This window comes from Thalia democratica, chromosome 8, assembly GCF_965202585.1.
Source record: "Thalia democratica chromosome 8, ktThaDemo2.hap1.1, whole genome shotgun sequence".
Taxonomy (NCBI): Eukaryota; Metazoa; Chordata; class Thaliacea; order Salpida; family Salpidae; genus Thalia; species Thalia democratica.
The window spans coordinates 17,245,881-17,317,969 of NC_139172.1; the positions used below are offsets into that span (position 1 = coordinate 17,245,881).

Consider the following 72,089-nt stretch of genomic DNA (forward strand, 5'->3'; position numbering starts at 1 on the left):
TATATAAAGAGAGAGATAGTCTATTTTCTAATTTTGCTGACACTACTATGATCTTGAATTTTTTATACAGTCGGTATATTTATAACAAATAATTTTTAAATTTTAGTTTGTTATATTTTCTTAAAGTTGTAAGTTTCATTAGATCTCTGTAATTAAAGTTAGCAATTATTTTTAACAACTTCTCATTAATTTTGTTTAAAATTTATTAGTAAACTAAAAAAAGTTTTAGTATTTTTTATGTTTGCATTTCAACCTTTAAAACTATTTTATAAACATTAGCCAACGCAATTAAAGTTCACTACACGGCATTCGAGTAAACATTATCTAAATTAATACGTAACTTTAAAATACGGGCTGGACAATGCCATAAGAACAGAGATGGCAAACTAAGTCCCGCGAAGTACATTTAAGATTGAAAACAACTTGTGAAAAACTGCGAAAATTCACTATTGCTAAGAGAATGTTTAATAATATGCAACTATATCATTTTGATTAAATGTTTATACAATTATTGTTTTTAAATTACAACTATGCTTTTAAGCACTTTTAAGATTAATCTTAAAAGTTACGGTTTCTTGCGAAAGACTTTAGTTAGTAAATCTGCCATATTATTTTTAAAAAAATGCCGACCTCTGCATTACGCGTTAACAACTTTTTTTTAACTTATGTACGCTCTAGTTCTAGTATGTATTACATAACTTAGCTAGAAAACTTTAAAAATTGATCTTATACCAAACTAAATAATGCATTTAGAAATTAAAATAAAATGCAAGAAGAAGTTTTACGACAGTTTGTAAACACTACTTAGTTTTCTATACGCTAGACGGTCAAATCATCTAGTTAAAATAGCAAAATAAGTAAAATCATAAAGAAAAACGACAAATATATAAGTGATACTTTATTTTGAAAATTATAACGTAAACAAATTTCTGATGTAAAAACGATTTGGCCGAAGAAAGTTATAAGTGACCAGAGAAAAGAATTCCACGTAATTTAAACAAGCTTTAAATATTCAGCTATTAAAACAGAGCAAAAATATTTTTTCAATTAGAGACGAGAAAGCCTTTTTTGGATTGGAGTTTAACTTAACAATGTAAAAAGGGAATTACAAAAATGCACCACAACAATGATGCTCAGTTCAGCATTAGAAAACACAAAAATAAACAGGGACTTAACAAAAACTTTTAATATGTATATACATTAAAATTTGTAAAAAAAAAGCTCACAAAAACGTTAAAAAAAAAGCTTTTAATCATAAAAATTTAACCTCTAAAACAATTCAACTTCAATTTATTCTATATAAGAAATTTCAAATTTTTCAATTTAAAACATTAATAATAAGTACAAAATCAAAAATAATACAAGTAATGTTAAAAGGCATGAATACATCAAAAAGTCATCTAATTTAAATTAAAAAAGGCTGATGCTTTACAAAATCAATTTTAGTAATATGTACAAACAAATTGAACATACTTCAAATAACAGATGTTAGAGTCAACTTAATTTTTTTCAAAGCAACATATTGAAACAGTAATAGTTGTAAATTCATGCTAAAAGATCTGATTTTTTAGTTATGTAGAAACCATGTATATGTAAACTATTGAATACTTGATAATCATTTTTAAATAAAATACATAGTTTGATTTTAACATTGTTTATCGTTGATTAAAACTTGATTAGAATAATATAATTTTATTTGTAAAAGTGTTTATTTTACAGTTTAAAGCCAACATTTGTACTAAAATGATTCAAATTCAGCAACTAAACTTTTAAAAATGATTACACTTTAACAAACAGTTAATTTTTTTATTCTTTATTTTCATTTAAATAAAAGTATAAAACAAACATTCATACACGATAAAATTTAAACACAATGTAAAAAAAAATATTTAAGTTCTAAAAGTTATTAGAGTATTTATTTAATATTACATTATTAAATGTGAAAAAACGTCTAAAATTTTTAACTTGAAAGTAAAACGTAAATTTACGTTAAGACAATTTTAATGCAAAAAAAACAAAACATTTCATATTTCTTGGTATAAAAGGCAGCTGTGAATATACCAGCGCTTTTTGCTATCAATTGAAGAAAAAAATTAAAAGTGCACTGGACTTCCAAAAACACAACTACCACAAAATCCTGACTTTTAATATTCCCACTAATTAAACTGACTTACAAAAAAAAGTTTGTATTTCGTGAGTGGAACTTAAAATGTGCACAATTAACTGAACAAATCAACAAATACGAAAATGATACTTGATGCAATGAAAACGAATGTTGGTGAGCAGACGAATATGTCAAGGTTGTCACCCGATAGATGTACTTGAACTTTTTGATGAGAAAATTTCCAGCTTGAAACACTTGAAATTTATACTTTTTTTATAACGTATTTTATTACAACTTCAAATTCGCACCGAGAAAGTCATCCTTGAAAATTGCTATTGCGCAATTCGTTCAGTTCTACCAATATCTGAAAGAAACAATCCTTCAACTTTGCACTAATTAAGAGCGAAGTTGTCGGGGTCAGTGATGACGTTGCTGCCATCTTCCAGCAACTGCATCCCCTCCAAAGTCACGCTGTCCTTCAGCTCAGCCCCAAGATCTTGATAGGGGATTTCCCCCGAATCCAGCTGCTGGTGGTCGTCAACTCCTGTGAAAATTGAAATGAACAGTTCAGTGATTAATAGTGCGGTTTAGTTTTAACAGATAAACTTATATCACGTTTCAGCTTTTTTTCACAACTAAAAACTATCACTTTCATATCAACGCATAATAACACTTTTGACGACAACTAGGAGGGGTTTGTACAAAAATTTATCATAAAAATATTTAGTTCCATTCATCTAAACCTTTTTTAGTTTGTCTTATAAAGTCAAACTTGTTTTGCAATATTCGAACTACTTACAAAAATTTAATATAAAAAATCCATTTAATAGTCTACTTTTTAGAAAATGTTAAACTACAATTATTTTAATTAAATGTAAATCAATGACAAAAACATAAGATTACAATTTCATGAGAAATGTATTTTTAAATATTTTTTGGTAAAGTTTTAAAATATTTAAAAACGATTATCTTTATGTAAAAAGGCGCGACATATCAGAAGCAAAAGTTTACTCAAATTAAAATAACAATTTCCGGATTGCTTGATAAAATTTGCTCATAAACAAAAAAAAGGGAAAAATTTACAAAAAAATAAAATAATCTTAACTATAAAAAAAACTATAACATACATTATTAAAAAAAAAAAAATAAGCTTGATGAAAAAAAAACTTAAAGTTATGCATATTCACTTATACGTCAAAAACTAATACCATTTTACAAATTTGCTATATTTATCCTAAATAGTAAATGGAAATTCATAATTATATTTAAGTCTAAAAAACTGAATTTTTTTATCGGAAAAAACTTGCAACAAACTTATGAAGTTTAATACACTAATCACCCATACTTTACAATACAGAAAAATTAATTCCTCTATGAAAAGATATACCATAAAAATAATATTTTAATCTATACAATGAAGATGAACATTTCTATAAAAACTAAAAACAAACCAGTAAATGTGATGTCCGGAATTTTGTTGTTTAAATAAATCAGACTTTCATCTTTTACGCTGTTACTTGAAAGTTGTCCTAATTAAAAATATGTTGTGAAAAAATATATTCGCAAAACTAATAAGTCAACAATAAACTTATATAAAGTTTTAGTAATTAGTTATCAAAGATTGGTTTTATCAAATTTAAACATTTATTTAAATGATTTATTTCAGCTTATAATTTAAATTTTGTTCTTGCTTACTACACAATAAAATTAACTTGAAAATGATAGTCAAAATTTATAAAAAAAATTCTTATTTTTTCAAAAAATATTCTTTACTTTAACAGAACGAATTTTAACTACGACTTAGAGGAAGTTTAAATTGTTTTCAACTAACCATAAAATATATTTGTACTATTTGGTATGCATATAACTTAACTATTTTAAAAATAGTCTATAAAAGTTAAATAGTTACTGAATTTTGTATAGCATACTTGACATTTTTGTTTAAAAACTTATTGTTAATATGTATGTTTGTATGTCAAAGTATACTTATACAAACTGTTAGACAATGTTTAAGATCAAAAAAATCTGAGAATTACTTAACTCGAAATTTAAGTAAATTGTCAAATGAAAGTTAAGAAAACATTGTTTTAATATTCTTATTTATCAAAGCTACCGGGTGCACGACAATTAAAATTCGGACAATTCAAACTCTTAAAAAAATGTTTAAGGAGCCACAACTCAAAAGTAATGTATATTTTCTAAATTAAAATAGGTATTTAGGTCTCATTAATTTCTACAAATATTTTTTTCTTTTTGCAAAATTTCAAATAATTTTTGTAATACAGCTAAAATAAGTTTTAAAGTATATTTTTTTAAATAGTTTTTAAATTAAGAAAAATATTCAAAACTTCGCAAATAGCAAAAAAAGGCTCGTCGATAATATATTAATAAAAACCTATATACCTATTTTTTATTTTTTTCAAATATATTTCACTTTTTGAGATATGGTCTCTTAAACATTTTTTTCAATATTATATATTGAATTGTCATGTAACCAAAGCAACCATTTGAAGTTCAGTTAATTTAAAAAAAACTGAATACTTATTTTCTTAAAATAATAACATTAGTGTAATTGTTGCTAAAACATTCAAAGTACTAAAGGTGTACTAGTCTCTTTTATATTACTAAAATTTTAATTAGGTTGACTAAACATTCGTTGGAAAATCATTTAGTCTGCTTTCAAGATTAATTTACTCATAATAATACTAGATGATCACTTTACAAAATCGATAATAATTTTTCTTATATGTTAATCAATTTAATATTAAATCAACAATGTGGAAGTGATTCAAAAATACTTGACAAAGCAGAAAAGAAAACCAATTAACAAGTAAATTTAAAAGGTTAAGCTAATCTGACTATAAAACATAAATCAAATAGCTCCAATGCTAAAAAAGTAAGGATGTGGAAATGAGTACTCAGTTTTGAAGTCATTGTTATTAAACTCTATAAAAAACACTTAAAAAGTTACTAAAATTTTATTTATCATCAAACATGTAAACTGCGTAGGACCCAAAAAAATCGATCTTAGAATTTTTAGCTGGAATTTTTTTAACATGTGACCAATTATTACATAAATACATTTAATTGAGACGAATTAAAAAGAGTTTTTATGGAGGTAATTCTCAATTTTATGTAAATGTTATGTAAATTTTATTACTTTTTGTTAGTTTTCTTGATCTTCGTTTTTTTAATCAAGAAGCAACTAATAAACTATATAAAAAAAGAACAAATAAATGCTTAGCAATTTGAATTTACATAACAGAGTTAAAACAAAATTAAATTAAAAAACTATTTTATCAGCTAAACGGAAGTTCTAATTGATTATTTCAACATTTAAATATTCAGTTAAGATAACTTAACCTTCTTCACATGCGAAATATTCTAAATTAAAAAGCTCACATCTTAAGTAAGTTTTTAAATTAACGTTAAATGTTGTTCTGAAATATCTATTGATGTAAATATTGCAAATTAGAAAGTAAACTTTAATTTTAATATAACTTTTAAACAGTTTACATTAAAAACTATATTTTTTGAAATATTTTTAAAATATTATTGGTACAACTATATAAAAGGTTGTAAAAATTAAAGATTTTCTTATTTTTTATAAATTAGAACAGATTTGTTATAACAAAATGTTCATAAAACCTACATTAGTTACACCTATATAAATACAATATTACTAGTATTTCTTATAAGATATATTTAAAACATTTAAAAGTATTGTTTATTATCTATCTTCAGGCTAATTTTCTAAGAAAATACATCATAAAATATTTTTGTATATCAAATTAACAATATCTATAAATAAGATAATTAAAGTGTTAAAGTGCATGTTTTAAAATAAAAGCTAAATAAGAGTTAAAAAAACATAAAACTCAAAAAATTATAATATCATTAGTTAAAAGGTAAACCAGATATTTAGTTAAAACAAAGTAGCTACTAGTTTTTGAGAATTTTTTCCAGATTTTCTGAATGTTTTTTAGGTTTTTGAAAGTACACGTTTTTTGGTTTGTTTATAGTAAAGTAAAGTTTAAGGTAAAAAAAATGTGTTAAATAGTATAACAATATTAAAAAGATACTGTAAGGCCACTTTAAATGTGTCTTTTAATAAATAAAAACTTTTGATGATGACAAAATTTTTTTATCTATATGATAGATTTTTAGTGTCAAATCAAAATTTTACTACTTAACATATAAAAATTGTTCAAATTACAGGCTTTTTCCAGGATTTCAGGTTTAGTGGACACCCAGTTAAAATATTAATGACGACATAGTTGTAAAATAATGACTTTTGATTTGAATTTAAAGCTAGGAGAGACTTTTACACTAAGTATACAAGAAAAAAAATGTTTGCTTCTTATAACTAAAATTTGTGGATAACTTAAATACAAAGCTCTTAAAGATATATATTTGGTTAAAACAGATCTAAAAGAGAAATCAATTTAAGATGAAGACTTCAAATACAAATATAATTTTAGCTAAGGTAAAAGTAAAACTTTATGTTACTTACAATCGTAGTAAATAATAATCAAATACTTTATTTTAATACTGTAGATTATTTTTATTTAAGTAAGTTTATTTTTTATGTTGGGTTCTTAATTTTAATTAATAAATTTAGTAAATAAGACTAACCTGTAAAACTATTATATCCAGAGGAAAAGTTGTTGTAACTGTGACAATCTGGATTCTTATTGTAACCATGATAATCAGATACAACATGGAATTGCTCCAACTAAAAAAGTTTATTGAAACACAAATGTAAACTACATACATTTCTTAGTAAAACTTATACATAAAATTTAAATAAGATACTTCATCAAGCAACTGGGTAAATTTTATCCAGAGTTCTGAGCCACTTATAGCTTAGAACGTGCATAATTTAGTACACATACATGATATTAGTTATTAAAACTTTTTTTTATTAAGATAAAAATTGTATTTTTATTTTACAAACGTGATACAAGTCTAGTTAAAATTAAAACTAACTTTAAAGCTTGAGTAAAATTAAAAAGTTTATAATAAAAACAAATTAAGTTTGAGCTACGTAAAACTATAAAGCTAAAAATAACTAAGCTAACATTAGTAAATCTCATAAAAAAAAAATTCCTATGCTAATTTAAATTTTACAACACTATGGAAGGTTAATTTAAAGTAAAAACTTCATACTTGATGCTGCAACGGCTGAATGCTAGTTGGATCTGTATAAAAATGATTGTGTTGATTGTTGTTGTTGTTCATTTGACCAACTGATGTTTGTGTATTGACCTGTTTGTTATAAATGTATTTTATTTCTAACTAATCATTATAGGTATATTATAACTGTTGAAAACTGCGCTTTTAAATATTTTAATAATATCATCGATCTAACAAACCATTAATTTATAAGCTTGCAAAAAAACATAAAATAAGGTAATAAATAAGTTTGTTTTTAACTATATAAAACTATTTATGTAGTTTGTTTTTCATAAGTCCATACTTAAGCTCTTAAAGTTAATAGGTTTCATTGAGTAGCAACTATTCATACACGAAAACTAATTGAAAAAAAAAAATTGAATATTTTTACTTTTAAAGAAATTACAGTTTTATAAAAAAAACAAAGTTTAAATTAACTTAAATTTATGGGTAAAGTTTGAAAAAAACATTAGACTTCATTTAAGTAATGCTAACCAAAAACTCAAAACTTCAACTGTTTATTAAGCTTTTATATTAAATCAACTAATGGTTCTCGTTTTCTTAAAAGAAAACTAAAGTAGTATAAATAAAAAATAAGAAAAATACTACAATTAAAAATGGATTATAAAAACACTGAGCTTTCTGAATTTATATCAGCTAAAGAAAAAATTAAATTATTTGTCAGAAATTAAATAAGAAGTTTTAAGTTATGTTAAAACAATATGTTTGTTTGCATCCTAATTAACTTGCTAGTATGCATAATGGTAGATAAAACCGAAATTTTGATATATTATCCTGTTACAAAAAGGATATTGTGAGAACCTAAAAAAACAAATAGTCTAAACAAATTTAGTATGTTACTTAGAGTTTCTCACTTTAAAGTAAAACATATGTCATCTTGACAACAACTAATTTTTAGCTTAAAAATATGATCGCGTAGCAGATAACTGAAGTATTTTGTATTTTTCTATTTGTAAAAAACAAACTCAAACTAATTTGTTTTTGGAGTAAAACCTACATATATGTCAAAAACTTTATAAGACATTTTAAAAACTATTTCGAAATAAAAATAAGGCAAACAACACTTATTTTAAAAAGATTAAACTTATTGAAATTGTATAAAATTATATTGAAATCAGTTTCTTTTCAATACTTCGCACATATATTTCAACTTAACTGGTAAAAAATATTTTTCTAAATTAAGCAAAAATCAAATAATACTAAACTTAATTATTTACCCAATATTATTATGTTAATATTAATTTAAGTAAATTTAAACATTGATTTGAATCCACGTTAAGTATGATTATATGTTTATATCAGGTGATTAACTATCACATGTAAAATATTTTAAATACTTAATACTAATGAGCTTAATTTAGCGTTCTAAAAATTTTCAGTCATAAATAGCAAAGTTAATTTTGTTTACACAAATAAGTTGCAATTAATTTTATTAAACCTTTGTTAGTTTACTTTTACTTATGTTAACTTTATTCTATTTTATTTATGATAGAAAGAGCGCTATACGTTATAGCTACTATAAGTAACTGTCTTGCACAAATAAGTGAAAAAGTTAAGACAACTAGAACAATTTCATTAACTAAGTTATGCATTATACTATTATAAGTGTCTTTTGTATGAAAGCACGCTAAATCAGTTATTTGTAAAAATAAGTTTTAAAGAAACTTCTTCATTTAAATAATAGTATCGATTACTCAAACATATGAATAACTTTTGCTGAAAATTTGTTTCAACTTAAAAACTAATTAGATACGATAAAAGTAAACATTTAGCATTAAATTTTTAGTCGTAAAAATGCACCGTTTGTTTAAGTTAATCTAAAAAAGGTAGGAGTTCTAAAATAACATTAATAATCTAATAAAATAAATATGTCCTAACTTAACTCATTGTTGAAAATATCAGTACTTTAAATTATGTTTCTATAAATTGTTTAAAATACATTTGCTATATACATACAACTTTAAGAAAACCAGTTGAACCTGCATATGTTGTTGCTGGGGAGGCGATGTGACGTTTATGGGGGACTGGGGTGAAGTTGGTGAGCTGAGGGTGTGGACACTAGGTGGTGAGTTTATCTGCTGGGTCGGTTGCTGTGGCAACCTTATTTGCTCGTTCATCCCTGGTGTTGACCCTGATTAAATAGGTTTAAAATTAAAAATAATTTAAATCGTAATTATTAGATTTAAAAGATAGTGTATTAATCTAATTGTACTGTATTTAGTGCAGAGGTGCAAAGGGAATTGTTTTTAGCAAAATTTAGCATAACCTTTTTTATTCAAAATTTAAGTTTTCTTTTTTTACGAATAAAAAAATATTAACTAACTTTTGAGAGAAAGCAAGTTTTCTTAAAAATTTAAGGTATAAACTTATGAATTTTTTTCGAAAAGTAGGTAAAAATCAACTATACTTTTTTAAATTAAATACGAAATACCTATTTTCAATTAAAAACCTAATAAAAAGAATGGTTTAAGTAAAGATTCCTTTGGCCCTTTTGAAACTTGTAAATGTTAAAATTTAGTAAATGGTCAAACTAAGCTGTGTTTATATTATCTTTTTTAATTCACCATAAATTCTTAACCTAGTTTTTTTTTTAATCAATTGAAACCGGTAGAAAAGCAATGAAAGAAAAAGCGTATTTAAATAATAAAACCCTAAGTAAAATGTTGTTAAGACGTTCTTAACACTTACAAATGATGTAAAATTGGCAAAAAAAAAAACATAAAAGTCTTTTTTTTTACCTTCATTAGTGAAATTAGTTAAAGGATTACGTTAATATTTTCCCAAATTATCTTTTTTCGTAAACAATAACTTTGAAAAGCCAAAAAAAATAGCAATGCTTGTGAATAGTTAAAGTAAGTACATTTATATAAAACAATGTCTATTTGACCAATTAATAGTCAAGAAATTGTTACTCATCTAGTTGAATGTTTTAGGCTAAATATGTGTAAAAAAAAGGCTGATGTATGGTTTTGATAGAAAACAATAATAACGAGATTTTAAGATTGAAAGTGTACAAGCTAGAAAGGTTTTTGCTAAAATAGTTTTTTAATTAAATTAGTTAGTTAAGAAAAATATTTCTTGATCTGAATAAAAACTAGTAAAACAAGCAACGATGAAAAAATTTGAACAAAAACACTATGTTATGTTTTATCAACTTAAAAAAAATAACTCAGTTTTTATTAAGCAAGAATACATACGCAAATCACATAAATATGCAAACACAATGGTCTGATATAGGTGAAAACACAATGACTAGAATTATCACTATTTTCACTAAGTATAAATAATTAATAAGTACATTGTAAAAAGGTTTTGGCTAAAAATAAAAACTCTTAAAACTCAAAATTTTGTACATTATGAGCATATTTATTATTCTTTAAATTATATTTTATAGATTTTAATGTAAGCTCATTGTGAATAAATTAATGTAAATGGGAAAAAGTTCTGCTTAGTAGACGTTATATGGTTGAAATAAAAATTAACGAATCTTTGGGTAAAAGTGAGAAATATCTACTACATGAATTTTTAACTATTTTTTTATTTAAACTTCATTCAACTATCAAGGTAAATTTTAGCTCAAAGCACTATAATTTGAGCATTAAAGTTCCTTATATTTACATACTACTCAATGAACTAAAAATGTATGAACCTATAGTAAACTTATTTAAGTTATAAAAAAAGCTGAGTTACAAAAAAAAACCAAGTTTATGCAATTAAGCATTTATTAAGTTTGTAATTTAAAAATAATAGTATATTTGTTTTTAAAAAAAATCTATTTCTAAAAACAAAAACTCCATCACGAGAATCTTAAAAGCTTTTATACGTTCCAAATTAATGATCGTATTAGATTTGATAGACAATTATAAAAACAAATTTACAGAAACCATCAGCAAAACTCATTAAAAATTGATATAACTGAAAAATAATGAGTCACCACTTTAAGAAAAAATGTTGTATAAAACAAGATTTTAGCATAACGAAGGCCTAATTAGAGCGCTGATTAATATTTTTGTACCACCTTTTTGACTTGAATATGCACTAAAATCAAAATATATTCAAGCTAAAATAAACAAAAATAAGATACTTTTAACAATTTAAAAAGTATAAAACTGTTTTTTTATTCTGGTTAATTTGTTAGTTAAAAAAATAAGTATATAGTTTTTTTACATTGAAAATTATATGTATTTTATCATTAAATTTAAAATGAAATTTAGATTCAAGACAAAAAACAAAAAAAAATACCTAAAAATGTGTATATAAATTATTTTTATTAAAGCAGTTTTCAAAAATCTGGAAAACATAACTGTATAAAGTTTAAAATGTATAAATATTGTATAAACGTATTTCATAACTGATAATCTTTAACCTTTCATTTTATTCAGTTTTTTGTTTAGTATTTCCAAAAACTGCTTTGATAAGAATGTATTTTATGACTAAAATATTATTTTTTTTAATAACTAGTACACACTCGAAAAATAGGTATTAATTTTAAACTCGGAAACAGCATAATAACAACTAAAACTTTTAAATAAATAACGGATTTAATGTTTATTTACAAAACTAACAATTTAAAAAAAATTTTAAACCCATTAAAAAAACTCTTGGAATAGCTTTATAGTTTAAATATGTTTTATTTTGTTATCAACAATTTTTAAGAAGAAAATTTGCTGAGTATTACTTTTTTTTATATTGTTGCTAAATAATGTTAATTAAATAACTTTTTTAGAGCTATTTATCATTTAAATAAAAAATATCTGACTTAATTATTTATATAAGACAGCCCTTTTGTTCAAATAAAAGTATTGTAAAATTTATGTAAAAATGTTTCACTATTCATTGTAAATATGAATGTCTAAGTTTAGTTACTATTAATTTAAAATAGATACCGTATTTACGACCTTTTTATTGAAAACTGGTAATAAACACACTAAATCAAGCCCTTACACTAGGTTCGGCAACTTTAAAGAAATAACTGGCCAAATTACTAGAATGTTTGTGGGTCGAATTCGTTTTAAAATAGTCTAACCAAGCTACAGTAATTTAAAAAAATATACTTACTATATTAATAAAACTTATTAAAAGGAAAATTTTAATTAAATAAGCACTACATTGTACTAATAACAGAATTAGGAACACACTTGTACATACGATTTAATAAAAAAAAGTATAATTTTAGTTTTTTCTTCCAAGTATTTTCAGGCTACAAAACACGATAGCCAGAGATTTCTAGATTGCGGGCCGTAGTTTGCTGATCCTACCCTACACAGGAGTAAAAGTACTTTATCTTGTTTCTAAGCACAGTAGTAAAAAAATATTGGTAAAAAAATAGAATTTATTGGACTAAACAGAGTTTCATTACAGAAGTAGCTAACTATTTTAAAGTTATTGTCAACTTTCTACGTTTTTGCTGTAAGTTATTTTAAATATGTGGCCTTAGCACAATTGCTTGTTTGACTATATATTTAAGAAAAAAAGAAAGTGGGTACAAAAAACTAAGTACAAATTAGTGTCTTTGTTCAAAATGTATTGCAAATTCAGCTTTTTTATTAAAAGAAAAGTATTTCCGTACTTGAAATATTATCTTACAGAGTTAGAGCACTGCTTAAACAATCTAATAAAAACTGGTTTTATTTATGTACTTACAAGTGATACAGATCAAAATAAGCGATTGAATGCAAGCTTTTTTTGAGCATAACTAAATTTTTAAAAATTTAAGGCCATAGGGGGGGTCCACTTTGTTTTTTACAACTTGATCTTATTTTGTAGAATTTAATCTGAGCTATCAGACACTTTTAACCGCTTAAAAAAACTCAAAGTAACTTTTGAGATATAAGCGATCAAAGAAAGGGCGTTCAACAGGTTCCTTATGGAAGGCAAAAACTAAAAATGCGAAAAAAGACTATTTCACTAAAAATCTATCTCCTCTTTTATTTTTTGAGTAATCTTTCTCAAATTTTTACAGAATGTGTATCATTAAACTTTAAAGAGATCTATTGTAGGAATTTTTTTAATTTTAAGTAAAAAAAAAATTATTGTCAAAAAACTACCCTTTTTTTTATTTTTTTGTGGATAAAATTTTTATTTTTCAAAACTTCAAAAATTCCAACATTCAGATTCTTCAAAATATTAAAAGGAACATTTCCTGAAAATTTGAAGTCTCTAGGTCAAAAAATGAAGGAGGAGATAGGTTTTTAGTGAATTTTTAAATTTCCGAGAAAATTGACCCCGAAAAATTTGCGGTCCATACGTTTGTATCGGAAACTTTTTACAAAAAATAAAATATCTCAAAAGTTAAATTATATTTATGAATTCTATAAAAACAGGCTTGTAGTTTGTATTTAAAGCTTTCATATAAAATCCAAAGTTATTTTTTGTAAAAAAAAAAGTGGGACCCCCCCTATGGCCTTACTATATACATTTTTTTCAATGTTTATCTACAATATAAAAAATAACTCTGTAAAGGAAAAAATAACAAGATAAGATTGGTGGTCAAAAGTGCACTGACTATGTACAAGTATCTTTTATTATTATACATTTTTGCTTATTATTTCCATACGTTTTATTAGAAACTTAACTAACAAAATCTACAACAAATTTATAACACAAAGAAAATCTTAAAACTTATAAACAGTTAACAATACGTTGAAAATATAATATATATTATTGTAAATAAACATATGAAGCAATATAATTATATTTACCAACAAACTTTAGATAGTATATAACTACTTAAACTTTAACAGGTTAAATTAGAATTATTTTTGTTGTATAAAACACAAACATGTTTCTATTTAAAACAAACTAGTACCTTAAAGTCCAACTTATTAATGCTTAATAGATTTTAATGGTAAATTCAAGATTTTAATGTAAGGAATTTTATAAATATTCACTTTAATACTCTTATAAAATTTCGTAAATAACAATAAATATATCATAAGTAGTTCTATATCTTTTTTTGAACTAAAATTTCCTACTAAAACAATGATTGTTAGTTTTTAAAAAAATTTAAGTTGGAAATTTATTAATCTTAAATTGAATAACACTTTGTGACTTAAGAAAAACATTTTAACAAGAGAATATTTCTTTGTTAAACAGTTTGTAAAAACCATACGTAACAATGTCAAGAACTTACGATCCGAGACAAGTTTTTGATTATTAAAGAGATAATTTGTTACTATTATGAAAAAACTCACCGATCTGGGTGAAATGCTGCGAAGGAGGCCTCATGCTTGTGTGGTTCTGTTTAAATTAGAAGCGGAATTAATTTTGGTTACTATTCTTTTTAGTAGGACGATAAAATTGTTATCATTTTTAAGTATTACAAAATTACCTCAACAATATTTTTTTAACAGCAATAGTAAGTAAAAAGTTTCAAAATTTTCAAAGTATCTTGGTAAGTTTATTTAAAGCACACATAAATTTAGAACTTGTTAATTAAAATTATTTTTTTTACTTAAACATTAATATAAAGTTTATAGCCAAGTACTACTAAACGTAAATTTTCTATTTTGTTTGTTCCTAAAATATTACAAAATATGTACTAAAAAGAGCCGTATAGCTAGCTACTTCTTAGTGAACAATGTATCGCTTTTGAAATTACACTTGGTTTTTAAAAGCACTTGAGACATTTGTGAGCACAAAAGTTTCGCCTCTTAGTTGAACTTGGGCGAAGGGTAACACTGAAATCGATAACAAATAAGATGTTCAGAGATATGTTTGAGCCATGATTAACTTGACAATGAAACGCTTTCGCGCTCAATTGAAAATAAAATTCGAGAGAACTTGCCCTCTCTCGTTTGCTTTCCACCGCAAATTTCCAGTGACTTTCGTGTTGAGAGCGGATAGGTTTTCGTTGGCAAATATTAACTTTTCAACTGCTACTTTGTGCCGTTTCAACTTAAAGATGTCGACTTTGTTTGCCTAACTTTGTAATTACTGTGTCCGCCGAAAATTGTTTTTAAAAGCAAACATATGTTTGTAAACACTTAGATTTTATAATTTAGTGTAAGATGTATCATAGTAATTTTGTTCTTGAAAATATAATTTTGAAACACGTAATCTCTATTTTTTTTTATCTAAAAACAAATAGCCTATTTAGCTGATTGAGCCCATAATTTCGATCATTGCTTAGTATACAATTTTTAAGACTTTACTTTATGCTAAAATTAAATTTTTGTTTTATTAAATTACGAAACGTTGAAACGGTAAGTGTAAATGTAATAAACCGAAAAAATATTAAGCTGAATATAAATTCGATTTAGTTTTAATAAACTATCAAGTCAAATACAAAAGTTATGCTTTGCAGCTTTAAAATCTTTGTTTTAGTAAATAAAAGGAGCTCGATCGAACCTTTAGGCTAAACTTTTTAGTTGCTTGCGAAATAAGTAAGAAGTCAACAAAAGGTTTATTGTTTATTTTTTGTCTAAATTTATAATGCTTAGTGCATCTGCTAATTTTAAATAGTCTTATTGTTAAATATATTGGTTATTTTTTATAAAATAAGTTTTTTTATAAAACAAAACTTTTGATAAATTCAGCAAAATAAAATATTTTAAAGGTCAACATAGTAATTAATTTAAAATATGATTATATGCCTGAACTATTTTAAAAACTTTACAAACAAAAATTAATAACACTTAAGCATTATTGAATTATTTTTATTTTTTGTTACTTATTTTACCAAGATATTTTTAGGCGGACAAACTAAGCATTCTTATTTGAATAAAAAACTAAATTCTATAACAGTTTTTAAAATGTTAAAATATATTTAACTATAAGCCATAATCAAAACTACTAAGAACTAATGAATAAACACTTTTTGAATCTGGATACTTTACTCTAAAATAAAAATACCAAATTTGATCTGTGATAGTATATTTTAAGGCTTGCCTACAGTCGAACGAGTAATAAGCTTTATTGATTAAACATACATAATCTAAGTGTATCGATTAATTTTTTTCTTAAAACAAACATTACTTTAACTGGCTTAAATTTCAACAAAAAAAAATTACTTAAAACAAATTATTAAAAGTATAATATTAAAAAAATTAACACTTAGTAAATAAAGTGCCCACAAACTGTATACTTTAAAGTTTATTAGTTGGCTTGATGAAAAACTTAAAATTTCACTGTCTGAAATTTATACTTAAACAAAATAGTGATACTCGAAGTTTTAAAAAGAGCTAAAACCAAGTCAAATTATTAGTAAACGTTGTATAAGTTGTAGAACAAAAAAAAAATATTTAGTTTCTACATAATATATTTTAAAACATTAATCTAATACAATCAACTTACCTTTAAAATATTAAACATAAAAATGTATAGCAATGCTAGCCTTTAATATTACTTTAATTTAATAATGTAACTGTAAGTATTAATAAATATAGTTTTAAAATTAAACAAATTGTATATAGACCGTGTAGTGATAAACTGAATATATCGGTCAAAGTTTTAAATGCATCTAAACGTTCATCCATTGCAGAACATTTGGTAAATAACTCAACATGAGCAAACAGTTAAACTCTAAATATATTTAAAATTATTAAAGTTTGTAGTAACATTTTCGATTTGATAAAACTAAAAGCTATTTGTATACTATCAAGCAAACCTGTTTTATGTAAGCAGAAAAAATTGATTATACTGTTTCTTTATTTTCGTTATTGTTTATAAAGCGTGTTATTGTCATTATATTAATGTGTAGTTTTTCTGTAAGTCAATTATAATGTAAATAAACTTAAATAATTTCAACTGTTACTAATTGCTATTGTCTTTTTTACTGTTTCTATTACTTTATGACTACTTGGTTACTATATAAGTTTGTACTCTACTGATGAGAACTGCTCGAAACATATTTAGTGTTATTGATTTTGTGTATCTTGTATATCTTATTGTATAATTACTGGTCAGCTATTTCCCAATATGTGATAAACTAAGTAAACTTGTAATGAAAATAAAATTATTAATACTAATAAGGCAAAATTACGGCAATTCACTAAGTAGTAAAATTTTTAAACCTTACATACTTTCAATTCTTGTGTTTGCTTGTCTAAATACCTTGAACAGAGATCCCAATAAAATTTGAAAAAACATTGCAGTGTAAACTTTTTGTAACAAACTTATTCTGAAATAACTATTTTTTGAACATATTTTTGAAATTTAAATTTGAATTGAAATTAAAATTTATAAAACAAATTTTATTTTTATACTAAATGCTTTTATTTAACAATGTAGTGTGCACAGACTTTTCCTTTAAAGGTTTTTAAGAATTAAAAGACCACTGACTTTAGCTGCTGTTTATCTTCACAATTTTCAATAAAAATGAATTAGTATTTGATATGCACAGTTTTAATTATTTCATTATATATTTTAAGTTTATTTTTATACCATAAAATTTGCTTTAAAAAATTTTTGAAAACACCTTATTTATCTATGCATGGTTGCCACTGATGAAGCTGAGAAAAATTTCCTGACTTTTCCTGACTTTTTCCTAACTTTTTACACAAATTTTCCTGACTTTTCTAAATCAAACTCTTAAGGCCATAGAGGGGGGGTTTAACATTTTTTTTTACAAAAATTAACTTTGGCTTTTATATGAAAGCTTTAAGTACAAACTACAAGCCAGTTTTCATGGAATTCAAAAATATCAATTAACTTTTGATATATTTAATTTTTTATAAAAAGTTTCTGATATAAATGTATAGACCGCAAATTCTTTAGGGTCAATTTTCTTAGAAATTTTTAAAATCACTAAAAACCTATCTCCTCCTTTATTTTTCAAGCAATCTTCTTCAAATTTTCAGGAAACGTTCCTTATTATAAAAGGAAAAAACGTTACTTTAGAGTTTTAATAATTATAAAAAATCAAAATTTTATCACAAAAATTAAAAAGATAGTGATTTTTTTTTTCAAAAAAAATATATTTTTAACAAAAACTTTCTTTTAATTCCAAAGTAACGTTTTTTTTGTTATTTTATAAAGATTAGACTGTAAAAGTTTGAAAAAGATTGCTTGAAAAATGTAGGAGGAGATAGATTTTAAATGAATAAGTCTTTTTTAGATGTTTTAGTTTTCCCTTCCTATAGGGAACCTATTATGGGGCCCGACTTTGACTGGTCATATCTTAAAAAAGATTTCGAATTTTTAAAAACGATAAAAAGCATCTTGAAGCTTAGAAAAAACTCTATAAAATAAGATCAACTTGTAAAAAACATTTTGGAACTTTTTCTGACTTTAAAGGACTTTTAATTAATTTTTACCATTTAAAGGCTTTGGAAATCAAGGAATTTTGTAAAATTAAACTGAAAAAATCTGACTTTTTTTTAAATTTTATCAAATTTCCTGACTTTTCCTGACCTTTTTTCAAAACCCCCCATTTTTTCCTGACTTTTGTCTTTTTTTTAATTTTTCCTGACTTTTCCTGATTTCCTGACTTTTCCTGACCGAGTGGCAACCCTTTATGTGTAATTACAGAATGAAAAGCATTATTGGTTTTGTTTAAACTTTGAATTATTATTTGAATTTGAATGTTTATTACTGTTCAAAGCTCTTTTAACAAAACTTAGCATTATATTAAATTCTAAAAAAGCTTATCTTGTGTACTGTCACCTTAAATTTGTTTAAATTTGGAGTTCTTACTGTTTTACTTTTAAATTCATAACCTTAATATCCAGTATACTTTGTTATACATAATTAAACTTTGTGATAAACATAACTAAAAATTGATCCAGCACTAGGAAAAAATATATACATAACTTTTTCAATTTTATACAGCGAAATCTATTGGAAATTAAATTATTTTCGATTTTAAAGAACGTAATACTTAATTTAAAAAAAATCTTTTAGATCTCATGTGAAACTAAAATTTCATTTTTTTATTTTTTATTCTAAAACTGGTTAAGATTAAGTTTTATTTTAATTTACTTTAATTTAGTAATGCTAGGTGTTGGTATTACTAAATACAGCTTAAAAAATTAGATTGTTTGACTGTATATTCTTACTATTTATTAATAATTTTTTTCAAAAAACAAAACCATACTTGCTTATTGTTGAAAAATGTGTGTTTTTCTGTATTTCTTATGTTTTTAAAGTACATAAAACAATCCAAACAACAGGAATTATATCAACTAAAGGAAAAACGACTTTCAAGGATTCAATCTAAGTACGAATGGCCAAACAAACGACCAACCCTGTTGTTGTTGGCAGGCGGGGACGCCATCTTCATCTTGGGCGAGGTGACTGACGACGGGTACTTGATCCTCCGAGCTTCCTCCTCCAATATGAGCGGGGAAGGCCCGTTGTGCGTGTGCCTTCGGTGCTTCCCCGGCGATGAAGGTCGCGGAAATTCTGTGTTATTAATATTTAACTATAATTTTGAAGGTGCTAACTTAAAAACCAGAACTTATACTGTTTAATTTTCTCACCATGATTGTTTAAAGCAGTAAAAAAATTATTTTGCTTTGACACAATTAAGAAAGTTTGTAGTAAGTTTGTTGTTTATTCCTTATAAATTTTGTTAATAAAGTAGTTAAACAAAATTTTGAATTGGAAATAATACTAGTACACAATAAACTACTTTATCTAGATATATAATTTGAATGATCAAGGAAAACGGAAGACTTTTAATGATGGGTAATATATAACAGTTCGATTTTTTAAGTAATTTCGTATATACAAACATAACTTATTACTGAGAAAAAATAACTAATCATTATAAAAAAGTTGAAAATTAAATGGATTAATTATTATTTATGTTGAATTGCTTAATTTAAATAGAGTTATGTTTTTTTTTTTTCGTTGTGACTTAACTTTAATATTTCAATAAACTATAATACTTTTATTTCAAGTTAACAATTTAAAATTTATAATATAATTAATAGTTCCTTGAAACTCAGCAGCTAAAAATAATTTAGTTTAAACTTTTATTTCAACCTTCACAGATATTAAAATAAACTACAGCGTACATAGACTAAACTTTCTTTAAAAACAATGTATATACATTTTATCAAGTATTAAATTTTGTTTTACATTTCCAAAAAACAGGAGTATATTTAAAGCTGTAAAGTTTTATGAATTTATTCCAAAATAAAATTTGCTGAAAAACAGAATAGAACGCAGTTTTTATCGATTTTTAATTAACTTGTTGCTATCTGTAATAAATAATCTACCTAAAAAACGCCCCTTGAGTGTTTAATTTTTCAAATTGTCAGGTTATTTTTATCTATATGTTTCTTAATACTTAAGTCAATTTATTTTATTTAAGTAAGCCATTAATCAATGTGTGAGTTACTTATTTATTTAAACGACGTTGTGTGAAATTTATTTTGTGTTTTTTTTCCTATAAGTACTTTTATATAAAAAACGGATACCAAATGTTAAAAGTTTATATAAATACATTTATTAGAAAACAAACATAAATTCAAGCTTAAGGTTCATATAAAATTACTAAAAATAATCTTAAGATACTTTTATAATAACTAAACTTATGCAAAGACTTAACTAGAAAGTTGGTTAAAATACCTTTGAAAAAATGTCTCAATTCTTTAATCAGAAAAATTTTAAATAGATCTTGTTTTCTAAATTCAATCTGCTTATTCAAATAGAATTCTAAAATAACATTCTATTTAAATAAGCAGAATTTATTTTTTTAATACAGGAAAGATCTCTTTCAAGTGTTTTCTTTTAAGAAAACGTAGAGTCTTAAGGATTAAGCTAATGGGAAAGTCTCATGTGAAAAGTACAACAATTTTGTCATAAATTTATTAACAACTCTTCAACAAATAACTACTAATATAATTTAGAACTTATAAAAATTGTAAACAGATTTTCGTTTCAACTTTTTAAAACTTAAGTTGATTGTTATTTTTCATTTTATTGTATTGGTCTGCAAAAATTTTATATTATGTACTTTGTAACTATAAAACATTTTATATAAATATTCCTGTTTTTTTAGGTAACTAGATAACAAACAATACAATGAATAGTAATTATTTATCTTAATCTATTTTTTGTTTTTTTAGAATTTTTTTATTTTACTTTAACTTCCAATCAGTTTAAGTTTGTTGTTAAAACACAATTTTTCTTTAAGTTAATTGAAAAAAATAACTTTAACTTTATAACGTTTGCGATATATTTCTTATCTTTTGTTTCAAGAATATGTATTTCTAAAGTCCCAGATTTGATATCTTAGCCTCGATTTAAATAAAATTGCTTGATACTGTTTTATTTTACCTAACTGTTTAAATTTAAGACGATAAACTTTTATATAAATTTATTAATTATAAATATAAAATTAGAGTAAACTTCAACAATAAAACAATAAAAAAGTTTTTAATGTTTTTATTGATTCACAAAACCTATGCTTACTAGAGAATTTGTTAAAATCTATTATTGCTTGTTCGTTGGTAGTAATGCTTTTTAGTTAAATACACTACAAAAATCATCTAAAAAAGTAGCTTTCATATCTTACTAACTTAAAAAAATCTAAATTTATTAAATGACTAAATTCAAGTTGTGAGTACATCAGTGACTGCAGCTGATTAAAAACTTAGTTCAAAACAACTAAAAAAACAGGTAACTAACTGTTGATATATGGAGGTATTACATTGGGCGGGTTCATTCTACCCTGTATGTTAGCATCAATTTGGGGGTGTACCCTTATTTGCGAGTTAGATTGCTGCATGAGGGTTGAGGGCAGCTGAATGCTCGACAAATCTGAAAAAAATTGTAAAAACAACATTTTAATATAACAACTACGCAAGCTTTAATAAATTAACTAAAAAAAAATACAAAAGATAAAAAAGCATTGTTGTACTCGAACTTTATTAAATAACAAACACAGTGCTTATTCCTTATCATAAGTAAAATCACAATAACCTAGATGAAAAATATAATATTATTAATAAAACGTTGAAAACATATTATCATTTGAACTAAGTCTTTTGTAACTTGTACAAAAACATCAAGATATTGTTTAAAATTTTATTGAAAGTAATACTATCAAAAACATAATTAAACTTACAAAAATGACATCTTTATTTACATAAAGTGAGTTAAACAAACTTATATAACCCATACAAATTACGTAACTTTGTCATAATCTTAATCATATAATACAAACTGTTTTTAAATAAAAGTTTCATTTGTTCTATATGATAATTAAGCAAATTTAAACTACTTAAGCTCAGCGAAACAGTATTTTGATTTTTTTAAACCATTTTCTCAAAATATTAAAACTAAAATAAAAATTTATGCCCGTTTGTTTGTGTAATAGATAATATAAGTCAAGTAGTTTTTAAAAACTTACAGTAACTAAATTTACATCTAACAAATGTTACAACCCTCAAGTATTTAATTTATAAATTCAAAATTGTCAAACAAACATTAACCTTCAAGATGTTTTTTTTGTATTAAACTGCACTGTTAAAACAATGATAGAGAATGTTATTTAATCTCTTAAATTTAATATAGTTTGAAAATTTAAAATATAAAATTAAAAGATGTCTGTTTTACTTATTTTGTTTTAAGTTTGTAAGTACACTTACTTTTATAACGTAATAGTTGTTTTTAAATAAATATTTTAATAAGAAGATAAAGTATAATTAACTTTTGATTTATAACATATAAAAAAAATAATAATCTGTAGTGGGTAGAGTAAGTAATAACTATTTGGTAATAACTGTAAGAAACAAAAAAAAATTAAGAGTATAACTATAGTATAATAAACATTTACTTTATATCAAAAAAATCAGTTCTTCTTTATTTGTGAATAAAATTAAATGAATTCGCAACATTTTTTAATGTATTTGCAGTAAATGAACAAATAAAGTGGTTGTACTAAAGTTTGTGTACAAAAATAGCGAGATTTGAAAACAGCAATTCTAGTATTTTTCACAAGAAGCTTCCTTATCATTTCACACATTGGTGGCAGTCGCGCGCCAGTAAAAGCCGAAAGATCAAAAGAAAACCTGAGTGAAGCTGAAAGAAAAAATTAAAAGCTGAAATTTTTGAGGCGTTGCGCTTTACGAATAAATTTGCGATTTAAATGAAAAGCTGAAAATTTATTGCCTTTTGTTTGTTTGACATGGTGGATGACTTTTTACTGAACTAGTTTTGTATTAATACAACTAAAAGAACTTTACTAACATTTATAGTGTAAATATATGTTTTTTAAACAAAAATTTAAACATATATAACAGACTGAACTATTACAAATTTTAAGTTTTTAGACTATGTATTTTAGCAAATAAAACAGCTTTTACATTGTCATTACAATGTCTTATGTATTTAATTAAAACTCTGTAAAATTAAGTTATTTTGTTAACATAGAAAAATTTGCTATTTTTAATGTATTAAGTATTTAAAAAAAAAATTATAGAAATTCATTTAACAAGTATGTAAATTAAATCTTTGGTTAGAATGAACTAGAAAGTTTGTATATAAAAACTAAACAGTATATTTTAAAGTATTAACTAGGTAAGGTGTTTATAGTTTTATGTTTTAGTTTTTTTTTTTAAGTTTCTAAAAGAAATTATATATTAATTGCAACAAAAACTAAAATTTTAATCAAAAATATAATATTAATTAAGATCATGCATTTAAAAATTGAAAAACAACAAACTATGTATAACTTTTGAAGATAATGATTTTTAAAATTCAAGGTTTTACAAGTTGTTTTGGCAAAAAGACTTCGAAAGCTTTAAGTATAAACTATATATATTAAAACTTAGAAAAATAAAAAATAATACCATATACAAAGTTTACTCAATATAACAAAACTTAAAAATAGTTTTCAAATGTTATCAAAAATAAATTATGATATGTAAAAATATTTTACAAATTTTATTTTACTTTTGATTTAATGAATGATATAATGAATTTAATGAATAAGGCGTTTAATTTACTTATCGCTTCTTATTAAGCACACGAACCGGGTAACGATCCAGTGTTTGCAATTTGTGGCGGGTGGTGGGGCAACGCCAACTGCTGGTTTCCATGGTAATTCAGGTGACCATTGGTCATCATGGCATCATGCTGTGGTACCACATGTCCGCTGTGGACGACACTGTTGATATCAAAATTTTCAACTATTCTGTGATTTTTCAAAGGTTACACGTTAAGCAACACAAACTTTATGACGGGCGCTTCACAGGACTTAGGTCTGTTCAACCCTTGCAAGTCGGGAATTATTTTGTCAATCATTTTGAAGTTTGTGTTGTAGTTTGAAGTATCTGTTATTTATGAATAGAAACATCATTAGTATATTGTTTTGACGAGCAATACAAGTATTTCTTTCTTTAATTAAAGAACTATGAACTTTTTAATTTAATAAAAACATACTAAATATTGAAAGTGTTCATATTTAAACTATAGCAACAATAACAAAAAGTTTTTATAACTTATAAGAATAAAAAAATAAAAAATAGCTTGTTAAAACAAAATAAAATAAATAAAAATAAAATAAAAATGGAAATAAAAAAGAATAAAATCAACCAAGTTTTGAAAATAGCTACCACTTTAGATAAAAATATTAAAACACAAAAAATGCATATAAAAGAAACTCTTTTGTAGTAAAAACCTAAGTTAAAACAATACTTACAATCATTTATCAGTTACCATATTTATTTACTATTGTTTATCATTATAAAAAACTGACAGGGTAATATTGGAAATACCTATTCCATAGCTTTAAGATTTAATTTTTAGGTATTTACTTAAACTCGATACTTTTTTGTTTGGTTTTACTTTTAATTACAACCATAAGTAAAATACACTAGAGATATAATAATTAAAAAGCAGGGTTGCCAAATTTTTTTGAAAAATTTCTTCTAGGTTTTTTAAAAGTACAAGTTTTTGGGTCTATTTTTATTTTAAAGCTAAGTTTAGGTTTAAAAACTGTGCTAAGTAGTATAACTATATTCAAAAGATAATGTAAAGCTACTTTGAATGTGTTTTTTAATAAAAAAACATTTTGTTGATGACAAAAAAATTTATCTTTATCGTAGATTTTTGTGTCAAATTAAAATTCTATTACATAACATGTAAAAATTGTTTAAAATTCTAGGTTTTCAAGGTTTTTTAATGGTTTTTGTTCAAAATTCCAAGTTTTTTTGCAATCCTGATAAAGGTATTTAGCGACGAAAGATACAGAAAGAAACATTTGAGTTTTTTTTGTATAATTCTTATATTTGTTTAATTTTATGAGTAAAATTCTAAAGTTTAAATCAACTAGTTAACAATTTTTGTATTTAAGTTTGAACTAACTCAGGGTTGCTACTCTTTAAAGCATAACATTAGTCTACGAAACCAAAAACTAGCCTGAGTCAATAAAAACTAGCTTAAGTTTATCAAAAATCCTTTAAAAACTACTTTTAATAATAGCTTCTTCTTATTGTTTATTAAATTAAAATGACTGTAAATATATACATTTTTAAATATTCGTTTAAATTACTGATATTTAATCAAAATTTTAATCTTTAATTGATGAATCATCACAAATTTTAATATCGGCAAACAATGAAAAATATCAAATCGAGCTAGCAAAAGGTGGAAAATTTTACCTACTAATATAATATATACAGTAAAATTATTTTCAATTTAGTAGTGAAGAATAAATTAACTAAAAATTTTTACATATTCGAAACTAAATTAGCTAAAGCTAAATTCTATTTTAACTCAAAAATGTTCAAAGTCGTGCAAAAACTATGCTTTTCTTAAGTTAAAAAGTTGTAAAATTGAAAACCAAAAATATGATGACTTTTTATAAAAAATTTCATAAATCAAGTCAGCAAGTCATCAAGTTAGCCTTTACTAGGGTTGCCAGGTTTTTGAAATTTTTTTCTAGGTTTTCTGAATTTTTATACATGTGTTTTGAAAAATAAGTTTTGTTCTCTATTTTTAGTATAGAATTAAATTTAATCTAACAACTGTCTTAAATAGTATAGCAACATTAAAAAGAAACTTATAGCTACTTTAAGAGTGTTTTTGTATAAAATATTTTTTAATGAAACAAATAATTATCTACATTATATATTTTTCGTATTTAATCAAAGTATATTACAGTAACCTCTCGCACCTTTACGCACTCGTGACGTTACGCACTCTCGTTTAGTTACGCATTTTAGAATTACAAAAAATTCAAAAAATAAAAATTTTAATTTTTAAATATTGCACAGATTACGTTTATTGTATATTTTTAGTTTAAAATATGCTTTTAAATGCTTACTCATTCTCTATATCTTTAAACTTTGTAAATTTATGTTCCTTTACTAATTTATAAACATTTAGTTATACCTCAGTATATCAGAAATTTCATTCCTACTCAAAAAATCCATTAATATACCTATAATACAATGCAAGACAAGTTTATCTTTATGTGGGAAAATGTCAAATTTAAAAAAGTTGTAGTAACATAAACAATTTTTATTAAACATGTTTCTTATATTTTATATATTTTTGTTCAAAAGAAGAAATCCATACAGCACCAAATGCATATTTTTGTAAAAGGCTATAGAAACAAGTTTTAATATAGACACCACACCATTTCTTAATTGTAAACAAATGCTTAATTACAAATTGAAGTTACTAAGTTGAATAGAATATAAGTGTCAAGTATCAAATAAGTCACATATAAATAAAGATAAAAACTACTTATTATAAAAATTGTGAAATTTTCTACAAGTATTATTATTTTATATAAATTAAATCTTTTTTATAAATTAAGTAAACATATTTAATTATAAATAAAGTAAACAAATTGTTAAAAGTTGGAAAGTCCCCAATATGTTTTTAACTAGAAGCAATATCAAAAATCAGCCATTATAGTAAGTATATTTGGTACCTCTCGTATCTTTACGATCTTTCGTATCTTTACGCATTTTTTCTGTGGACACAATGTGCGTAAATAAGCGAGAGGTTAGTGTACTCTAAATATAAAAATAGTTTATAATTCCAGGTTTTTCTAGGGTTTTTTTCAAATTTTTTTTATATAACTCCAGGTTTATTGGTTTACCATAACTGTATTTTTTAAATAAAAGTTATCATTAATATATCTGCCTTGGTTTTATGAAATAAATAGAGAGTAGTACTAAGTTTTTTATTAAAAATAACCAATTGATTACAAAAAAAATAACAAATATTGTAAACAGAACACAATATGTATGATATTTTTTGCAGGAGTTTTTTCAGCATACAAATAGTAGCATAATCATAAAACCAAGTTTATAAACCAATAATTTGTAAGCTGTAAATAGTTTGGGTTAACTTCCCTTAAAAGTGTTTTGAATAAAAAACAAACATATCTGTATTCAACATACAGCAAAATAACTACAAATACCATAAAATAAAGAACCTGCAATCAACTTAATTTGTAAATTTTTTGTTTTAATTTATAAGAAATCTTAATATTAAATTAGAAATATAGTTAGTAAACCTTTTCTGTTGTGCTGATGCTGCATGTGGTGTGGATTGCCCTGAACAAAACTTGATCCACTTGCAGCTGAAGAACCGGGTTGCTGACCAGCGGAGAGGGCGGTTTGGTGGAGGGCCGAGTCCGAGTTGGTCCTGGACAATGTAAATCGGCTACATATTGTGACGTAATAATGTGCGTGTGATGACGTGCAGGCAAGCAGCAGATTCCAAGCAACAACAAAAATTACAAATTATTTACTTCACGACACTACAAATAAGCAAACACTTCAACTACTTCCAACTTGATTGTAAAAAAAATTAACTATTTTTGTATTTAAAAAACTAATACATTTTTTACAATGTGTTCATTTTATAAAGAGTTAAAAGTCAGTGTAAATAAAACATATTTAGTATACTATATTTGCAAGTTGGAGATCTATGACTTACAATCTACAGATAATTAACTTGACTTTCTACTAAGTTTTTTATTCATTTCAAAATTTCAGTAACTATTTCTAAATTATTTTTAAATTTTATCTCAATGTAAAGTGATTGCAAGTTTACTTTCACAGTAAGTAAAATTTAGACACACATAACAATAAAAAACAGCAATATTAGCTTTCTTAGTTAGATCGATAATTTATAAGAAATTGTTTAGTTAGGTTATATCATTAAAACGTTATGCCTTTTTTCTATATAAGAAGTTAAAAGTAAAATACAAGAAATTTTATGATTGATGCGCTTTATTAGCTAAGTAAATCCTTGAGACAATAAAAAACTTGTGATAAGTTTTTTATATAAAGTCTTAATATTTTAATTTAATTTAGATTTTTTTAAGTTTAAAATTAGGTAACTAATAAACATTAATTATACAGTCACCTCTCGCGAATCTACGCACATTGTGTACACAGCAAAAGTGCGTAACTAAGTGGGTGAACGTAACTAAACGAGATGTAGGTAATATACTATATTGGCTGTTTTCTTATAACGGATTTGATTAAATACAGTTTATGGTCTTTGCCACTCTTTTTGCTTACAAAAATAGTTTTTATTTAAGTTGTACATATGTTGTATAAAATTGGTGTGTACAAAGTGATTTTTCTACTATGTTCCTTGCCCACCTAAGATTAAGCTTGTACTGCATGGCATTAGAAAAAATATCTTTATCTAACACCATACAAGACAAGTTTGTTTTTACCTGGGCAAAAAACAATTTATCCAAAGATAAGAGATTTATTGAGTTGAAATGAAACTTTATGCCATAAATATATTGACTAAATTGAAAATTGTACGTTGTTTGATTCAAAGGTATAAAGGGGGGCTAAGACACCTAAAAAATAAAGAGCAATGCCTAGAGTTTGATAGGTTTTTATGAAAGGCACAATTAAAAATGCAAAAATCCCAATTTTGTTGAAAATCCATCTCTTACTTTATTAGCATTTATAAATAATATACAAAAAGTGAAATATATTACCAACTCAATACACACAAAAAAAATCAATACTGTAAATTTTTCAAACTTTCTTTTTTGAGAATTCTAAAATGCGTAACCAAACGAGTGTGTAGATTCGCAAGAGGTGACTGTACATTAACTCCTTTGAATTTTAATTATTAACGTTGTTGCAACTAAATAAATATTTTGCTTTATTAGAACATTATTACAGTTTAGGTATAGTTACACAAATCAAACTTGCATAAGTAAAAAATAAATAGTATATCAATTTTAAAATATTTGTAATTAGTGGAAGTATTTTTTTATTTTTCAGTTCAAATGCATTTTGTAAAACAACAAAATGTAACCAACTTTATAATTCTTTGAAAGTTAAACAACCATTACGATTTCATAAAATACATTTAAAATAGTGTTACTAAATATAATTTAAAATTTGTATTTTATTTTTAATAAAAAAGTATTTGAAATATAAATGTGGCTATAGGTAATGAAATACTTGTGAGAAATCTGAGTAAAGTTTTATTGAAAATATTAAAGTTACTACTTGCTAATAATATTGTAACATTTACATTTATGGCATAGCGTTTACAATTTTCTTAATGAAATTTAATAGATACTATTTTTACTTGTTTGTCAGAGTATTTAATTAATTCCCAAAATTTACAGAAAACGAAATATTACTAAATTTTAAAACTGATTCTAAGTAACATTTAGGTAAAATTAACATAATTTAAAAATTGTTTGAATATTTTTTTAAATAACATTACTTATATGACACTTCAAAAGCATTTATGCATCTTGACTTTTTTTTAGAGTATAGAAAATGGACACCATATAAAATGATTAAAGCAAACATTTATTGTGAAACCCTTAAAACCCATTTTTACAAGCAACATGCACCAAAAAAAATTACAAACATAATTTATAACATCTAAAAATAACAATATGGTTTTTAATATAACAATTTTTAATTATTAATTAATTACATAACTAATTTTTCACTACAAATCACAAAGAGCTTAAGTTAATTTTTTTTAAGTGTATTACTTAACTATAAAAATTAAACCAAAAGTTTATATATCTCCACAGTTCACAGTGACCTGTTGGCTTTTAATTATACTTATCTACATACTACACAGTGGACCTGCAAATGAACATTGGACTTTTTATTGTAAAATTTTCTTTCAAAACTACCGACCAGAAAACCAAATTCTAGCACAATTAGAGCTTCAAACGAAATTGAAAAAAAAAAACTAAAAAAAATTTTTTCACTAAAAGTAATACCAGTTGGCGCAAAGCAATTTGAAAGGATTTTTTCATAAATTTCTTTAAATAATTAAACATCAAGATTTATAATATTTTTTTTTCAATTGTTTTAAAATTCTTTTTATAGTTTACAAAACATTTTTTTAAGTTTTTGTTTAATAAGTTCAATTAGTAGTTTTCTTAACTATTTTGATTTTCTTTTTTCGCAAAAAAGTGAAACAAAGTATTTTTTAACCTAGTAAACCTTTAAAGACTAAGGTACATGGCTAAAAAGCATCAGATATATATGCAAATATACTTCACAACAATACATTTAGTAGATTTTAATAAGGTTATAAAAACACTCTACAAAAATCCACAAAATATTTTTTAACTTTTTTAGACAGTTTCAGCCAAAAAATTCTACAGATATACCCTATAGTTTTAAAAGTTTCATTGACAAATTGCTTTTTCATTATTAAAATTTTAATTTAACATTTACAAAACATTTACACTAAGCTGTTACAAGACAATAATTATTAAAATAAGAATTTAACTTACCTCTTTTTTAAGTATAAGATAAAGCTGTTTTTACATACAAAAATGCATGAAGGAAAACTATTTTAGGAAGGTAGTACTTTAAGTCAGACAACTTTTGTTTTAAGATATATTGTTTTATTAGTTTTAAGATTTCTATGAATAGAAAATTGGGCTACACTAAATTAAAACATTCGAAAATATTTACAAATATTGAATCTATATAAAACTTCACTCATTATGTAAGGTTCAGCATGATTTGGGTCCACTGTGTACTACAACAACATTCATAGAATAAAAATGTTAAGGCAATCTTAACATTCTAGCTAAATTAACAGTTTTCATAATCTATTTTATTTGCAAATTAATCTAATTAGTATAAAAAACTGATTCCAATTTAATCTGAAACTTAGTAATACAATATTTAACAGTATTATATTATATGAAAACAAATAATATACTTAACTCTATAAAAGGTTTTACAGTAAGGTTATGAAAACATAAATTGTATCATTTGTTGATTGCTAGAGTATAATAAAAAATATAAGTAAAATTTTACACAATTTAGAAAAAATTTTAAGATTTTTTTATTGAACATAAACCTTAAAAAGTACTTTTTGTTTTTAGTACTTAATACCTACAGCTTATCTTATGTTATATTATGGATTCGTTTACACATATATAAATGATAATACAAAATTACATATTAGTTAAATAGTATCATACATTTTTATGTACATAAAAGCTCAAAAAATAACAATAGTAGTTTAAAGACTAACAAATGCTTATGATACACCTGTTAAGTTTAATAATCTGAGTAATGGTTTTTAATTTTTTTAGCAAGTAAAATACCTTTTAATAAAAATAAGTTGTTAAATTCAAATATATATACATATATAATAAAAACAAATTATACAGTATCCATCTTTTATTGTACCGACATTTGTTTTTATTATATATTCCAGTGAACTTGTTTCACTAGGATCTTTTGTTAACAAACACCTAAATTTATATTTTGAATAGTTATACATATATATTAATTTTAAATATCATTAGAGAAAAATGATACTGTACATAACTGAATAACTATTAACCTTCTCCAGTTAGACTCAGGGGGTAGAGGAAGATAAATAGAAGAATTAGTTCGGTTTTGTTCTAAGTTGCTTCTGTTTCTTTCTAGTGCGGGTGCCCTTCTTGGGTCGTAAGGTCTAGGTCTTGACTCAATTCTACCAGCATATCTGGGTTCTAGACCAGCATGTCTAGACATCATTTTTACTTCATCAAAGTGCCGATGATGCTGAAAAATATAAAATTATCCAAATTAATTAAATATGTACATATTTTTTGAACTTTTTTGTATAACAGCTGAAACTAAAACATTCTTTTTAAATATAACATATCTAATATAAAATTATAACTTAAAAACTAAACTTACAAAAATAAGCAAACTACAAACATGAGCTTAGGTATAAGTTAATAGTACTGATTTAAAAAATTAAAAAACTACAATAACAGAAGGTTTAATACTTTTTATTTTAATAAAATGTAACAAAGTACATGTGAAAGTTGAAAATCAAACTAAGCTTCAATGACCACTAACAAAAATAAACAATATCAGATATAAAATAAATATTTCTAAAATCGATCTATGACACTGACTTTATCTGATGGTGGAAATGCCATGCAAACAATAGTACTTATAAACTGTAATTGAACAATACAACTTTAAAAAATGTATATTTATAATCTTATGACTACCTATTTATAAACTAACTAACAATAAATATTTTTTCATTTATCAAAACAAAAACAAACAAAAAAAGCTTTTAACATACAAAGAAATCAAATTAAGTTAAATAACAAATGCATAGATAAAAATAGCAAATTTATTTTCTCATAATTTAATATAGTTATGTTTTGATCTCTTTCAGTTTCGTACTATGAAAATTTATATATATGGTAAATTAATATTTTTTTAGTTTTAGAAATCTGAACTGTTAAAGAAATCAAGTTAAAAGTATTTTTGATGTAACAATTAAATACGCGAATATAGAAAATTAAACTACATGTAAGGTCATAGTTTACAAAACAAAAATAAGTTAAAAGTATATACTAAAAATCACCAAAGTTTAAGATAAAATTAAACATTTAGTTTGAAAGATAATCTTTATCATTAAAATGTTTAACTTTAAATTTTTTATACAACTTTCTTAAATCTACTAAAAAATTACTTTTACAAATAAAGAAGTTAATAACAAACCATATGATCAAGTTGAGGATTGACAGCCATTGTGTTAACATTGGGAAGTGACCCACCCAACAATGATCTGCCTGGAATGTATGGTGGGTGCGGGTGGAGATGGTTTGATGAAGTTGGTCTGTGAAGACGTGGTTGTCCCTGAAAAACATTAACATTTAATCTTAAGATAAACTTTATTATAAAAAATAATGGATGCATTCACATTCTATTTTTAAATCAGGTCTTTTTTAATGAGTTTAAACACATTTCAATATATTTTAAAGATGTAGTTTAGATAACATGTACGACTTTATTTCCTAGTCTAAAAAAGCTTAATAAAAGCAATTGAAGATTAATGCTAATTTATTTATAGTTTTAAAACAATTTCATTTAATTTTTTTCTACCTAATCTGTAACATCTAACAAAAATTACTTGTATATATTTATAAGTATTTTTTCAGAAGAGTTAACATAAAAACAAATTTAGTCTATAAATATTTGTCTGAAGTTTTCTGTGATATACTAAAAAATATTATCAGATCATGCAAAAATTAATTTACTAAAATTTCGAAATGGTTTGATTAAAAGATCTTTGAGCAGATAAATATTTAAAAAGTAGTTTTTGCTGTTGTTATAGTTTATGCTTTTTGAAAGGCAACATATCTATATTCAACTTTACTATCTAACTTTAATTGTTTATACCTCAAAAGTTACTTTAAACTTTTAAGAGAGTAAAAATTAGTTATTAGTTAAAATATAGAAATAAGACCAAATCAGCTTATTAAAATAGTTTTCCTCCTTTGACCTGTGACCTTAGACAAAAAAAATACTTTTTATATGATAAAAAATTAAGATAGAGCTGTATCCATTTTTCAACAGTATACTGACTAAAGTGATAAATTGAAAATTAATATTAAATTTAATTTCAAATAACTACATAAAACTAATCTCTCTATAACAAAACTTTTTGTGGTACACCGTAAAAAAAAATAATATTTAAATTCTTAAGAAATGTTACTAATGGCAATAAGTAACAATTAATAAACTATCAAAAAATACATTTAATACAATAGCTATAATTATTTTAAAGCATTACATTCTTCTTACTTAAGGTTATTTTTTTTATATATTTTAAAACTTTTTCAATCAAAAAATTCTTGTTTATATGCTGACTAGCGAGTTTTAATCTAAAACTTTTCAACTTTTACAGTATTCATATTAGTTATGTGGACCTAAGAGCCACCAAGCCACAACTTTTAATTATAAACGAAAATAAATTGTAAAAAATATTAAAGCTTTTTATAACTTCCTAAAACTAAAATAAAGAGTCTTTTATAAATAAAAAACAAATTATGACACAACATACATATCTAGTTTCAGAAACTTCATGCATAATTCTTTCAAAAGCTGCAGTTTCTTCAGCTTGCTTCTGATTATGTAAAGCAATCTTTTCAGAAAATTTTCTGGGATTAGAAGCCATCTTGCAACTCCTTTTGAGTGTGTAATGCAATGTATGCTACTCTTATCTTAATCTGATAAATTTAATTCACTACAATAAAAATATGTTTACTTCTTGACTAAACCAATCACAATAAATTTTTAGTCACGTGACATAAAGGACAAGTAATTTTTCACTTGGTGTCAGTCAAAAGCTTAAAATGAGTTTAAACAATATCTTCCAGCTGCTACTGTAATACTTTTGAACAAAAATAAAAACAATTAGAAAAGTACAGTCTTAATGTTTGTTACTAAGTAAAATTAGTAAATTTTAAATAAAGAAAAATTAAAAGATTTATTTAACCATAAATATACCCTACTAAGTACTTTTAAATTTTTCATGATATTGTTGTTCAGTACTTTTTAAATATATCATATAACATTAAATAAACTTAAAAACTTTTGGTTTAGCTTTTTTGAATTGCTTAAAATGTTTCGTCTTTAGCAAACAAAAAATTATTTATTAACTATTAGGTTTTGTTAGCTGAGAACGAACATTGAAAATACTTCAAGCAAAATAAAACGCTAGGCGAATTTATGTAAATGTTTTTTTGGTATTGTTTAATAGATTTACAAAGTGCGAGATTAAGACAAAAATAATAAAAAAATACACTAGGTCTAAGAAGTTTTAAGGAACCAGAACAATATATAATTGGATAATTTATTTAATTTTAAGGTTAAAAAATTTAAGTTTATATAATTCATGGTTTAAAACTAATTAATATGTGTTCTAATTATTGTAATTAATATCAATTACACTATTAGTATATAATTCTAAAACTGTCGAAAAAGTAAGTAATTTTTTACTTAACTATTTTTAGTTATTATGTAAATTCTTTTTTGACTCACTGTAACTACCACTTCTTAAAAAGTTTTTATCATAACACCAAATACACTATACAGTCGTCAGTTTTTTTAATAATGTGTTCCCAAAACTTATTTTCAAAATAATTGTTTAATATTTTCTTTTGGTTTTAGTAGGAATAAAGTTTAATAAGTTTTTTTATTTAAAAAATAAAAACTTAAAACAATTGTTTTATTTATATATCGTTATTTTTAATAAAATACAAAATACGTGTTTTACTGTGAATATTTTAGATTAAAAATGAAACCATTTTTTCCCTATTAATAAAACTAAAATTAGTTTTATAACTTTGTACAAAACTATTTATTAGTTTAAATTAAACTGTAAATTTTAATATATTAAGTCTAGTGGAGTTGAACTTAACATTATTAACTAAAATTTGAAAAATCTGTTTGAATATTGTTGATTCATCAGCTAAAGTATATGTTTTTTTAATTTGATTGTTTTCAAAAGTAAAGTTTTGTAAATAAAAAAGATTAGAAAAAAAAATTACGAACCTACTTTTTATGTCCAGTTCTTTTAATATTAACTATCCTAAAGCATCAGTTTAATCAAACATAATTTAGACACCAAAAAGCGATTTAAAAACATGTGTTTCATGTTAAATGAGTCAATTATTAAGTTTAACAAGTTATTTACACTTTAATGTTAGTCGTATTAAATGTCAGTCGTATTAGATGTTAGTCGTATGTTTATTTGTTCCAAAAGCTCATAAAAATTATGACACTAGTAAAATTCAGGTTTAGATTTTCGATCATTGTTTTGCTGACTTTTAGTCGCTAAAAGTGTTTTTATTTGTTAAGTTATTTAAGATATTATTATTTTTAAATCTCATTAAGTTTATGAATTATTTTTTTAACTGCTATACAGTATTAAAATAAACTTATTTTCTAGATTGTTTTCATTTACCATTTATTTATTAGTTTTTCAATGTAAATTAAAAAACTCTGCGTTTATTCAACTACCTTGTTTCAATCTTAAAACGAATAACTTTTGAAGTTTTTTATATCTAAGCGTTAAAATCTTAATAAAATAATAAATCAAACTAAACAAAAAAGTTGATAAACAAAACTGTTATTTTTTCTTTAGCTTTATCAACATAATTTAAAATACAATAACTAAACTTCTTAAATTATTGACAAAGTTATTAATTTACAAACTATACTAGTCTAAAGTTTAAGAAAAAGATAACTAACTAAATAATTTTAGTTTGTATACTGAATAAAAATTTATGTTAAATTTATGCATAACATGTTTTGGTAAAGCTAATTTTAAAGTCATCCGTTGCTTAATACGATGAAAATAGTTAATTTCAGTTTTAATTTATCAAAGAAGAAAAAGTTAGTAGTACTGAAATGAATAATAAATCTAAAAAAACAAATTAACGATATTTTATTTAAAACCAAGGACGTAACTAGCTCGAAAATGTTATAAAACTAAAAAAAAAACATCTGAAATAACGCGTGATGACCGGTAACAGCGCAATTTAAACTACATCTAATGTCATTGTATTTTATATTAAAGTATGCTGTTATGTTGAAACTTCAAAAATAAACGGAACTTGAAGTATAAGTAATAACTGCATACAAGGCATTTTATTTTGTTTCACACCCCCTATTATTCCTTATGTGTTGCCACTTGTGTAAACCCGTAAAAACTTTCATTCGAAACAAGTACAAAAATCACAATGTAACTCAAAAATACGTTTGATAGGCCTAAAATTTATAACTTTGGTAATATTTTACAGAACTCGGGATTTATTTGCAAAATTTATTGAGTTTTTTAGATTTTTTTTATACACTTTTAGGACTTTATTAAAAAATAAAAGAGATGTACAAAAATAAAGTTCAACATTTTATAACATTTATGATATTTTAAAAATCTTGAAGTTTTTCTCACATTTAATTTAGTTTTTGTAGTCTCAATTTTACTAAAAATTTTAGTAACATAATGTTACTAACATTGTTTTATTTTACAACTTTCGGAGTTTTTGTGGAATTTTCAAAATCGAACACTTAACGTAGTTATTAGAAACAACATTAAATTATGCAAATTTTTTTACATAAAGTCGTATACTTTGAATAAAAAGCTACAGATTTAATTAGAATCAATTCTGCACTGCATAGCTTTTTGATAGATAAAAATTAATATGTCAAAATTATATCTAAGAAGTGCGAATTAAGTACAAGTTTTATATAAAGCATGGCCTTTTAAAGCTGACGAATTGAGTTGTTTAGGATCTTAATAATGTTTTTTGAATAACAAAAAAGCGCTCAAAACTATTGTTCCTAAGATCTGGTGCACGAAAAACCTTTCGGTTATCGAGTCGCACACCATTTGGATACAGTTTAACGCCTTGTCCAGGACAGATAATTAGGATCATTGTGATAAAGCTGAAAAATAATTAGCGCTTTAATCACTAAACTTTTAGTTAAGTTTAAATAAAAAGAACATACTTTTTTACTAGTAGAAGTTTTCCATTTCTGAGTTTTATACTAAAAAAGAACAACAAAATCTATAGTTTTATTAGTTTAGAATAAATAAATATAGTAATGAAACATAAATTCTCTTTTTTTTTTAAATTTAATTTAATTAACCAAATTAAGATCAAGTTAATTAGTTTAGAGTTTAAAAGCTAAATAAAACCCATTGTAAAAGTAGTATGACGATTAGAGTATCGTAAAAAAAATCTTGAGCATGAGATTTTAAGTTAAAACAAAAAGCACCCGAAAGTAGCAGAAGTAAATACAAGCTAATACAAATAAAAAAATATTAAGTGTTTACTAAATTAGTAACCCTAGTTATGTACGTTCAAAAATAAAACTATAAGTATAAACTATAAGCTGAATTATTTACACATCAATTTATTTATAAAGAATTTCTAACACATAAACTTTTTTGATTCAGATTGAATTTTTTTTAAAGTTCCATAGTTAAAACTACTAACTACAAAAAAATGGCTGTAGAAGAGTTTTATTAAATTTTAACTTTTCTACTTATTAACTAATTTTTGTGTAACAAATTAAGTAGCCAACCCTAAACTTAATTTCAACCTACAAAGTTACAATAAGAAATCAAATTTAAGTCCACAATTTTATTAATTTAGATGTCATTCATTTAGCTAAAACAAATACAGTGATAATATACAATTAATACATTCTGGCTAAATTAATTTGCAAACAAATGAAAAAAATTGAAATAAACTACTTCAAACGAAATTTATTGCATAAATGAAGAATTTTTTAAAATATATAAAACTGCTAATAAAACAAGTTTGACTGCAAATAGTTTGATTAATATCTCAAAAATATTTACGTTTAATTCATAGTTTTAAACTTTAGCTAAACAAAGTTTGCTGATAACCTTGGACTTTTGACTTCTAAAATTTAAATATCTGTTCTAAAGTAAAAACAAATATTAGTTTAAATATAAATAATATCTATTTGTCAAAAAAAGATAAAGTTTTTAGATTTTATTATTCAGCTGTACAAAATTGATAAAGACTTGTCATAAAATAGACTAATGTAAGTTCGTGTTTTATAAATTCTTTTTTTTTTAAACGTTTTCACTGTTAAAACAAAATTATAATTATAATAAAAAAACTTGTAAAAAAAACAAAATAAAGTAATATAAAGAATTAATTACCCACTTAAAGTCTGTTATAGTAGACTTAATTAATAGTAGTGATTTTACAAAACGGTTTATCTAACTACGTAACGGAGTAGTTCTAGTCAATTTATAACTTTTTTAATTTTAATTAGCTCTTATCTAAAGACTTAAAGTAAAAGCTATACAATAAGTTTTAAGAATTTAAAAATTCTTAGTTATTATTAAAATATAGTCAGTTTTCCAAAAAGTTTTTGATGCAAGAGTAAGGAAAAAGAATATTTTGTTGCTAATTTTCTTGGAAACTTAAAAAAAATATCAAAAATCTTTTTCATCCTAGGATGTTTTGCTTAGGACCTCGAATTTTTAAGAAATAATTTTTGTATGCACCTTGTGGTTTTTGAAATCCCACTCTTGCATTCTTAATTAATAAATAATAATCGATGGATTACTAAGACTAAAAGTGAAAAGTATTCAATTTTTTTTTACTAATTAAGAAACATAGTAGTAAAAAATTACTTCTACAATATTACTGTTTGTTATAATACAAGTATTCAACTGAAAAACTTTCAAATACATTGCTTAAAAACATATTAATAAATAAGAATGTTTATGAAAAAAGCTTTTTTTATTTTTTGCTATTTCCATAATATAATCTAATGGTTTCTTTTCTTTTCATTCGTTAAATCTCAGAAGTTACATACTGTTTTTAAAGTGGTAAAAATTTGTAAAAATCAGCAAAACTAAAGCCAAGCTGCAAAAACTGTCTTAACGCTCTACGGCCTCAAAAGCAAATTTATAAACTTTTTGTAAAGAACACCAAAAATTTATGGGTGTACGACTATTCGAATTGGGAAAATTGAAATTAAAAAAAAAAACTTGAAAGTTCACAACTCATAAAATAATACAGAGTTCAAAAAAAAGGAGTTGTAGGTCTAATTGTTAACTACAAACTTTTTTTTAGTTTTTGAAAAATTAAAAAAAAATTTGAAATTATAAAAATACGAATCAAAATAAAGGAATATTTAAACTTTTAAAAGTTATCTTTGGATATTTTCCTTTTTATCTTTTTTACTATTCTAATCTTATTAATTAAATCTATCACCCCTTTTTTATTTTTTCAAATCTGTAATACTTTTTGAGTTGTGGCAGGCCCTTTATAATTCAAATTGCCATGTAACTAAAAGTTATTGAACTTAAAACTTTCGCAAATCTTTAGCCTAGTTCTAGTATTTACAATACGCAATACTAATGAAATATATGACGGTAATGTTTCTGATTCATTTGAAATCAAAAGAGGGGTAAAGCAAGGTTGCGTACTTGCTCCAACTCTGTTTGTAATTTTCATTTCAATGCTACTAAAGCATACTTTTGGTTCCTCAACAACTAGTATCACAGTCCATACAAGAACTGATAGACGACTTTCCAATCTTGCAAGTTTAAGAGCAAAGAGAAATCTGAAGATTGTATTTTCTTTGCTGATGATGCTGCACTCGTGGCTCACTCTGCCCAAGACCTGCTGACACTACTGAGTCAGTTTTCACCGGCATGCTTGGACTTTGGCTCTTAAGAACACTAAAGTTCGAAGTCAAGTAACAGATACTTTACCATCAATCAAAATCAATGGCAAGGATATCGAAAATGTAAAAAAGTTTGTATACCCTGGCTCAAATGTTACATCAAACGCATCATTGGACTCAGAAATAAATAGTCGCATTGGTAAGGCCTCATGCACTTTCGCACGTTTTACTGCAAGATTTTGGGATGATCGAACATTAAGCATTCGCACAAAGACTAAAGTTTATCTTTCCTGTGTATTCAGTAGTCTGCTATACGGTAGTGAAACATGGACGTTGTATAGTGTGCAGGAGAAGAAAATTACTACCTTTTACCTACGATGCCTTCGTCGCATCCTTAGAATTGCATGGAAACAAAAGATCACCAACGAGGAAGTATTGAGACGTACTTCCACCATGTACTTTACCCTCAGCGCAGGCTTCGCTTGCTCAGTCATGTTCATAGGATGGGTGCTGAGCGAATCTTAAAATAATTTTTGTATGGCGAGTTAGTCGTTGGCAAAAGCAACCGAGGTCGTCAAAATTACGTCTTAAGGGCGAATGCAAGCGTGACCTAGAGTGATTTGATGTGAGTTGCTTTCAAATGACCGCGCCAAATGGAGATCTACTGTTCACAAAAGACTGAAAGAAAGGGAAAAGAATACTTTAAGAAGCCAAACAAGATGAAGAAATGAGACGCAAAATGAACTTTATTAATTTTTGTTTTTATTTGATAGCGGACCTTTTATTAATTAAAACATAAAAACTTATGTTACTTACAAACGACCACGTACTATGATACCATTAACTAAATGTTATAGGTTTCTATGTTTTTGAATGCATTTAGATTAGATTTATGCTATAAAAAACTTTAAAAAAAAGTTAAGGATGTAAGATAGATATAACTAAATAGTTAATATGTTTTTATATTATTCTTTAACGCCATCATGCGTCGTCCTGGGTACTAAACAATGTTTTATATATAAATTTTAAGTAAAAACCTTAGTTTTTTTAAACTATATATTATAAATAGCGAGTTTTTCTGTGGCGACTTAAACTGGTCCATTTCATAGTTAAGAAAAAAAGGAGGTCATTTATTCTCAAATGCATAATAATCTTTTTTGCTATGTCACAAAACAAACGTTTATATACATTTCTTTATCTATTTATACATTTCTTTGGAAAACTTCTGAAACAGTATTATTGACACTATTTAAATATAGTAATATCTTAACTTGAAGACAGACAAAGGTATATTTTCGCCATATGAACTAATAACCATACAACACTTAATTGTTTTCAATAAAATGAAATAATAGTAATAAGCAAAAACATTTTTTAAAGCATTTTGCTATTAAGTCATCATGCAGTAAAAACTAGAAATTTTTATGACTCTACAAAAGAACTAAAAAGTTTATTTTTATTCTTAATATTTTTACATTTATAAAGGTATAAAGGCTAATAATAATACTACAAATTAGCTTAACAACTTATCTATAAAACGATCGATATTTTTAGCACAGGAATAGAAATTTAACTTTTTAAGATATCACTTATATTTAACTGTTTAGTATATTACAAACAGGTTAAAACAAACTTAATACCGTTTAACTTTTTTATTAAGGTAATTTTATAAAACTTTTTTGAAAAAAAAAACACTGCTTTATATATAAATTAAATACTAAACATTACGATACTTCCAAAAAAAGTTAGATTTATCTACGTTAATTTGTTTTATGCACAAATTGGTTATAAAATATTTTTTATAAACTTTCTGTTCCTTAGTTTTTATTTTTTTATTTATTTTAGTCGCTTAAAGGATACTATAAATTTTTAGATAACAAATATTAAAAAATAAATTTACTTTAAAAACTTGTTGTGGACTTTTTATAAGCACATACTTTGAACATAATTGAAAAATTTAACTGTAATTTCATCGAAACAACCCTTCTTTGTTCAAGCACGTAGTTTTCGTTCTAAATGAAATTAGTGGCAAATCTTCTACCGCATAGCTATCATTAGTGTGCGCGATTTAAAAAAAAGTTTTGTATCAACATCTGGATATTTACAAAATAAGAAAGTAGACTAATTATATTTTTATATTACATTAGATTTTTGATGATTTAACTTTATTTAACACGAAGAAAATTCAATTTTCTACGCTTATCATAATATAATTTTTACTTAGATTTAAGAGCTATACTAAGTGTAAAATGTTTATTTCTAAAAATATTTATCTTATCGGGTAAAGTTGTATTTCGCTTAAATCTATAATTTTTATAAATTTTATCAACCTAAAACACCTTTCAAAGATTATCGTCAGTTTTTTTAAGTATTAAGTACGTTTTTTTCTTAAAAATTAATGACAGATTAGCGTTATAAATTTTGAGTAGTATGAAGTTTTAAAACTTTTGATTTGGTAGGATGATTTGATTTATTAATTTAATTTTCTTGCACTAACAAATCAAACTTTAAAGCAAAGAAACAAACTAAATATAATGTAAAAGTCTAAGTTGAACGCTACATATTTAAATTAAAATAAAATAACATTTACCTTTTTGTTTATTGAACAAGTTAAAGAAACCAACGGAGAAAAATGTTAGTCAAGGGGCCTAGTGTTGGAGAAATTAAAAACCTGGTGTCTAAGAACCTTTCGGTCATCGAGCTTCACACCAATTGTTTACTTTATCTGATTTGTGTAAAAAAAAAAAGTGTAATAGCAGTAATAAATTGTACTTTTACAAAAATTAGATATATAAAAAGAAGAAAAACATGCATTAAAAGAAGAACAAGACACAATATAACTTAGAATAACTGAACATAAAAAAAAAGTTATTTAAGTGATAAAAGTTATTTTTTGTTTGGAGCAGTAAAGTTAAGCATATTGATTTATTTTCTAAATTGCAAAATAATTAGTATCCTTGGGCGTGATTTTACACTAGAGCATAAAATATTGTTTTTTTTTGTTTTAATTTACTAACTATATACCTGTAAATAAATATATATATACATACGATAGTATCAACTATAACAACATAAACCATAAAAACAAATAGAAAAAATCTGTTTACTATAACAAATTTATGAAAATAAATTAATGAATCCTTGATAGCCGAAAGGTTTTTTCGAACACCGGGTCTTAGGACAAGATGTTTTCAGCGCTTTTTTATGTCGTTCAATAAACAATTACTAAACTATCTAAGATATTTTCAATTGACACTTAACAGTCATCTAGTTATTTTTGTAGCCGTATATCAAAGTTTTTGTAGATGTATCTTTATTAAAGAACTTAAAACTTATTTAATAAAATTTTTATATCGTTTATTGAACAAATAAACACACAAAGTACTTGATACTAGGTGCACGAAAAACTTTTCTGTTATCGAGTTGCAAACCACTTGGATACTTTTTAAAGTCTGTCGGAATGGATATGTTAGTATAAATATAATTAAAACATAATAGTACTTGCTACAACCTAGACTGGACCAATATCATCAGAACCCAACTTAAACAATTAGCTAGGACTATCCTAAGATTTAGTAATTATCAGTATAATTGATAAACGTAGAAAAATAAATTCCTCATTGTAGCCTATCTATAACTTTATACAGTTAATTGTTAATTTAGTAAATAAACTCTAAGATTGGCCTGGTATCGTTCAAAATTCCCCTGATCATTTAAGTCGTTAAACGTATTATTTTAAAGTTTACTACCAAGATAGGCTAGAGATTTATACCTATATCTATTACAAATTGGTAAGAAAAAGTTTCTTTGAGAAAATGTTGTCGAATAGTAATGTACTTTTTGGCATTTTAAAACTCTTGAACTTATAGGGTGAAAAGTCACTTTTTAAATTTTACAATAAGACACTTAGATCGTACTTAAACAGATTTTTTAATTTAATAAATTTTTTGTCATTTTATTTTTTTTTAATTTTTATCATCTATTTTGTAATCAAAACACCTTTTTAATAAGTACATTGACTCCCATAAATCTTGTTTTGTTTTGCTCTGCCCCAGCACAACAACCCGTATTTAATGTCACTCATGAAGAGGAAGTTGAAGATTAAATTCAAAGATATTTATCTAAAAAGTATCACCAATTATTTTTGAAATGACTGCTAAAATGTATATAACTGTTTACTTTTTTATATAATTGATTTGACAACTTTTGCATTTATATTTATACTTTTTTATAGTTTTTTTTTCTACTCAATAAAAAAACATGTATCTTGTTTTGTCAATATTTTACTTGAGTTTGTTACAGTAAGCCAGTCTGAAATTGTTTTAAATTTAATTTAAGGTCGACAGCGCCTTGTACATGTTTGTTTTAGTTATAGTATTTGTTAGTTGTATATAGTATGGTGTCATCTGCAAAGTTTAGAATCCTTAAGCTAGTATTATTCTGTATATCATTAAAATGTATTGGAAACAATAAATGTCTTTGTAGCTTTTCAAAACTGAGCCTTGTGGCAATCCAACATCAATGTTTGAACAAAATTGAAACAAATCACCCAAAATTTACGAAATTTTTTTTTTGACTTAGATATTACCTCGACAATAAAATTTTTGCTCCCCTTATACCAAAAAGTTCTAATATATTAAAAATATTTTTTTATCCTCACTACCAAAAGTTTTATTTACAAGTAAGCTCCTTGTACTGCTTCGCCCTTACAAAATTTAAATAGAAAGTGAATAATGTATAAATAGATAGCTAATTTTATTAAAAAAATATCTTACAATATGATAATGTTCTTTTATCCTTTATTTTTAAACTTAACATACAAACTTTTAGATTAAAGAAAAACTATTTATTGAACAATATATTTTTTTTATTGTATATTAAGTTTTCTTTGCACATATATAATAAATTTCCTATTGTGTTAGTTTTAATTGTTGTGCATAAAACTAGCATCTTTGTATTATAATATTATTAAAAAAAAACTTATGTAGAATACTGTTTAAAAAGCTTTTTAAAATTTAAGTAAAACTATAGAACAAAATGCAGATTCTCTAGTTTCATTAGGTGCTCACTGTAGATTTTATTAAGAAGAAGCTTATACACTTTAGAATTTTAGACAAACTTCACCCATTTAGCCAAAAAGCAGTTTTGTTTTAACTTAACATTTTTGCTATGAACTTAAAGTTTTAAAGATATTGTTTATTAAACGATAAAGAAATTACTTCAAATGTTTGGTCTAAGGACCTGGTGTACGATAAAAATTTACGGTTATCAACTCATAGACTACAGATACAGTTTAATATCTAGTTTAATTTTGTTTTCAAGAAATATTTTCAAACAGGCTGCATTCTAATTAGAGTTGTCAAATGTGAGCAAATGAGCTATATAGTATATTATACAAAACTACTACTAATTAGTATCTATTGGGTATTAGATTTAATTAGGTAAAGTAAAATAATTTAAAGTAGGTTAGTTTATAGTAAATTAAAGTCAAAAATAATTTTATTGCGAATAATTACTTTACAAAATAAACACAAATCTAAAATTATGTAATTTTTTCAAACTCTTTTTTTTACAGGAAAGAAAGTTTTCTATCTTGCTTCATTATTACAAAGAGTTTAAACTTTTTTAGGCGTTATTGGACTTAACTTTATTTATAACCAGATTTATTTTGCTTTTTTACCTGGATAAAGTATAGTTTGACTTCCTTCAATGTTAAACTACAATTATAACTTCTGCTTGAAAAAATAGATTAATGTTAGTTTGTTTTAAAGCTCCATCAAAAACTAAAAATATAGTAGTCAAGTTAAAATATATATCTTCTCGCAGTGGTTAAAGCAGTCGTCGGATAACTAAGGAAGGACCTCAATGCAGAAATCACTAACCTGAGAGACTTAAAGATTAAAAATAACTTTTTTAAGTATATTATATTTAGCTTTTTTAATGTATATTATTAAAGATTACTCTTAATTAGATTTTAATGATTGATAATGCTTAAAAAGTTGTAATTTTATTATTATTTTGATTTTTTTACTCTTTTAGTAAACTATTTTAAAACTACGAAAACCCACGAATACTGTTTTTTTTTTTCTAACAAAGCTAGCCTCAGAAAAATTTTAACAAACCTGACTCATTACTTAATGGCTGCCTACCTTTTATTAAATTTTTACTTTAAGTTAAAATACTTTTGTTCAAATTAAATAAATAACACTTAACTTAACTATATACATTCTGCTAAAAGCAAATTTTCTTGAAATGTCTCTGAAACAGAAAATTTAAATTGATAAGTTTTGATAATTGACTGTTTTTCAAGGTATAAAAAATCGGAGAGTTTTTTTTCTGTGCCTGGGAGACAATCTTATTTACACACTTGAAAAATTCTGATGTGTATTTTGATTTCGCTATGATTTTCCATATATAAATGTTCTGTTTGGTCAAGTTTTATTTAAGTTTTTTAAGTTAATGTACTACTATAGAATAATTGTTATGGGTGTAACCTTTTATAACTCTATATTACAAATTCAAGAATATCACACTATCAGTTATTTAATTACCCATTTACTTTTTTGCTACCTTACTACTTAAGGCTAAACTGGTAGATAGAAAACTAGAATAACTATAATTACTAAAAAACTAAGCTAAAAAGTAAAAAATATATAGCTAACTTAACTCTCAAAATTTCTTCCCGTTTTCGCCCCTGGACAAGACGTAAAAAGGTATCCGTGGTGTGCAACTCGATAACCTAAAGGTTTTTCGTACACAAGGTTTAGGACTACATATTTTGATTGTCTTTTTTGTCGTTCAATAAACTATGATTTGGAAAACATTATACTTTTTACAAGCTACCTACATTTTGACATTTACACGTTAATAAATTATTTTAAGACGATTTACAAATCATCAAATCAGTAAAGCTATGTGATTATTTTTTATTAGAATAAACAATAAATTAAATAAACTAGTTACGATCTTTTTATTTTGATAATATTTTGTTTTACAAAGTAATTTTTTACTTGAAAGACATCAGGCTGACACATACCATATTAACATAGTTTATGATTGTATCGAGTTTAACTGTTTTGTAACTATTTTCCAAAAGTATAGTCTCATAAAAAACATAAATAAAACATTTTGTTTTACAAAACTATCAAAAATCTTGAAATATGCAAATTTTGTAAAGAAATTTAGTTTCTACTTTGAATTACTTTAATTAAAATATTAAACTGTTAATAGAAATATTGATAAAAAGTAAAAATAATCAAAATAATTTAATACTGTTTTAATCATAAATAAATTATCAAAGGTTTGTGTAACTTAATTACTTGCTGTTTGTAACAATAAATTTATTTATATAAAAATAGTTAAAAATAAATTAGGATAAATTTAAGTAAGCTTTTATTGCAGTAGAAGTAAAAATAAACAAATAAAAATATTTAAATATATGTTTTTAGTATCGTTGGTATAAAACCGCTTGTTCGTACTAATTACTAAGTCTTCCGCTGGTGTACGCATTTTTAAACTAAAATACGTTGTGTTCAAAACTTAAACTTGTATTTTGTACTTTAACCATCAAACTTTACCAGTAAGTAACTGCTAAAAAATGTCCGTTGATATGTAAGTTTACTCATATTTAATGAAAATAAACTAGAAACAAAAATAATACGTAAAAAAATATTGTTCAGCAAACATATGCCTCAAAAAGTTGTAAAAGTAAGTTCTCACTGTAGTTAACAAACCTTAAAATTTAAACATAATTATGTATAAAAACCTTTTAAAACTTAGACATTATAGTTAGAGAATAATAAACAGTAAAGTCCCCTAGGATTGAATTATGAAAATAAAGTGTATCCATAATTCTACACTTAAATAAAGTTTAAATGATTTAAAATATCTTACAAACTTTTTATATTTTTATATATGAATACAAATAACTTGGTAAGTTTAAACTTTAAATAGCCTCATTTAAAAAGAATATAAATATACTAAACATTCATCTTGTGTTTTAATGGATATTTTTATCACCTCTTAACGCAAATGTTTTTAACATTTGGGATTAGTATTTATGTACAAATCTTAACCAGGTCTTGCTAAGTGCGCATTTTCGGTTAAGTAAGCAATTTTGGGCTTTGTTGAAGTTGTTAATTGTTACAAGTGATCTTGATTTAAACATATCAGTTTTATAAAATTCATCTAAAAAAAAATTAAGATTTAGCTTATAAGCTTTTATATGTTTATTTTATGCTTCATACTGAACTTTATTTATAACTTAAATTTATTGCATAATTTAAAAAGTTTATCATTTTGGAATTGAAAAAAAATTGCTTTTTTAATATAATTTTAAATGAAACTTGCTTTAAAGAAATAATAGTGTAGCTTAAGGTTGTTATATAAAGAACACAAAATATATGTTTCACAGTCTTATAAATAAAGACAACTTTTTATTTACTGTTGTGATAATTTTTTACTTTATTAACCTAAAATTGTTTTTATTTAAAGAAGTTTTAGTCATCTTTGTGTAACTTGAACACTTAGCAATATTTGAATACCTCATACGATTCTAAAAACAAATTAAAGTACTTAAATAAGTTACTTTTAAATAAAATATCCTGAATTATAACTATTTATTTTGAATAACATGACTAACTAATTAACCTAAACTTTGAATTGTTTAAACTATTTTTTTTATTAAAGGACCATTGTATTGTACAGCTTTAAACTTTTGAAGCGGAGGTTATATGCAAATGTAAGTAAATATGAATAATTCAAAAGAAATCGAACAATGCTTCTTAAGATGTAGCTCAAATGTTAAGCAAACAAAGGTTTTAAGGAAGCCTGCTTTTATTTTATTTAAGTTTATGTAAACTGCTAGTTATTGTACAAAAATATTAAGTGTGTTTATACTTTTAAGATGAAGAATGTTATACATTAGATCTAAATAAGCAATGTCAATTTTTTTTATATGTTTCTTCTTGCATAAATCATTTTTACAATTTTTATTAAAAACTCCTGAAAAATGCAGAGTAAAGTTTTTTTTTTTTTCTATGTCTAAAATTACACAAGTGTAAATTAGTATAGTTTAAGAATTTAGCATTTTTTGTTGAAGTTAACATGTTGTTTATACATAGTTTATGAAAGTACATAAAGTAGGCTTAAAAGGGGTCTTTTTTTTAAGCTCTGTCTTTTTTTTAGCTATTAAAACAATTTTAACTTCTACAACTTTGTAATAGCTGCATATACTAAAAAAACAACGTAATCCTTTACTTTCACATATTTTTTTAATAGTTACAAGTTTGATCACTTAAAATTTTTGTATTCATAACTATATGTTTTAATAATACATTAAGAGAGGTTTATTTAATGAACATTAGGAAGTATATGGTCATTTAGATACAATTTTAGTTAAAAAATTCTCTACTCTAAAAACACTGAACATGATTTTACTAAGTTTTCAAAGTAAGGAAAAATTTATAAATAATTAGTTTAAACCACAAAAAGTAATACACTTTGATGATTTCTCCCACTATGTTTTGTTTTTTTTTTTCTTTTGCTACCATAAACATGGTGTTTTCAAAGCATAATAAAACTTTAATGAAAGATGCGACAATTTAGCTAACCTTAAATTTTAAGTAGGTTATTAAATTAAACTTAGCTGTTGTTTGAAAAAAGTTATTCTGTTAAAGAATTTTAAAAAATTTTAGCAATCTAAAAAACAGTTTAGATAAATAAATTAAACTGCAACTTTAAAGAAACAACAGTTGTCGTATTTTATTTAACTTAAGAATTAAGCCAAGTAAGATATGTTTATTTAGTTTTATTATTTATTGACCTAAACAGTACAATGTGATATGTTTTACAGAAACACACTTTTTTAGCTTCAAAAAAAAAAATTATTCTTATTGCTAAACTTTGCATAAAAAGGAAATTAAGTAAAATTTAAATAAATATTCTTTTTTTTTGTCTAAGTTTTTGCGTTTATATTTTGATATTACTTAAACATATTTCTTGTTCTATTTACTTTTATTTGATGTTTTAGTCGTTTAATAACTATACTAAGTTTATAGAAAAACAGGGTTTTATTTACTTTATTCAGTTTTATAAGGAAAAAAAAGTTATACCTAGCAAAGCTCAATGTAGCAAGCACTGCAGAGATATTAGAAGGTTTTATCAAAAATGTATTACATAACTTTAACTAAATTTTAAAATAAATAAATATAGTATTAATTAAACACAGCACTCTACTACTTTTTTTATGTGAAACAACAATATTTATTGAACTGAAGTATTTTCTTTTTTGAACTAGTTACTACAACTTAATAATTTATCTACTTATTATAGTAAATTTTTTTATAAATATGATTATAGTATCTAGTTCAAAAACAATTCATGCATAAACTATTAACAAATTAAACAGTTTTTAAAACTAATTTATGGTGAAGTTAGTTTTATAACTAATTTCATGTAAATGAAAACTAATATTGTATTTGTAAGTTTTAATCACTTTACTTTACCACATGACCAAATAATGTTTGCTGTAAATAATCAACTTATGTATGATTAAAAAAAGTTAAATATTTAAAATTTATAGTTGCTATAAATCTTATTTCAAAATTGTTACCTACATTATAAGTTTGATTAAATTGAGTCAACCTCGAGTAAGAAACCTTTTTTATATTATAATGTTTAAAAATAGTTTAATTTGTAAATATTTTTGAGATTTTAGATCGTAAATACTTTTTCTTAACTTTTGTGGTTTGTTTTATTTAAAAACTTTTTAGTAGATCTGCCTGAAAAATTCATGAAAAAACTACAGATTCCAAGTATCTAAAAAATATATTATGTAAACGGAGTTATGCTGAAAGAGCTTATCATTACAAAAAATTAAATCTTTTTCAAATACAATCATTTAAAATCTGTTAAAAAACATGTTCTGCTATACTGTTATATTAAAATTTCATTAGTTTATTTACAGCAAAAACTGTAACTTATATTTATAAAACATCCACCGATGCTCTTGTTACAAATTGCATATCTTATACTAAAATTATATTTTCTTTACGTTTTTAGAAAGACTTAAAACTTTTAATTTAGAAAAAGAGCTGAAAACGTTTTGTAAGCTGTTGACTATATGCTGTTATTACATTTATGTGGTGCAAACATTAACATTGTTATTACTAAATGTAGCACAAAAAAAATTACTCAAAAACATATATGTTTATGTTAACTCTGTAGTGTTTTGTAAATAGAATTACAAATAATTTACAATCCTTGAGTGAAATAGTTTTTAAAACCAAAAACAAAAACTTATATTTAAATATGTTTATGATATCGATAATTTAGATGATATTATTAATTTTAGGTAAGTAAACATAAACTAAGGTACAAAACTATAAAGTGTAATTAAAATAAATACAAGACACTGCAAAAGGACATGATCTAAAATGAATCATTAATATTCGTAATTCGCTTATCAAAACATAATATACTACATTTGTTATAAGTTTATCTACGTTTAATTATTTAAAATTGATTTCAAAGCATACTTTTATACTTTCTAATTGGTATTGTTTTGCATATTTTCCAGAAAAATAATTAAAGGCCAAAATAATTTGTGTATGCTTAGCTAACTAACTTTTATGTTTTTGTTATTGTGCAGCTAACTGCAAAAGTATATACAACTATAGGTTAAAAAAAAAAGATTATTTGTTATTTACGACAAACGATACGAATAATAAGATTTTAACATTAAAGTTTTAAAATATAGTTGTGTAAAAATATTTAATGTAAATGTAAATTAAGTATTTATAAAAGCAACTCTTTTCGTTAGTTAAAAAATAATTTTACTATAATAATCAACAAAGATAAAAGATAGAAAAAAGTTGCATATGTATAACGAAATAGTTAGCTTATAGACATTATTTTATTCAACTTGGAAATTAAAGACACATATGCCTAAAATTATAGAGCCATTAAATGTTAGGTCTGTTTTTCAGAAAAAAATTAAAAAAGCAATCAGCTCTTCTTAATTATAGTTTTGTAGCACAATTTGTTACATTTTTATTCTAAAAATCAAACTAAAACGATAGAAAAAGTTTTGAAAGTGTGTATAAAAAACTTAAACTCAAATAAACATAAATAATAAGTACTTTTTTAACATAAACAACAAACAGTATTTTTTGTAAAAATTTTATAGTTTATCCTGGGCAATTTCTGAATACATTTTTTTTAGCTGAAAAATTTGCTTCACTATTTGAGATTTTTTGAGCAATATTTAAACATAGTTTTAAAAAAACTAAGTATTATCAATATACAATTATTTCAAAATTTATCATTGATATTACTTTTGAAAATTTTTTGTATATGAAAACTAGTTTTAACAGTTTTTAAATAGAATATAACAAAGTGAAGAAGAACAACAAAATTTTTATACAGACTGTAAACAATGTTGTTTCAAAAGTTTAAGAAATATAAAAGTATGTACAGTGTTTTTCTTACATGAAAAGATCTAACAAACTTAGTTACTCTTTCAATGATTTAATGAACATTTAAACAACTTAAAACTGTAGTTCAACAAAAATTATAAATAAATTTTGCTCGGTTTCATGCTTAATTTTTGGAAATTTTTATTAAATTCTTATTTCAGTATTATTTTACATACTAACTAAATTCATTTTTATATAATGTTTGTTTGATATAAAATGCAGCTAATATATAGCTGCAAACGACGTTAGCAAAACAATGAATAATGCATTTCATTAGTGTTAGTTTGTTTCCGCCTGCTTTTTCTATCATTGCAAACTTGTTTTCTTTGCAATATAATAAGCTTAAAAATTCATTTTATAATTTTTTTTAATTATTGAACATTTTCAATTGTTTGTTTATTTTTTCCATTATTTTAGTATTAATATCTTGTAAAAGTACCTTTTTAACCTGATAAGAAAAACTTATTCGAATGGTAACAAAAACCGAGGTTTCCGGACTCAAAATTACAGCATGGCATATTTCGCAATAGATACAAGAGAAAGAAAGAGAACAAAAAGAGAAATATGAGATTTGAATGAGAAATTGTGTAAGGTTAGCTGACTTGATAGAACTTGTTTTTACCAGCTTTCAAAATTTCGCAATCCATTAAACGAGAGAGACAGCAAAAAAAGAAGAATTTTAGTATAAATTGAAGCCGAGCAATTACAGCCGGGCGCAGACTGCCTTTTTAAAGGGAAGCGTTAACATTTTTGTTATACTGCAGAGTGCTTTGACTACTTTTTAGATAAGTTTTAATAAAGAAAGTAAAAATCTTGAACAGAATAAAGCAATGGCGCCTCAAAATAAGATTAGCTTTGATCTTAACTTTGATAAAAATAACAACCAACTGGATGTTAATAAAAAACAACCACAAGTTGAAGAAAGTAATGGAACAGAAAGCTTGAATGGAAGGCTAAGAAAAGCAGTGAAAAACTGTTTGAATGGACTAACAACAAATTTGAATGTTTTGGTTATTGGTGGTAGCCAGTCAGGTTAGTAGAAGTTAAAAATAATGAAAACTAAAACTGTTTAAACAGAATATTTTCTAACTTTCAGAGTGTACTTTTTTTTAATTACTAAAAACAGTTTCTACTTTTTCTGTGATTAGTTTTCATTTTGCTTAAACTGACAATCAGTTAATGACTAGGTTCAGTTTATAGTTACTAAAATAATTGTTTATATAGGTAAAACGTCTTTGATCAACTCAATGAACATGGCACTCAACCAAAAATGGAGTGATTGTGCGAAGTACAATCCTGGTCGTAAACATATTATTCAAGAATGCGTTCTTCATACAAACAAACCTGACAAACAATCTCAAGTAAGTTAACTTAATATAGCTTTATAAAAGTAAATAAAATAGAGAACGAAATATTATACAATTTTTAAATTTTCTGTTTAACTGTTAGCTTTTTCAACATCTTTTTACTTACAGAAACAAAATCACAAGACGAAATCAAGCAAGGTGAGTTTCTGGGACACCCGTGGCTTCGACGGCATATATGACAACGAGCACACGTCACTGATACTAAGGTACGTGTTGGAAGGAAGAATCCCTCCGAAGTGTATCCCGTGTGTCTTGCTGATGAGCAAAGAAATGATAAAGAAGAGGTACAGAGGACAGTCTTGCCCTCACCGCAGAATCGACCTCGTCTTGTTCGTTTCAGACGCAACTTCTCCACCGCACCTCCGTTTAATAAACATGCTCATTAGCTCCATGCAGTCCTCCAAAATACAAGTCATAAAAAGTTAGTTTACTGTATGTTGTTTTAATTTATTTATTTTTTGTATCAATGTCAGGACTGTACTACGAGATATTATTGTTTTATTTATCTTTTACATAAAAAACTTTCAAATTCTTAAGCTACTTGCTTGATTTTTGTTTGAGGCATATTTATGTATAAATTTTTATATATAAATAGTAACTTTATTTGTATCTTATGTATGTATTACTATATAAAATGCTTGTTCTTACTTACTCGCTTAATTTTAAAGCTACTATAAAACTTTTTAATTCAAAAGTGCTGTTTTTGTTAAAATATTGACATGCAACAATAAAGGTTTTTTACACTTAAATTTACTTTTTTTGCAAATATCTATCTCTTTTAAAGTATTTTAAAGAATAGCCGATTGAAATTCGAAATTATTTTGCCAGAAGGAAGAGAAGAAAAATGTAATACTTTACTGTCAATTTTTCATTATCATTAGGGCTAAACTAGGCTTAACATTTGCAGAAATGCAGCAAACGCCGCTCGAATTGCCGATTGTGATATCACAACGGCTATTGTCTTCAAGCTTGCTTGGATTATCGAGCAAACTCAGCTGCACTGACTCTTTGCTTTTTCAAAAGCGTTGAAATAGCAATGGTCTGGTTTATCTTAAGTCTCGCTAATTAAGTTGACTCATGCCGGCAAACCCTTTCGAAAATTTTTCTTTTTCTGGAAAGTACTGTTAACTAATGTTTCTAAATTTATAGCAGCTATTATTTGTTACACAAAAGTAATTTAAGAGAAAACTCTAATGTATTTTTTTTTTGCTATAAAACGTATAACAAAATTAAACGAATACCCTCACGCAGATGTTCCCATAATATCGGTAGTGACGAAAGCGGACGACAAGCAAGCGGAAGGCAGCTCCCTCAACGAATACAATCTGGAGATGAGCAGGCTGAAGGCCACCGACAAGCACCACTCCGACTGGATCGGCCTCAGCCAGCCAACGAGGGTGGACAACTACAGGTACGATTTCTACTCGTGGGACGACAAGCCGATGAAGGCCACTTCCGTCGTCGCGTCACCAGCAAACGACCGGGTGTTCTTGAACATTTGGCGGGAAATAGTCACTTACACTTGGGCGTGCGGGGGTCAGACGCCAAAACGAATCGCGATGGTGTCGGACAACGAAAAGCTGAAGAGTCAGAGCAAAAGGCTTTTTTCAGTGCAGAACTTGTCGCAGTGGTTCAACAGCGCTAAAGACAAGCCGCAGCGAAGCAATTCGTTTTGAAAATGTTTGTGTGAGTTAATACTGACAAGGGATTAAGCCAATAAGATTACAAAAATATTCCGCTTTTGTGTTTTTATTCAGCAAAAACAGTGTAAGTTCATTAAACAGTTTTGAATTAAAATTGTAACTTTTTTGACAACAAATTAGATAAAAATTACACTGTTTTTTAGCAAATTATTAAAACTGTTGTATATAGTCAATTAAATCCATTGAGATTTTACAAAATTCAATTGAAGCATCTAATCGTAGTATTTAACGAGCTTCTGTGTTTTTTTTTATTTGTATTTTGCAATGCTTGGTGACTTATCAAAATTTTTCTTTGTGACAAACTGTATTCTTGTTCTGTAAATTTATATGTTTATCAAACTTTTTACTGTAAAACTATTGAAACTGTTGTAGTTAAAAATTATGTAAGACACTATTTTCAATTTCAATGACCTATAAGTAGCAATCCTGTGTGTGTTTTTTTCAACTTCTTGAAATTTTAATTACAGCATTAGTTGTTTTATAGTTAAAATAATAACGATATATTTTTTTACTTATACTATAGAGCCAGCATCTGCCCAAAAGCTATAATTCTAGCTAAATTTTATACATACTTTTATACTTTTGTGTGTTTACTTTTTGTACTGACACGTTAGAATAATTTTTATCTTTTTGTTGATAGTAATGACTGTTCACAAATTTGTTACCGCGTTAGTAAATGTCAATCATTAATAAAATTTGTTCGTAAACTTTTCTGGTATTTTATTATAAGTGTATAAGTCTTAATATACTTTAAGGTTGGAAATAAAAATATTATTTCATTTCGTCTATTAAGAGTAAAAAATAACTTCATATAAATAGGCTAAAATCAATGAACTTGATTTTTAAAACTACCTAAAATAGATTATTTAAAAAATTAATTTTTATTAAATTTTAGTATTGCAAATAAGAATACACTTAGTTTCTATGATAAAGCATTACAAGTTATTTATTATTATGTTTATGTAAAAAGTTTTAGCCTTTACTAGAAAAGTTTTTATAAGTTTTCTTAAGGTTTAGTATTAGGTAATAAACAATTGTTTATTTGAACTTTTAACCTAACCACGTATAAAAATTTTTTTTAAGTATACGTTTACTTAATAAATATTACTTTAAATATTGTTATTAACTTTACAACAGTCTAACAAAAAGAAACAGTTGAAATACGGGTAGACTTCAGTTTTACTTACGTAATTTGTTTTTAGCAGAGCAGAAATAGAAAACGACGCTAATCTTTTTCAACTTCTTTACAGCGCGTGCTTAAAGAATGGAAAGCGTTGTGTTTTAGAACTACTGTATTTCGCAACTACGTTTTGCCTAAGCTAATTTTCCATTCATGGTCATCTTTGTTTTCTTAAAGCTACAAAAAACTTTATCTTTTTTTTTTTACAAAATACTTCATTTTTATTTTGATGTACATGTTAAACTTTTTTTGTTCTTATTAAAACTAAATAAATCTAACTAAAAAGTTTTAGTCTACTCTTTTTATATAAATATTAAACTTTTAGAAATCAAAAACAGATAAAATGTACCTTAATAAAACGTTTAACCCTAAAGATAATTCTAATTGTTTGCTGAATTGGTTCTAATTGCCTATTGAAGAAGAATTTTTGAAAGTACTTTAGGCAATATAACGAGTACTTATAAATTTGTAGATTTTTTTGTAAAATAAAAAAGACTTTTTTATTTAAAACAATTTTGATAATGACAAAAAAATCACGAAGAAAAACAGATTTGCGATACTTAAAACTATAATATTCTTACCCTAAAGATATAAAAACTATTTAATCATTTTAATTTTTTTTATAATTAATTAATGTTTTTATATATTGTTGTTTATTGAACGACAAAAAAAGCGCTCAAAATGTTTCGTCTAACGACCTGGTGTACAAGAGAACCTTTCATTTATCGAGTCATACACCACGGATACAGTTTATTGTCTTGTCCAGGGCTACAACAAAAACTTCAACTTATAAGCCACAACAAAAGCTTCTTTTATATCATAGAACAAAGTTTTCTTATTTTGTACATAAATAATTAATACATATGACTACTGTTTATCATACTCGTTTATTGAGCCTTTTCATAGTTCATATTAGTAAAAATTTAAGTTTTAATGGTACAGATCCTTTTTTATATGTTTCAAAATATTATTTGTTTATTTTTTAAATCTTATACACCTAAAGAAAGACAGTAACTTATTGAATTTTTTTAAACTATTTACACAAATTAGATACAGTTAAGAAAAAAAACAAACAAATATCTAATTGATAAATTAAGAAGTATTTAATGCTTGATTTTTTTTTTGTTTGCTTCCAATTTTTAATAAAAACAAGTTTTTTATTAATTAAGATATTCTATCTACTTGAATAATATTTTAAAGTTTACTACAGCAACTGCTTTACCATATCTACAAGCTTCGTTCTATAGTTTTCATACGCATTTATACAGATTTTTTTAGTTAAATTCACGTTAGCTAAACTCAATAAACCTCAATATTTTGGAGAAAATTTATATAAAGGTTCTTATTAAGTATTTATTAGGCAATAGAGTCAATAACTTCCTTGAATAGTAATCGGAAGCTCTGGTTAAAAATTGAGAAAAGTTAAGATTTATTTGCTTAAATCAAGAATAACGTCATCGCTTATTATCAATTTAAACATTTTTCAATTTTTTAATTACTAAAGTACATAGGATTTATTAAACCTTTATAAAAAATATAAAATTAGTAAAAAAATTATAAACATAAATTTGAATAGACAAAGCTAAACTAATACTTAGTAGAAAAATAATAAGTTTTCGAATATAAAAAGTATATTGACTAAAAACGACTACTATCTAGTTTTTTTTAATTTTACTTAATACTTATTTCAAAATAAATACCTCTATACGTTTGTAGATTATAGTGTATTAGATTATAAAAATAAAATAAAAATTATGTTTTTTAATGTTAGATTTTTTAATAAAAAATGTATTTTCAAGTCTATAAAAATCGAATCAGTTATTAGAAAACTCTTTAAGCCAGAAACAATTAAACAAAGCTTTAAACAATTAAAAAAGACATGTTATTAGTATCATGTTTTCAGAAAAGTGTGAATGCCAACTTGATATTCAAATAAGTTGTTTAAAAATTAACTATTCTAATCACGATAATAACTATTTGGCTTAGATATAACTTAAACTTAACCTGTATACAATATTGTATCAATTAAAACAATTAATGTATTTGGTAAGAAACATATATTGTAATAACCAAGAATTTTTTTTTCATTTAAAGTTAGTATCTATAACTTAAAAACTATAAAATTATTATAGTACAGTTATATAATCTCTAATTATATACATATTTTTAAAACTAAACATTGATTAACAAAAAAATTATATGTATTTGTATTTAATTATTAGAAAAGCAGTATACGTATAACGTATGTCAAGTACACTTAAAGTTTTAAAATAACAACCAGCAAGAAACTTTTTCTATGACGTCACCATTGCAGCTAATATGATGATGTTTTTGCAGCACACTACTTTAAAGCTTTCTAAAACACTGCACAGTGTTTATTAACTTGAAGGGGAAAAACCTTTTTTAACAAAACCAGCTATTTTTTTATAATTATTTTTTAAGTTGTTTTAAAAAAAAAATTATATACCTTTACAAGAAAAAACTACAACAAATTAAATGTAAAGATTTCTTTTGCTATTAAGTCTGATTTAGTATTTTAGACACAACTAAAAGTTGTTTAAAACTTCAATAATTTACAAATTTTTATCATTGTTTTCTAGTTAACTAAGTATAAACAGTTAGTTTAAAAATACAATTTTATTGTTAATTACAAATAGAGAACTTTAAACTGTACTTGTACAGTTATTTTAATAGTTATGAACTTGTTTGCCTAAAACAATTTATGACGTAAAACAAATATTATGTTTATTTAAATGAAAACTAAACAAACAAGATCTCAAGGCCAAGTTCATAATTTTATTTGTTTGATGACGATAATCAAATCTTTTTTGTACAAAGTACACGCTCAGTGATAAATAAACTAAACAACCTTTTTTTTGTTCAAAGTTTTCTAACAAAGTATATTGCTATTTATTACAAAGAACACAGTTAAGAGATCTATAACCCTACATCCTTTAAAAAATTCAAACTTTCAGAAACTACAACTATGCTACAAAAAAAAAAGACAATAAAAATTATTTAAAAATGAGTTACAAGGTTTAAGAGCATAAAAATTTAAAAGATTCTTTTCTTAGATTATATTATACGCTATTCGTAAACATTTGAATATCTATAGCTAGAAACAAGATCTAAGGCTACATGTTTTATAAATTTTGACTAAAATACCTTAAAACAATAAAGTTTTATTACAAGACACCACATTTTCACTATAAGTCGTCAAAATGTTTTCACAGCATCAATTATTTTTTAAAATTATTTTCTCATTAATGGTGGACAAATAGTAGAATTAAAAACATTTTCACGTGGCTCAAGTTAAGTATTAATTTCAATAAAGTAGATTTGTTTGAATTAGTATTGTTTTGATAGCTATTACGAAGTTAAAGTCATATGGCAATATCAATATACGCATTGAAATTTGTTTAACAGTCCTTAAAAAAAACTAATTTGTTTTTTTATAATCCGTTGAGATTTAATTACCACTCTTACATAATGACTACAAGCTTGATTACGTCAGAAAACTAAATAGTCGTGCAAATGAACGACTTGTTATTTGTTAAGCATCATTCAACGACAATCGAGTTTTTAAACTCGTTTACCACCACTTCACTTATATCAATAGGTTAACCACTTATATGTAATTGCCGCAAGGTTCCACGAACTTGAAACATTGTTATTCTCAAAACTTTGAAAACATTAATTTGAAACTAAATTTTGAGAAAAAAGATTCTTATTTCAATTATAAAAAGTTTCTAAATTAATAGTAAAAACTCTTTAATAAAGACTTTTAGTAAACAATTATTAATTTTATTACAGGCCGCCTTTGTATAATATTAAACGTTTTTATTATTTTTACTATTGTTACAAGAGTTCTGTCTTATTACTTTAATCTTTTACACAATTTCTTATAATAAGATAATTAAATCACGATGTATAGAAATCTTATACACTACTATTTTTATACTTTGATCAGTTTTACTACAAGTAATTTTGTTGCTATTAACTGTATGTTTATTTTTAGTTTGAAAAAATAATAGCAAGTATTATTTATTAATGTGTTATCGAATTAAGCATAACATACTTATATGCATTAAGAAGTTCAAACTGATTTAAAATAAAATAGTAAAACTGAATAAATGTTTTTGTTTTATAAGGATTATACTTTAACAATATTTTTTAAACATTGGCAAAAGCTTAAATTCATCGTAGTTTGTATTACCTAATTTTATAACTTAAAAATTTATAAAAATATACCTTAATGAATATTATTTAAAAAGGTTGCCTAAGGTTGTAAAATACAAATTAAAATTAACAAATTAAGTAATTTTAAAGTCTTTTATCCAATTATTATTATTAGTTTTTAGTGAGCTTTAAATGTTTTCATAAGTTTATTTAAATGAACTTACATAAACTTAAAATACGTAAGTTCTTAAAGTAAACAATAGCTTTTTAGTTTGCTCTATTTTTTATTTCAGTAAATATATAGAAAATCATGATGTTACAATTAAAGAAGTTCAAATATTATATATAAGAGACGAAATTTCTAAAAACTTTAACTATTATTTTTTTTAATTTTTTGTGTTATATAATAGAAAGTATAAAACACGTTTAATAACTACTGTATGTCCAAAACATTTCAGCAGAAAAAACTTGCATAATTTACTGTATTTAGTTTGGTTTTATTGCATACGTTCGTAGAAAGCTTTCCGTTTCTTCTAACTGCTCTGTTTAGAATTAAACAACGATAAAGTTCGGTTCTAACTATGCTAAAGATTATAACTCCTTATTGTTTATGGTATTTTAACTTTCTTATTTCAACTTAATCAATATAGTTCAGTAAAAAAAAATTTAAACTAAAATATCAGAAATAAGTTTAGGTTCACAGCTATGAACTTAAAGTCTTAATTAAGTGGTTTTACGACCATGCTTCTAAACTAATTTATCAACTTTATATAAGTCAATTTATACCCTCTACTTTAGATAACATAAGTTGTTAGAGATCAAAAATTAAAAATGGTTAGAACCATCAAAAAAATCAGTCTCAGTCTCATACACACACTTAGAAATTTTTATTCCAATAAGAATTGAAAATGTTTGTTCTTTAATAAACGAAAGATCTCTTCTAAGTGTGTGTATAAGACTGAGACTGATTTTTTAGATGGTTCTAACCATTTTTTATTTTTGTTAAGTCAAATTTTTAATTCTGTCCGGTCTTTAGAATCAAAAGACGCAGACTACCTTCATCCCATTTTAATTGTTAGAGATCAAGTGTAAAAATAAAGTGTTTTTAAACAAGTAGAATCTTTACGTTAGGCTTATTATACGTTTAATCCATTAATCTACCAAATTCATTTTTTATTTTGTAATAAAAAGATTTTTTGCACAATTTAAGTTTAAATGTATTAAAAAGACTTCGAGTCCGATTAATTCTCAAAATATTTAAACATTGTCTCATAACACCAAAGTTAGAATTTTAAGATATTACCAGAATTTTTTGTAACTTTTAGTTTTTTTAATTACCAACATTGACTTACGTATATTTATACTTTTGTATAACATAAAAATTCAGATAGAGGTCAAGTACAAGTTAAACAAATGTATTGCTATAACTCATTATTCAATGAAAAATATACCATCAAGTAAAAGCTTAGTTTGCTTTAGTTAAAATTATCAAAAGTTTAAATTTTATATATAAATAAATATTGTTATAAATCTGAGTAATTAATAATAAAAAAAAGTTTAATAACTTTGTTTTAAAGTATTTAATTGTTTTGGTTTTTAGAAAGTCTTTCTAATGAATAAAATATCATTAAGCTGTTAGAAAGCAAGCGCTGAAAATTTAACTTGTAAAAACTTCATACATTTTAATACTTTTAAACTTATTGCAGTTATTTTATATGTTTGTCCTTTTTTAAGTAAAAGTAGTATATTATATGTTGTGGTTTTTTGAAGAAGCACTCAACTTCTAAAGAAGAAATATAGTAAAAGTAGTATACTCAAAATTTAAGATGTTGCACAACTTTTAGTTTTTGATTTCTAAATTTATTTTACTCTCATTGATTTTTAAAAAATTATTTTTTTAATAGCATATTAATTAAAATATACAATACTTAACAAGTTTTTTTCAAGTATAAAACGGATAAATAAATCAGCTTTTTAGATTGAAATATTTTTTTTTAAAGCACAGAACCGGTTTCAGCAGCAGCAGTTGCTGTCACGCCTTTTTCATTTTAAACTGCCATAGTGACGTCACAATGCGGCATCACGCCATTTCGGGGACGCAAAAATTTCCTGAATTCTTTCTCTTTCATTATCGTGTCGGTGTGAAATTTCGCAATATGCAAGAGGCTGCAATAAAACCGGGAAAACAATAAACGAAAAGCGAGTGCACTTGAAAAATCAATGCACATCGGGCGCCGGGTTTTGAACGAGGAAAAACAAAAAGCTCATTTGCAAGCTGGTCCTCTTTGAAACGAAGCTCGATATTTTTATCAGTTCCAAACACATGTTGCTGTATTAAATCAGTTTGGTACCAAAAAATTTTTGTTTTGTACAAATTCATATTTCAAAGATTATTTTTTATAGTTTTTGCTCTGAGTCGCTATAAAGGAACAAAGTTTAAAAGGGAGCGAGTTTTCTGGCTTCTACTTTATGCATTTTTATATAAAAAGTAAAAAGTTGTTGCCTAGTAAGTAGTTTATAATTTAAAACCACTCTTTAAAGATAATTTCTACACTTTTCTTAATTCACCGAATTGATTCATTATTAACAAGTTTTCGATTGCCCAAAAAAATGCAACTTAAAGTAATATTTCTATTACCAATTGGTTCTTTTCTCTTCAGCTAGAAAAATTTTAAGTTAAACATCGTATGATTTAAAACTGTTATGGCATATCAAGTTACACTATATAAGACTTTATTATAACTAGTTCAGCAATTTAAACAATGTTATACCTTCATTTAGTTGTAAAAAAGTGAATAAGTTAGTTTTTTTTTATAATGTGTTATATTCTGCATATATAGTTAATTGTTTCAGTAAAATAACATTACTAAATTTTGGTCGCGACCACTTAAACAAAAAATATAATAATAACTATTTTTGTTTTCATTTAACTCTAATCACACAATTTTTCAATTGTTGATTTACCATGAATAAAATGAATATTTATTTGCAGTATAAGAAAATAAAATTTCTAAAAAAATGATGTCGTTTTAAAATAAGTAGATAAAAAAAATAAAATGTTCTTACACGAAATATAAAAACTTGGTTTCACATCTCATGAAAATATTTTGCTAGAAATCTAAGAAATAAACTATAGGTTATATCAGTTTAATACTTTTAATATTACGACAGACGACCATGTTAAATGTTAGTAGAAGTGTATCATGCAGTTTAAAGCATACCAGTAGCACGCTTTTGTCAATGTGTTAATTTAAACAGTGCACATAACAGTCATGCGACTAACTGGTTGAAACACTCAAATCTGTTTTGATTTCATAACAGTCCTACTTAACATATAATTAACTTTTAAAATTCACTGTGACGTGTGGTTTAAAATATGCTTAAACTTGATTCACAAAAGACAGTTGTTAGTTGCCTAGTAAGACCGTAGAGATTTAAAAAATAACTTAGTTAAACAAGCAACTACTGACTGTTATTAGGAGTTTATTAAAAACTTGTTGTATTTTTCAATAGCATATATTGCATAGTTTATTCAAAATATTAGCATTCGTGATCAAGAGTTGTTTCACTATATTTACTAATGGTCAAAGTTTCGTTTGTAAAGCTAGTAAAAGCAGGTAAGGATTTTCTTTGCTCACATGTACTAATATTTTAAATAGCTTAATAAAGTTTATAATTTAAAATAGATATCTACTGACACTTAATTGTAAACTATTGTTTTTATTTTAACAAACATTTTATATTAATAACTCATATCTTGTTAACGATTAATAATTTTGTTATTGCTTTAAATTAATCATTTTTAAGATTTTTAGTTGAATTCGAGTTTCAAAAATTGTGGAAGCTAGGTTAATATATTTCTAACAATCTACAAGATTGCTAAAAAATTTTTATAAATGTTGTCAAAAACTAAAACTTTTGATACTGTTATATATTTTATAATGCACATTAAAAAAACTACTTGAGCTAATTTAATTTTAATAAACATACTTTGAAAATATCTATCATTAACTTAAGTTTTGCAATGTTTAGTAATGTAGCTTAAAGTAGTAATATCTATAGCAAGCCATTTTAAAATAGCTATCTTAATATTTTATAAATAATTAAAAGTAATATTTTATATGAAAAAACTATTAAAAATATTGAATTTAAAACTGCTGCTCTCTTTTTACCAATGTATACTTTAAAATTAAATAAAAGCTAAATTGAAAAAGTTTTTAAATGGCAAAATAGTTTTACAAGTTTTATGAAATTTTACTTTTATTTTTAAAGTAGTCTTAAGTGATCAAAAGATAAGTCGCTAAATTGTTTTATGGCAAAAGATGTAATTAAAATTTCCACTTTCTTAAACATATGATAAAAGTAGTTATAAGGTAATTATCAAACTTTACTAAAGTTGTAAATTAAGTTAAAACAACCATTGGTATATACTTTTCTTTAAAGAAAGTACTTCTACTTTTAAAAATATCATTATGCCTTTATTTAATTTTTAAAAATGCTTGCTTGCTATTAAGCCATTTTTATTTTATTTTGTAGTAAACTTTCAGAAAAAAGTCTTTTTATAACAGATTTATTTTAGCTAATGCTAATTTTTCTAAGTTATTTTTTTGCTGTAGAATTAAGTAGTTTTAGATTATTCTTTTTACGATTCAATGTTAAAATGTACACTTGTTTCAAAGAGAGTTTTAAACTTCAAATTTGAAAATCTACATACAACGCGAAAGTTTAAGCTGAATCAATAGAGTAAGAATACAAAGAAAGAGGCTACGTGCTAAAAATCACGTACAACTAATCGAAAAAAAACTAATAGTTAATAATAAAATTTCAAATTATTATTTCAAGATTCTTCAATTGAGATGTTATTTTCTACTACAGAGAATAATAAAAAACATTTTACAACACTCTTTACTCTTTGGAATACAATAAGTATGTTAACTTTATAAATTTGTAGGTTCGCTCTTTAAACAAAGTATTTTACAATTCAGTTTATTTTTTCTAATATCATAGCTACATAATGTAAAAACTTATGTTCTCCACTCCTTAAAATATAAGTTAACCGTATATATATTATATATAAGTCGATAAAATCAAATTTTACAATTTCTAGTAGTAGACTTCAAACATTAGCGCTCTTGTAGGTTGTAAATTAAACTTTTTTTAAACTAATAACTATTTTAAAAGAATAAAACTTCAGATGGAGTATCAGATTATTAAAAGTAAAAAAATATTTTTGTTAGTTTTTTTTCTCAAAATGTTCTAATTCTTACATTTTTATTAATATTTACTTTTAGACGAATGTTTATGTTATACAACTGTTAATATGGTTTAACAAAGTACTATTTAAAACTATAAAAGTTGAATTAATACTAAGTTTGAGAGTTTATGGCCAAAAGACAAATGAAGAGGTAAATGTTATTATCTTTTTTACTTTCATTAACTTTTATTTTGTGAAGATTTAACTATTTATTATTTTTTAGTTTATCCTATTGATACGACAGTTGTAAAAGTTTAACAAGAAGTATATAATGTAATCACTAGTTTGATTATTTTAATTCTTGTTTTTCTAACTCATTAAATTATTTTTTAGCGACGAAAAAGATACTCTCTTATTCTATATTTTACATAAACTTTAAAGCGAAAATAATGCAAAGAACAACTTGTTTATTATAAATATAATACTTTTAGTTTCGATGTTTATGTTATTTTTTACATGCATAATTTTAAATTGATATGATTTTGTTTGTTAATATGAGTTAGAACAAACAAGAAAGTGACTTTTTGAAAATTTATATTCTATTAGACTTTAAATATATAATCATAAGAAAAATATAATTAGCCAAAAAGGCTTGTATATATGTCTTTTTTGTGTGTGATGCTCTTCCGTATGTAGATTGAAAAGTACAGTACAGTGCTTTTAGTATGATTTAGAAAAACTATTGTTTTATTATAATTTTTATTCTTAAATTTAAAAACATAAAAACTTTACTGGACTTGACAAACACTTAATTTCTATGTCTTAAAACAAGTCTATTTTTTATGTCGAAAATGATCTTCACTCATTTTAAATAAAATATAGAAACAGTATTTAAATAGCATAAAATGTTTATCTTTCAAAAGGTTATTTAAAGTATGCATATGTTTAAGTTAGTCAAAGTTATTTATTATAGAAAATTTTTGTTAAAAATATAAGTGTTATTTTTTGATATCATATAAATACATAATTTTGTTATTTAGTTAACATAGTAGCTTGAAAACAAATACTTGGTTAAACAAAGGTTTTTAAGTTATTTCAGGTTTTTTAGTTTTTTAATTGTTTGAAAAGTATAAAATAGCTTAAACTAATTGACTGGTAATTTCGACTATCTTAAGTTTTAATTCTTAGTTAAAATTTATAACTTTTGATAAAATTTTATTTTGTGTCTATGCTGAGTTTGAAGAAAACTTGCAGAAATACTATTTGATGACTCATTTGAAGTTTTAAAGAAATTAAAACAAGTTGCTTTGAAAAAAAATTGAAATTAAAATCGAAACTGTAATTTGCTTGAGAAATTTTACTACAATTTGCATTTTAATGTACCTAAATTTTAATATTCAGTATAAAAAAGTGTACAATTTGTACTCTTTAAAATAATTAACATGAAAAATTTACCTAATAAAGAACAACTAAGACAGGAAACATCTTTTTCAAATCTAAAGGTTAAAAACTATATACTAATGCACCAAGCGCTAGAGTTCCACACTCATTATGTAAAATTTATCATAAACAATTTATTTTAAGTTTTAAATTTTTAGCATGAAACTATAGTTTTAGGCAACTAGCAAAATTATAATATTTTATTCTTTTAAATTATTTTCTTAAGTGGTCAAACCTTTTAGGGTGTGTCAGTAAAACTGTTAGGAAAAAATGACATGTTCAATAAAACCATAAGCTGTTTAGATACATTTACTTAAAAAATACAAAATAAATTTTAAATACGCAAATTAAGGAATAAAAATCTAAACAGGGTGGAGATTTTTTTTAAATAATATTTACTTAAAAATATGTTCTATTTAAAAAAATATTGTGTGCTTTTTTTAGATAAACTTTAAAAGTGCAGTTTTTAGTTTAATATTAAAAATTATTTTCCACAAACTTCTTAACGTCAATATTTTAATTTAATTAAGTTAGTTTTATAACTGCGTTAAGAGATTTTATGTTAAGAATATTTATAACGATATTTGAAACAGAAAGTCATCTATCCATATAAAAATAGTCGTATGAAACCAATAGATGCTACATAAAATTCCATTAAAACTGTACTTTTTTTACGTCAGAGTAATTGTTCTGTAGCTAAAATTTTACATTCAAAGATTTTTTAAAGTATTTAATAAAGTTGTAGGTAGGTTTGAATTTCACTATAAACAAAGATCTTAATCATACATTCTTTTAATAGAAGTTTTAAAAAGTGGAGTAGTTAAGTTTATATTTAAATACCATTTAATAGTCATGTTTGCTTTATTTGTACTAACCAGGCCTTATAATAAGTTTAATTTAAGTGTTTATTTTAAGTTTTAGAATTTTCTTGTTTTACGACAATGTTGTAACAAATTAGTTTTATAATTTAAATTTTATTTTTAATTATAATATTTTTTACTACTTTTTTATATTAAATAACTTAAAACTTTATCATCATTGTTTTAAACCACAATTGATGCTTTTCCAACTTAAATATCAGTAATTAATGAGAGAAATAATTTATTAAATACCACTTAATTATTCGTCATCAAGTGTAATTTTATGAAGTTTTCGATCAAAAAATTGTTTAACTAATCTTCTTTTTTCTAAAAGCATTTCAAATGAACAACCTTGTTAGCTACTTTAATACTAGTTTTATACAAAATAAAAATAGAGTAAAAATTTAATTTAGACAGATTCTATATGTAGATAAATAAATATATCATACAGAGTTAAAAACTTAATAGTTCATTTTAAAGTAATTTTATAGTTTATTTTGATATAGTTTAAAATTAAAACAGTTAAGTATTAAATATTATCTTTCAGTTTTTTGAGAGTCAATTTTTAACACAAACTTTTTTAACAGTTATTGTGGTTTCTTGTTGATCAAACCAATTTATTTTACTTTTTAACTCAATATATCTGATATAACTGTTCAAAATATAGTTTTAATTGTTTGCTAACAAAAGATCCTAGTGAAGTAACTTCACTGGAATATAAATAAAAACAAATTATACAGTATATCTGATATATCTAGATCTGATATATTCTATGTATAATTAGAAATGCACCATGATAAGAAATGCATACGAAGGAGAGGTTTTCTCCCGTTATTTTGTAACAATGAATGTTGTTATTTTGAGCCGGGAAGCTATCAGGAGAAAATGTTTAAATCAAAAATCGATTTTTTCAGGTTTAACAGATTTAATGAAATACCCTTTTAGATGTTCAGTTTCGTACAGTAAGGTTTTATTATTACTTACTTTTACATTATCATTAATTGCTTTAGGTTACTTTTATTAAGTTGTCATTAATGCTTTAAATACTTGGTTAACACAGATCCGTTTTGCAATAAAACTGAGTAACTGTAAATGTTGTCATAAATTAAATTTTTCCATATTTATACACAAGTTTTATTTCTATAAGTAAGTTATAAATCAGTTTTTAAAATTTATTTGATTAATTTAACAAATTATTCATAAATTAACCATTAAAACTTTCGATCTCATTATTTAATTTGTTTTTGAAGTAAACTAAAACAGTGTATTAGTTTTCTATACGCATCTATGTATCTAAAAAAAAAACTGAAAAATACTTTTTTTTTTGTACTTTTAGTTCTATGTACGAATTCTTAACCATATAAGGCTATAAAAGTTATCATTCTTATTTGCATAGTGTACTCCTGTAATAATATTAATATGTAGAAGACTTTATGAAATTTAAAATTTTTTAAGTCTCTACAACAGGTTTTACTACATACCGTCTGCACCGCATAATTTGTGATTAGGCTTTTGTATACGAAACATACATTTAACTCACTCTGACTGTTTAAATTTAGGGTTTTTTCATCAAAATTTTTGCATTAAACTTATTAATGTACTTATAGAAAAATTGTATTTTAATGCAAACTGAGTATCAATTATTTCTACCAAACGAATGTTTTTAGTCCTTGTTTATATTTTTTATCATAACATTTCGGCTGTTAATATGTTGTTAATTTGTAGTTTGAGGTCCGATAACTCGAATTAAATAATACGTGACTTAAAGACGACACAAAATGTATAAGTTGACTTACCCTGCAGTTTAAAATTTAACTACTCCTTTCTTGCTAACAACTTGTTTGTAACTTGTTTCTATTAACCTCTTTTTTTTTTAATCGTGTTTTGTAAATTAAAAAAGTTAAAATTTCTTACTTGAATTTAAACCTTTTCTTTACTCAGTGTAAAAAGTTTTATAAGCCTGTTTATATATTTAAGATCATTTTAGAAGTTTCATTTTTAAATAAAGTATCTTTTTTTTTGTTTATAAATAAAACTTTTGTAGACTTTTTTTTAACTAACTTAAGTTTAAAGGTTATTAAATTAATACTTTTCTTAACATATTTGCTGTATATCAGATTTGTAGCAGTTTTAATAATTATATTTATAGTCTTCAATTATACCTAAACTGTTTATCTAGATTTTTTCTTTAACTAGTTTTAAAAAAATTTTGTATAAATGATTATTCTTCTTATTTTTATTTTGAGACCAAAAAAGTATTACATTAATATAAATCTTTTGATTTTTAAATAAATGCTTTTAAAAAGTCAATTATTTTCTGAATAACAAAAAAATTGGCTAGTATCATAATTAAATCGTTTTTAAATCTCAATAGTTTTTTTTTTCGACAAGTTTTAGTGCTATTTGATTTTTTTTTTTATAAAATATTTTAGAATTTTATATTTTAAATAAAACATTCTTGTAATTTTTTTATTAAGTATTTTGAAAAAGTACAAAAATCAAAATATATAAATATTAAAAGTTACTTAGCTGTTTAAAAATGATATTACTATATATAAATGATGTTGTATTTTCTTTAAGGAGTTCAAATAATTTTTATTGCGAAATCTTTAATTTCAAATGTTTCGATCAGTATTTTATCAAAATTAAACCGTTTTCTATGACTTCAATTGTTTGAAAAGTAATGGCTCATTTGCTAAAAAAAATTACGTTTCACTGAGGAAAATAAAGAGAAAGTCCAGCCAAATTTATTTAAATGTACAAAAAGAGTTACATGTCAGTTGTATAATAAACCTGTAGCAACCTAAAGTTTGTTAATCCGTTTTTAAGTTAAGTTCTTGTTACATTATGTTGTCTTTTTTTAACTTTAAATTTATTAAAGAGCATTTTGCTTAACAAATCTGATAGGACAAAACATTGTCATAAAACATTTTTTAAATATTTTAACTAAATCTCTTATGTTTTTTGAAATATGTCTACTTAAGATAACAATTGAACTTACTGAAATAGGAGATTAAAAACAGAA

General features: G+C 24.2%; 2 protein-coding genes across 3 annotated transcripts; one reads left to right on the plus strand and one right to left on the minus strand.

Annotated features, from left to right (window-relative positions):
* Positions 1 to 1,955: 1,955 nt before the first annotated feature.
* On the minus strand, positions 1,956 to 34,704 carry LOC145842167 (CREB-regulated transcription coactivator 1-like). Of its 2 annotated transcripts, none has more exons than XM_082949565.1 (14): positions 34,544 to 34,704; positions 33,199 to 33,336; positions 32,033 to 32,235; positions 27,726 to 27,856; positions 24,426 to 24,525; positions 24,226 to 24,359; positions 21,878 to 22,009; positions 19,485 to 19,642; positions 14,494 to 14,539; positions 9,280 to 9,431; positions 7,274 to 7,372; positions 6,740 to 6,839; positions 3,556 to 3,633; positions 1,956 to 2,648 (listed from the first exon to the last, which is right to left on the minus strand). In XM_082949565.1, exons 1-14 carry the CDS (start codon positions 34,655 to 34,657, stop codon positions 2,497 to 2,499), a joined length of 1,737 nt encoding a protein of 578 aa, XP_082805691.1. In that variant the 5' UTR covers positions 34,658 to 34,704; the 3' UTR covers positions 1,956 to 2,496. The 2 variants fall into 2 exon arrangements, with proteins under 2 accessions (XP_082805691.1, XP_082805690.1); XM_082949564.1 differs by having other exon boundaries at positions 27,726 to 27,874.
* A 19,161-nt stretch (positions 34,705 to 53,865) lies between these two features.
* Positions 53,866 to 56,918, plus strand: LOC145843419 (uncharacterized). Its single transcript, XM_082950897.1, has 4 exons — positions 53,866 to 54,173; positions 54,366 to 54,502; positions 54,617 to 54,929; positions 55,760 to 56,918. Exons 1-4 carry the CDS (start codon positions 53,972 to 53,974, stop codon positions 56,182 to 56,184), a joined length of 1,077 nt encoding a protein of 358 aa, XP_082807023.1. The 5' UTR covers positions 53,866 to 53,971; the 3' UTR covers positions 56,185 to 56,918.
* Positions 56,919 to 72,089: the final 15,171 nt, after the last annotated feature.

What these genes read in the sequence shown, in the direction of transcription:
- LOC145842167 (XM_082949564.1), bottom strand. Translation starts at nt 34,657, where the DNA reads ATGGCTTCTAATCCCAGAAAATTTTCTGAAAAGATTGCTTTACATAAT. An exon ending in AAGTTTCTGAAACTAGATAT is followed by an intron (nt 33,337 to 34,543) that starts GTATGTTGTGTC and finishes AATGTTTTTCAG; the next exon opens with GGACAACCACGTCTTCACAG. An exon ending in ATCCTCAACTTGATCATATG is followed by an intron (nt 32,236 to 33,198) that starts GTTTGTTATTAA and finishes TATATTTTTCAG; the next exon opens with CATCATCGGCACTTTGATGA.
- LOC145843419 (XM_082950897.1), top strand. Translation starts at nt 53,972, where the DNA reads ATGGCGCCTCAAAATAAGATTAGCTTTGATCTTAACTTTGATAAAAAT. An exon ending in TATTGGTGGTAGCCAGTCAG is followed by an intron (nt 54,174 to 54,365) that starts GTTAGTAGAAGT and finishes TTGTTTATATAG; the next exon opens with GTAAAACGTCTTTGATCAAC. An exon ending in CAAAATACAAGTCATAAAAA is followed by an intron (nt 54,930 to 55,759) that starts GTTAGTTTACTG and finishes ACCCTCACGCAG; the next exon opens with ATGTTCCCATAATATCGGTA.